The 72089-nt window shown below is 36.6% G+C and overlaps 1 non-coding gene across 1 annotated transcript; it reads right to left on the bottom strand.

Moving 5' to 3' along the window:
- Positions 1–22464: 22464 nt before the first annotated feature.
- Positions 22465–22545, bottom strand: TRNAL-AAG (transfer RNA leucine (anticodon AAG)). Its single transcript has one exon. It is a non-coding gene; the product is annotated as a tRNA-Leu (tRNA).
- Between the last annotated feature and the right edge of the window lie 49544 nt (positions 22546–72089).

The raw sequence follows: 72089 nt of genomic DNA, 5'->3' as shown, positions 1-72089 counted from the left end.
GTGAGAAATGGTGCCAGTTTAATGCTTGCATTCATGGCTATTTATAGCAAAAATATCACAAGTTTAGGTAATACAATAATATTACTTTTGTGTATCAATAATTGACTATCCATTTATATATATATATATTTATATATTATAACACTCCCCCTTGGATAGCAATTTTGTTTGTTGAAGATCAACTGTAAGTTACTGCCTCGTTAAAAACCTTGCTAAAGAAAACCCAGTGGGAAAAACTTTAGCTAAGGGAAAAAGAGTGCAGCATGGAGTTGACTCCCCCTCAAGTAGACATCGCTTCGGTTGTTACATCTTTTGAACATGTCTCATGCCAATGTTATGAACGTGTGTTCTGAAAATAGCAGTTGGAAGTGCTTTCGTGAAAAGATCAGCAGAGTTTTTGCTGGATTGAACATATCTCATTTCAATCTCGTTGTCCTTAATGAGATTTTGAGTGTATGAGAAGAATCTAGGAGGTATGTGTTTGGTTCGGTCACTTTTGATATACCCTTCTTTCATCTGTGCTATGCAAGCTGCATTATCTTCATAGATAATTGTTGGACTTTTATCGCGTTCTAGTCCACAAGAATCAGTAATGATTTGTGTCATTGATCTCAACCAAAAACATTCACGAGTAGCTTCATGTAATGCAATCACTTCGGCATGATTTGATGATGTAGCAATAAGTGTTTGTTTTTGAGAACGCCATGATATTGCAGTACCTCCATTTAGGAATACATATCCAGTTTGAGATTTAGCTTTATGTGGATCAGATAAATAACCTGCATCAGCATAATCAACCAAATCTTGTTTTGATTCGTTAGAATAAAATAATCCTAAATCAGTAGTTCCTCGAAGGTATCGAAATATGTGTTTGATCCCATTCCAGTGTCTTTTGGTAGGAGCAGAGCTGAACCTTGCCAACAAATTAACTGCAAAAGAAATGTCAGGTCTTGTACAATTTGTAAGATACATAAGAGCTCCAATTGCACTAAGATATGGTACTTCTGGTCCAAGAATATCTTCATGATCTTCACATGGACGAAATGGATCAGTTTCAACATTGAGTGATCTAACAACCATAGGAGTACTTAATGGTTTTGCCTTGTCCATATTGAAACGTTTCAAAATCTTTTCAGTATATGTTGTTTGATGTACAAGTAAACCATTAGGCATATGCTCAATTTGTAAACCAAGGCAATACTTGGTTTTTCCGAGATCTTTCATTTCAAATTCTTTCTTTAGAAGTTGAATGGCTTCATAGATCTCTTTATTTGTACCTATGATGTTAAGATCATCAACATAAACAGCTATGATCACATATCCGGATGTTGTTTTCTTAATGAAAACACAAGGGCAAGTAAGGTTATTTGTATACCCTTTGCTTATCAAGTAATCACTTAATCGGTTATACCACATACGTCCCGATTGTTTTAACCCATATAAAGATCTTTGTAATTTAATCGAATACATTTCTTTGGGTTTTGCATTTGATGCTTCTGGTACCTTAAATCCTTCAGGTATCTTCATATATATATCACTATCAAGTGATCCATATAGGTAAGCAGTCACAACATCCATGAGATGCATTTCTAAATTTTTAGAAACTGCCAGGCTGATTAAGTACCTAAAAGTAATTGCATCCATAACAGGGGAATAAGTTTCTTCATAATCAATTCCCGGTCTTTGAGAAAAACCTTGAGCTACAAGTCTAGCTTTATACCTTGTAACTTCATTTTTCTCATTTCTTTTTCGGACAAAAATCCATCTGTATCCTACAAGTTTCACATCTTTAGGAGTGAGAATGATGGATCCGAAAACTTTTCTTTTATTGAGTGATTCTAATTCAGCTCGTATTGCTTCTTTCCATTGAACCCAATCATGTCTATTTTGACATTCAACCATAGATGTTGGTTCTGGATCATCATCATTATTCATGATGTCATATGCAATATTAAATTAAAATTTCTCATCAAGATTTTTCATTTCATTTCGGTTCCATAATATTTTTGAATATGCATAATTGATTGCAATTTCTGTATTGACATCATCAATCTCCTCTGCAGTAGGAGTACTGATTTGTGGTTCTTCTTGAACACTTTCTTTTACTTCATTATCAGCTGATTTTATTTTTCGAGGATTTTTATCCTTTGAACCAATTGGTCTTCCACGTTTCTGACGTGGCAAAGATTCATGAGTGACGTTATTTCCAGCTTTTGGAATTTCAATTCGAGCTGGAGTATTTACTGCTGGTATATATGATTTTGTCACCGTTTTTGTATCTGTAAATGCATCAGGCAATTGATTTGCAAGTTCTTGTATATGCATTATCTTTTGAACTTCTGTCTCGCATTCTTTTGTGCGAGGATCAAGATACTTTAATTGAGGTTCACACCATGAAACATCATTTTCTTTATTTTTCATTTCTCCCCCTAATCTAGGGAACAATGTTTCATTAAAATGACAATCAGCAAAACGTGCTGTAAAAACGTCACCTGTCATAGGTTCAATATACCTTAATATTGAAGATGTTTCATATCCAACATATATTCCCAACCTCCTTTGAGGACCCATTTTTGTACGTTGTGGTGTCGCAATTGGAACATACACTGCACAACCAAATGTTCTAAGATGGGAAATATTTGGCTCTTGACCAAAAGCAAGTTGTAGGGGGGAATATTTATGACTTGCACTTGGTCTGATGCGAATCAATGCAGCAGCATGTAAAATTGCATGACCCCATATAGATACAGGGAGTTTTGTTCTCATTATCAATGGTCTAGCGATTAACTGTAAACGTTTAATCAATGACTCGGCTAAACCATTTTGTGTATGCACATGAGCAACAGAATGTTCAACAACAATTCCTATAGACATGCAATAGTCATTAAATGCTTGAGATGTAAATTCACCAGCATTATCAAGTCTCACCCTTTTAATGGTGTAATCAGGAAAATGAGCTCTCAATTTAATAATTTGGGCAAGAAATTTTGCAAATGCCACATTACGGCTTGATAACAGACAAACATGAGACCATCTGCTAGATGCGTCTATTAGAACCATGAAATATCTAAATGGTCCACATGGTGGATGAATTGGTCCACATATATCACCTTGAATTCTTTCAAGAAACATTGGTGATTCTTTCTCAACCTTAAGTGGTGAGGGTCTAGTTATCAATTTTCCAAGAGAGCAAGATGTACATGGAACCATTGTATCATGATGGATTTTTCTATCCTTTAGTGGATGTCCATGAGTACATTCAATAATCCTTTTCATCATTGTTGATCCTGGATGGCCTAATCTGTTATGCCATAAACTGAATACACCAGGATCAATATATTTTTCGTTAACTACCATATGTATTTCTGGTACATTTATATGTGTATAATGTAATCCAGAACTAAGTCTTGGCAGTTTTTCAACCACATGACTCTTGTCAGTGATACTTAAATATTTCTCATTTTCTGTTGTCACTGACTGATAATCATACCCGTTAAGGTATATGTCGGAGAAACTCAATAAATTTCTGCTTGACTTGGGAGAAAATAAGGCATCATTTATTAAAAATTTTGTACCATTTGGTAGTATGAAATTTGCCTTTCCTATCCCTTTTATCAAGTTAGCAGGTCCTGATATTGTATGTATAGTTCCTTCCGTTGGTTTTAGATCAATAAAATATTTCTCGGATTTAAGTATAGTGTGTGTAGTTCCACTGTCTGCTATACAGAGATCTCCACCACTTGATTGATGTTGTATTCCAGCAAAATTCATATTGAACTTCATATATAAGAAATAAATAGTGAGTACATTAATATTACACAATATTTTAAACGCAAATAGATAGTACTGAAACATTTAGCAAACATAATGACAAAGACAGACGATATTAAATCGTTTATTTTTCGAAAGACACACAACTTAAACATTCAAGAAATCTTCATATAAATCAGATGGTTTCTCAGTGACTGTTGGATTGACGTTATCCACAAAGTTTACTTCCTTTTCTTTATCTTTCAGCGAATCCTGATACATCTTAACAAGATGTTTAGATGTTCGGCAAGTATTAGCCCAGTGGCCCATTCTACCACATCTGTAGCAAGATTCTTCAGAATTTTTAGAAGAATTTTCTTCAACATCTTGTTTAGTGGGCTTGTTTTGTGGTTGATATTTATATTTTCGTGGATTATTATTTCTTTGACCACCACGGCCACGACCACGACCACGTCCTCGCCCATTACCATTACCATAAGGATGGTTTCTACCATAGTTATGGCTTTTGGCATGATGATGGTGATGGTTATTATAACCACGACCTTGCCCGCGTCCTTGTCCCTGTTTATAATTATTTGCAGTATTTGCTTCAGGGATTGCAAGTGTACCAGTAGGACGGGATTGCTGATTTTTCATTAATAGCTCATCATTTTGCTCTGCAACTAAGAGATATGAATTAAGTTCAGGATATGTTTTGAACTTTAGCATTCTCAAATTTCTTTGCACTGTGATGTTTGCAGCATTCATTGTGGAGAAAGTTTTCTCCATCATGTCTGCATCACTTATTTCATGTCCACAAAATTTAAGTTGTGAACATGTATTATACAGAGCTGAGCTATATTCATTTACTTTCTTAAAGTCTTGGAACCTTAATGTTCTCCATTGTTCCATAGCAGCTGGAAGTAAAATTTCTCTTTGATTATTGAATCTGCTTTTGAGACCTTCCCATAAAACATGGGGATCTTCTACAGTCACATAATTATTTTGTAAGCATTCATCAATATGTTGATGAATAAAGCAACATGCCGTTGCTTGTTCTTTTTCAGAACAAGTGTTGTTTTCATTTATGGCTTCAAGAATGCCCATTGATTTAAGATGCATTTTTACTTTTATAACCCATGGCATGTAGTTGTTTTCAGTTGATTCTAAAGGAGTAAATTTAAGCTTTTCCAGATTCGACATTTTCTATTAAAACAAACAACATGATAAATTATAGTCACTTTATATTCATAAGTATATAAACATTAAACATAAATTTAATATAACATAAATGATAAGTAGGTGACAGTGTCGACCATATGTAAGCAATCATTAATAAATGTTATATAACATAAATATAAATATTAGTAAACATAAATGATAATTAGGCGACAGTGTCGGCCATATAAATGTTAGATAATAGAAATATAAATGTTAGTAACATAAATGATAATTAGGCGACAGTGTCGGCCATATAAATGTTAGATAATTGAAATATAAATGTTAGTAACATAAATGATAATTAGACGACAGTGTCGACCATATATTATTCAGGTGGTATAACCGACCATATATCATTTAGGTGGCAGAGCCAACCATAATTAGTATTAAGATTATCGTGCTGATAACGTGTTATAATTCAGTAGGCTTATAACTACCTTTAGTGGTTTGATTCTTGATGTTATAATTCAGTAGGCTTATAACTACCTTTAGTGATTTGATTCTTGATTAAGAATACTAATAAGGAAGTGTAAGAACAAAGATGATAATGGAGAGAAAGAAAGAAACACTTTGTAAGTGTGAGAAATGGTGCAAGTTTAATGCTTGCATTCATGGCTATTTATAGCAAAAATATCACAAGTTTAGGTAATACAATAATATTACTTTTGTGTATCAATAATTGACTATCCATTTATATATATATATTTATATATTATCATAATTGTTTATTTAATAGAAGTGGACAAGGCTAGCAATTTGGGTGTAAGAAGCGGACCATTCTGTTGGGCTAAGGGAATGGTCATGGGCCGTGTTATTATGTGGGGGAAAGTAGCTGGCCAGAAGGGTGGATATAGTTTAAATTTAACTAGAACTAACTAGAACTAGTTAATGTTTATCTTTTAGCTGGACATTGTTATAATTCAGTAGGCTTATAACTACCTTTAGTGGTTTGATTCTTGATGTTATAATTCAGTAGGCTTATAACTACCTTTAGTGATTTGATTCTTGATTAAGAATACTAATAATGAAGTGTAAGAACAAAGATGATAATGGAGAGAAAGAAAGAAACACTTTGTAAGTGTGAGAAATGGTGCCAGTTTAATGCTTGCATTCATGGCTATTTATAGCAAAAATATCACAAGTTTAGGTAATACAATAATATTACTTTTGTGTATCAATAATTGACTATCCATTTATATATATATATTTATATATTATAACACTCCCCCTTGGATAGCAATTTTGTTTGTTGAAGATCAACTGTAAGTTACTGCCTCGTTAAAAACCTTGCTAAAGAAAACCCAGTGGGAAAAACTTTAGCTAAGGGAAAAAGAGTGCAGCATGGAGTTGACTCCCCCTCAAGTAGACATCGCTTCGGTTGTTACATCTTTTGAACATGTCTCATGCCAATGTTATGAACGTGTGTTCTGAAAATAGCAGTTGGAAGTGCTTTCGTGAAAAGATCAGCAGAGTTTTTGCTGGATTGAACATATCTCATTTCAATCTCGTTGTCCTTAATGAGATTTTGAGTGTATGAGAAGAATCTAGGAGGTATGTGTTTGGTTCGGTCACTTTTGATATACCCTTCTTTCATCTGTGCTATGCAAGCTGCATTATCTTCATAGATAATTGTTGGACTTTTATCGCGTTCTAGTCCACAAGAATCAGTAATGATTTGTGTCATTGATCTCAACCAAAAACATTCACGAGTAGCTTCATGTAATGCAATCACTTCGGCATGATTTGATGATGTAGCAACAAGTGTTTGTTTTTGAGAACGCCATGATATTGCAGTACCTCCATTTAGGAATACATATCCAGTTTGAGATTTAGCTTTATGTGGATCAGATAAATAACCTGCATCAGCATAACCAACCAAATCTTGTTTTGATTCGTTAGAATAAAATAATCCTAAATCAGTAGTTCCTCGAAGGTATCGAAATATGTGTTTGATCCCATTCCAGTGTCTTTTGGTAGGAGCAGAGCTGAACCTTGCCAACAAATTAACTGCAAAAGAAATGTCAGGTCTTGTACAATTTGTAAGATACATAAGAGCTCCAATTGCACTAAGATATGTTACTTCTGGTCCAAGAATATCTTCATGATCTTCACATGGACGAAATGGATCAGTTTCAACATTGAGTGATCTAACAACCATAGGAGTACTTAATGGTTTTGCCTTGTCCATATTGAAACATTTCAAAATCTTTTCAGTATATGTTGTTTGATGTACAAGTAAACCATTAGGCATATGCTCAATTTGTAAACCAAGGCAATACTTGGTTTTTCCGAGATCTTTCATTTCAAATTCTTTCTTTAGAAGTTGAATGGCTTCATAGATCTCTTTATTTGTACCTATGATGTTAAGATCATCAACATAAACAGCTATGATCACATATCCGGATGTTGTTTTCTTAATGAAAACACAAGGGCAAGTAAGGTTATTTGTATACCCTTTGCTTATCAAGTAATCACTTAATCGGTTATACCACATACGTCCCGATTGTTTTAACCCATATAAAGATCTTTGTAATTTAATCGAATACATTTCTTTGGGTTTTGCATTTGATGCTTCTGGTACCTTAAATCCTTCAGGTATCTTCATATATATATCACTATCAAGTGATCCATATAGGTAAGCAGTCACAACATCCATGAGATGCATTTCTAAATTTTTAGAAACTGCCAGGCTGATTAAGTACCTAAAAGTAATTGCATCCATAACAGGGGAATAAGTTTCTTCATAATCAATTCCCGGTCTTTGAGAAAAACCTTGAGCTACAAGTCTAGCTTTATACCTTGTAACTTCATTTTTCTCATTTCTTTTTCGGACAAAAATCCATCTGTATCCTACAGGTTTCACATCTTTAGGAGTGAGAATGATGGATCCGAAAACTTTTCTTTTATTGAGTGATTCTAATTCAGCTCGTATTGCTTCTTTCCATTGAGCCCAATCATGTCTATTTTGACATTCAACCATAGATGTTGGTTCTGGATCATCATCATTATTCATGATGTCATATGCAATATTAAATGAAAATTTCTCATCAAGATTTTTCATTTCATTTCGGTTCCATAATATTTTTGAATATGCATAATTGATTGCAATTTCTGTATTGACATCATCAATCTCCTCTGCAGTAGGAGTACTGATTTGTGGTTCTTCTTGAACACTTTCTTTTACTTCATTATCAGCTGATTTTATTTTTTGAGGATTTTTATCCTTTGAACCAATTGGTCTTCCACGTTTCTGACGTGGCAAAGATTCATGAGTGACGTTATTTCCAGCTTTTGGAATTTCAATTCGAGCTGGAGTATTTACTGCTGGTATATATGATTTTGTCACCGTTTTTGTATCTGTAAATGCATCAGGCAATTGATTTGCAAGTTCTTGTATATGCATTATCTTTTGAACTTCTGTCTCGCATTCTTTTGTGCGAGGATCAAGATACTTTAATTGAGGTTCACACCATGAAACATCATTTTCTTTATTTTTCATTTCTCCCCCTAATCTAGGGAACAATGTTTCATTAAAATGACAATCAGCAAAACGTGCTGTAAAAACGTCACCTGTCATAGGTTCAATATACCTTAATATTGAAGATGTTTCATATCCAACATATATTCCCAACCTCCTTTGAGGACCCATTTTTGTACGTTGTGGTGTCGCAATTGGAACATACACTGCACAACCAAATGTTCTAAGATGGGAAATATTTGGCTCTTGACCAAAAGCAAGTTGTAGGGGGGAATATTTATGACTTGCACTTGGTCTGATGCGAATCAATGCAGCAGCATGTAAAATTGCATGACCCCATATAGATACAGGGAGTTTTGTTCTCATTATCAATGGTCTAGCGATTAACTGTAAACGTTTAATCAATGACTCGGCTAAACCATTTTGTGTATGCACATGAGCAACAGAATGTTCAACAACAATTCCTATAGACATGCAATAGTCATTAAATGCTTGAGATGTAAATTCACCAGCATTATCAAGTCTCACCCTTTTAATGGTGTAATCAGGAAAATGAGCTCTCAATTTAATAATTTGGGCAAGAAATTTTGCAAATGCCACATTACGGCTTGATAACAGACAAACATGAGACCATCTGCTAGATGCGTCTATTAGAACCATGAAATATCTAAATGGTCCACATGGTGGATGAATTGGTCCACATATATCACCTTGAATTCTTTCAAGAAACATTGGTGATTCTTTCTCAACCTTAAGTGGTGAGGGTCTAGTTATCAATTTTCCAAGAGAGCAAGATGTACATGGAACCATTGTATCATGATGGATTTTTCTATCCTTTAGTGGATGTCCATGAGTACATTCAATAATCCTTTTCATCATTGTTGATCCTGGATGGCCTAATCTGTTATGCCATAAACTGAATACACCAGGATCAATATATTTTTCGTTAACTACCATATGTATTTCTGGTACATTTATATGTGTATAATGTAATCCAGAACTAAGTCTTGGCAGTTTTTCAACCACATGACTCTTGTCAGTGATACTTAAATATTTCTCATTTTCTGTTGTCACTGACTGATAATCATACCCGTTAAGGTATATGTCGGAGAAACTCAATAAATTTCTGCTTGACTTGGGAGAAAATAAGGCATCATTTATTAAAAATTTTGTACCATTTGGTAGTATGAAATTTGCCTTTCCTATCCCTTTTATCAAGTTAGCAGGTCCTGATATTGTATGTATAGTTCCTTCCGTTGGTTTTAGATCAATAAAATATTTCTCGGATTTAAGTATAGTGTGTGTAGTTCCACTGTCTGCTATACAGAGATCTCCACCACTTGATTGATGTTGTATTCCAGCAAAATTCATATTGAACTTCATATATAAGAAATAAATAGTGAGTACATTAATATTACACAATATTTTAAACGCAAATAGATAGTACTGAAACATTTAGCAAACATAATGACAAAGACAGACGATATTAAATCGTTTATTTTTCGAAAGACACACAACTTAAACATTCAAGAAATCTTCATATAAATCAGATGGTTTCTCAGTGACTGTTGGATTGACGTTATCCACAAAGTTTACTTCCTTTTCTTTATCTTTCAGCGAATCCTGATACATCTTAACAAGATGTTTAGATGTTCGGCAAGTATTAGCCCAGTGGCCCATTCTACCACATCTGTAGCAAGATTCTTCAGAATTTTTAGAAGAATTTTCTTCAACATCTTGTTTAGTGGGCTTGTTTTGTGGTTGATATTTATATTTTCGTGGATTATTATTTCTTTGACCACCACGGCCACGACCACGACCACGTCCTCGCCCATTACCATTACCATAAGGATGGTTTCTACCATAGTTATGGCTTTTGGCATGATGATGGTGATGGTTATTATAACCACGACCTTGCCCGCGTCCTTGTCCCTGTTTATAATTATTTGCAGTATTTGCTTCAGGGATTGCAAGTGTACCAGTAGGACGGGATTGCTGATTTTTCATTAATAGCTCATCATTTTGCTCTGCAACTAAGAGATATGAATTAAGTTCAGGATATGTTTTGAACTTTAGCATTCTCAAATTTCTTTGCACTGTGATGTTTGCAGCATTCATTGTGGAGAAAGTTTTCTCCATCATGTCTGCATCACTTATTTCATGTCCACAAAATTTAAGTTGTGAACATGTATTATACAGAGCTGAGCTATATTCATTTACTTTCTTAAAGTCTTGGAACCTTAATGTTCTCCATTGTTCCATAGCAGCTGGAAGTAAAATTTCTCTTTGATTATTGAATCTGCTTTTGAGACCTTCCCATAAAACATGGGGATCTTCTACAGTCACATAATTATTTTGTAAGCATTCATCAATATGTTGATGAATAAAGCAACATGCCGTTGCTTGTTCTTTTTCAGAACAAGTGTTGTTTTCATTTATGGCTTCAAGAATGCCCATTGATTTAAGATGCATTTTTACTTTTATAACCCATGGCATGTAGTTGTTTCCAGTTGATTCTAAAGGAGTAAATTTAAGCTTTTCCAGATTCGACATTTTCTATTAAAACAAACAACATGATAAATTATAGTCACTTTATATTCATAAGTATATAAACATTAAACATAAATTTAATATAACATAAATGATAAGTAGGTGACAGTGTCGACCATATGTAAGCAATCATTAATAAATGTTATATAACATAAATATAAATATTAGTAAACATAAATGATAATTAGGCGACAGTGTCGGCCATATAAATGTTAGATAATAGAAATATAAATGTTAGTAACATAAATGATAATTAGGCGACAGTGTCGGCCATATAAATGTTAGATAATTGAAATATAAATGTTAGTAACATAAATGATAATTAGACGACAGTGTCGACCATATATTATTCAGGTGGTATAACCGACCATATATCATTTAGGTGGCAGAGCCAACCATAATTAGTATTAAGATTATCGTGCTGATAACGTGTTATAATTCAGTAGGCTTATAACTACCTTTAGTGGTTTGATTCTTGATGTTATAATTCAGTAGGCTTATAACTACCTTTAGTGATTTGATTCTTGATTAAGAATACTAATAATGAAGTGTAAGAACAAAGATGATAATGGAGAGAAAGAAAGAAACACTTTGTAAGTGTGAGAAATGGTGCCAGTTTAATGCTTGCATTCATGGCTATTTATAGCAAAAATATCACAAGTTTAGGTAATACAATAATATTACTTTTGTGTATCAATAATTGACTATCCATTTATATATATATATTTATATATTATAACAGACATGTATTTTTAATGCATACCACTTTCATAAATCATTTCTCATTTGATTTTGTATAGCACTCACTATACCACTAAATTAGGCACTAGTTGTTTGTTGATGCATTTGCGTCGTTCACTTTGTTGAATCTCAAAACAACTGGATACGGAGTCTTGGGATCCTACACATACTATTATACTGCATGAACATTGATATGCAAACACAAATCCGTTAACTGTATACTCTTGCAGGCATGTTTGCTGGAGGTAATTAACCAGTTACACTCGGCCCGTTTGCATGTCTAAATTACGTTGATAGTAACTTCGTGTTCTTTCTACTGAATAGTGCTTATTTGATTTGAAGTGACAATTTGAACTTAATAATTAATAGGCCAATTCGGGTTAAGCTTTTCTCGTGTATCAGGTAAGCTGCGTAACTGAAAGGGGACGGATCAAATTGATCAAATACTTTCGGCTGGCTTGAAAATTGGACAAAGTGTATCTTTAGTGCATACAACCTCCTTTATAATTGTTGTATTGAACAAGTTTAATATCACCGGAAATTGGAAAAAATGTGTTTTTCATGTTTGATGAATACATTAATTGCTATAATTGGGACAAATAGTGAGTTTGAAATATTACTAATTCTAACCAATTATCCAACTCATCTCTTTTGCCAGATATAGGACGGTTATGGTGGATGGAAAGTAGGTTTTACTTGGATATATATGGCCTAATCGGATTATCCAGTAATCATTTTCGACCTTTTTCCTTGGTCACTTCAAGGTATATTACTAAAATATATTACTAGTGAAGTATGAAAATGAGGTCTAATGTTAGCAAATCAAAGCCCCAATCACTAGGCGGCTATTTTTGCCTTGTGCTGTAACATAAACTAAAATAGAATGATACTATATAATTTCGCCTCACGCGCAACTTAAACCCCGAAAAGAGAACCTTGGCTTTAGGAGGTTTCATAAAGCTCTTCTCAAATAAATATATATGATTATTATATGTGATCTTGAATGGTGACGTACAGTGAGTTTAGGTGTATGTGGTTTCAAATTTAGTAGATGAATGAATTTTAAGGTGAATGGTTTTGAGGTTGTATCCGGATCATACAGGTACGTAGGCAGGGGCGAAAATTAATGGGGACAGAGGGGGCAACCGTCCTCGGTGGATTTGAAGTTTTCAGTGTAAATATTTTGGATTTTTCGATTTTGTTCTGGTGGAATTTTTTTTTCCCCAAAGTCTTCATATTTTGTCCCAAAACTTCTATATTTTGCCCTCAAACCTCTAAATTTTGCTCCAAACCCTCCAAAATTTACCCTCAAACCTCCAAATTCCGCCTAAAAACCTCTAAATTTTGCCCCAAAATTTTCTTGTTACACAAAATAAATTGTTATGCTTTTAAAAAAAATTCGCCCTAGTGAAAAAAAATTCCGCTTCCGCCACTGACGTAGGCTACGCTAAATCAGTCGTATCTATCAAGGTTCTCTTTACATTTTGGTTTTGAAGACAAATAGACTCGAAATTTTGGTAGTTGTTTGGTCTCGTAACTTTATGGGTTCCCGTGAATCTTAATCAGTGAACTTTAATCTTTTCAAGCCTTTAGTGTGCACGCTAGTAGTTGCATTGTCTTAGTTGTACACCTTTGTATAGTGGTGGTGTTGTTTAGAATGTGAAGTTAGATTGGTAGTATGTTTCAAGTGTTAGGCATGTATACAACACTTTTAGTTTTTCTTGTATCTTTTCGGCTCTTTTTTTCTTGTATCTTTTAGGCTCTTTCATCATTGTGATGAATTGGTAGCTTTTTAATATATTACATTTTTTGCCCAAAAAAAATAAAAAATAAAAATTATTTCTTGCTCCAATACTCAACGCACACTCTATTAATATTAAATAACATCATACTATAAATTGAAGTTGCCTTGCATCAGACAGTTTCAAAAATTTGTTATTAAATTAAATTTATATTTTAAATGATATATTAAAACACTAATGCACCCATCTCTTACTGCATTATACCTGGGTTCCTCTCTCGGGTCCAATTGGAGGTGGCTTAGGTGCAGCATCTTTAGTAGACGCGACGTCGGTGCCGGTGGATGGTGGTGCTCCCTCATAAGCAGCCTTCACAAATTACAACAAGTCTAGAACTTTTTTTGGCCTGTGAAGAAAACATTGTTGGGGTGACCTTCACCCCTTTCCCACATCGGTTGGAGAGGCAAAAACAAAGGCCCATATATGTGGCTTGATACCTCTTCCTCACAGGACGTGTTTTAAACCCGTGAGGACAGTTGAGTCGCTGGTGGCTTGCTGTTCCCAAAGCGGACAATATTCTGTGGTGGTCCTGGCTTCTGTCTCCGTTGCCATCAACTGGTATCAGAGCCGGGGTTACCACACCGATGTTGGGGGGGGGGGGGGGGATTGTTGGGGTGACCTTCACCCCTTTCCCACATCGGTTGGAGATGCAAAAACAAAGGCCCATATATGTGGCTTGATACCTCTTCCTCACAGGACGCGTTTTAAACCCGTGAGGGCAGTTGAGTCGCTGGTGGCTCCCAAAGCGGACAATATTCTGTGGTGGTCCTGGCTTCTGTCTCCGTTGCCATCAAACATAACCACGGTGCACTTTATTGTGTTTGGGTTAGGTGTCACATTTGTGATGGGAAAATAGTCACAACGGGCAATCTACAAAACGGAAACAAACCCGTTTGACAAACATTTCCCGACCCGTATGAACCCGTGAGGAAACTAACAAATAAGGTATACCACAATCACCACAAATCAGCCCCAATTCTGTCATAAATCAGCAAATACGAAATAATCAAGCACACACAATACACACGAGACTGTTTTTTACATGAAAAACCTCTCAATATCGAGAGTAAAAACCACGGGACTCGTAAGCCACTTAAATTCCACTATCATCAACAAGAGAGCAATACAATAATCATTCTCTAGCTCAACTAGAGGTATACAACATCATCATACTCTTGAACAACAATAATCAACAAGTATATGAAGAAATTAAAGACAAAAGATGAACAACACTACCAATAAACTGTCCTCTGTTCCAGCAGCAAAATCACGAGCTACAGGCCTTTTTAGACGAATTCAACGGTTGAAAATGTTGGCACTGATATCAGGAAGACACAGCCCAAATATCGTGAAGATTCAACGGTCGGATCTCCGGAGATCGTCTCTTTTCTGGCCTGCTGTCACTGTAGACGGGAAATGTGTTTTTCACTCTTTTTCTTGATCTCTATCTGATCTATCTCTCTCGTATCAATTGAAGATAGCTGGACACAATTCAAAATAATGCCCTCAAATGTTTGACCAAGTCAACAAACCATTTGGGCCTAAATTGTTGGGCTTTAGACTTTGGGTTAAAGCTTCATCATATTAGAAACCCACTAATAAACCCAACAAATCTCCCCCTTTCCAATTATGAGGAAGAGTTCGCCATCCCGGCGATCGAGCAACATACCTTGAGCTTCACACTTGCTAAAGCCTTTGTAAACATGTCGGAACCATTATCATCGGAGTGAACTTTATCAAGTTCAAACGAACCATCTTCAAGACGTTCTCTAATCCAATGATACCGCACATCTATATGTTTTGTCCGCTTATGATACATAGAATTTCTAGCCAACTGAATCGCACTCTCATTATCACAAAGAACCACATATCGTGATTGCTTAAACCCAAGGTCTTGTAGAAATCTTTTCATCCACAGTAGTTCTTTGCACGCTTCTGTTGCTGCCATATACTCAGCCTCGGTTGTAGACAATGCAACACACTTTTGTAACCTTGATTGCCATGAAACTGCTCCCCCTGCGAAAGTCATCAAATATCCAGAAGTGGATTTCATGTTATCTTTGTTTCCTGCCATATCTGAGTCTGTATAACCAACAAGCATCGGCTTTCCATTTTCAAATGTGATACCCAACTTTGAAGTACCTCGTAAGTATCTCATAATCCATTTAACTGCTTCCCAATGCTTCTTACCCGGATTTGACATAAACCGACTAACAACACCTACCGCATGTGCAATATCAGGCCTAGTACACACCATAGCATACATTAAGCTACCAACCACTGAAGCATATGGAACTTTATCCATCTCCTCAACATCCTCCTTTGAAGTAGGGCAATCTCTATCTGTTAGCTTAAAGTTGTTAGTAAGAGGGGAACTAACCACTTTAGCATTCTCCATGTTGAATCTACTAAGCACCTTTTCAATGTATTGCTCTTGTGATATATGTAACGTCTTAGCACCTCTATCTCTAGAAATACGAATGCCAAGAATCTGTTTTGCTGGCCCTAAGTCTTTCATAGCAAAAGACTTGCTCAATTCTCGCTTCAACTGCGCAATTCTTTTAATATTTTTACCAACAATTAACATATCATCAACGTATAACAACAATATGATGAAATCATCATCACCAAACCTCTGAAAGAAAACACAATGATCTGAAGTTGTCTTTCGGTAGCCTTGCTTTCCTATAACCGACTCAAACTTCTTATACCACTGTCTAGGTGCTTGCTTCAACCCATATAGACTTTTCTGAAGTCTACAAACATAATCTTCTTTACCCTTAACCCGAAAACCTTCAGGTTGCATCATGTAGATTTCCTTATCCAAATCACCGTGAAGAAAAGCAGTCTTGACATCCATCTGTTCAACCTCAAGATCAAGACTAGCAGCTAACCCAAGAACCACTCGAATAGATCCCATCTTCACGACCGGAGAGAAAATCTCATCAAAATCAATACCCTTTTTCTGGTTGAATCCTTTAACGACTAACCTATCTTTGTACCTTGGTTGTGAAGTAAGCTCATCTGTCTTCACTTTGAATACCCATTTGTTTCTCAAAGCTCTTTTGCCTTTAGGTAACATCACCAGGTCATAAGTATTGTTCTCATACAAAGAATTCATCTCATCTTGCATAGCTTCACCCCACTCTTTCTTATGCTCATCTTTCATTGCTTCTGAATAACACTCTGGCTCTCCCCCATCAGTGAGTAATACATACTCATCAGCAGAATATCTAACAGAAGGATGACTCGAGTAGACCGCCTAAGTGGGACAAATGAAGGAATATCTGGTACTGGAATCTCTACCTGCTCCGGAGCATCACCAACATCAGTACCATGTTCATCATTCTGAACATCATCTCCAACATGTTGTGGAGTAACTGGATCCTAATCAACAAGATCAGTACTAGGTTGAGGAACTGAATCTGTCTTCTCAACATCTTTTAACATCTGATCTTCTGTAAAAACAACATCTCGACTTCGTACAAGTTTCTTCTGAACTGGATCATATAACCTGTACCCAAAATCATCTTCAACATAGCCGAGGAATACACATGGCTTAGTCTTCATATCAAGCTTTGACCTCTCATCTTTGGGAACATGAACAAAAGCTTTACATCCAAAAACTCGTAAATGATGGTAAGAAACATCTTTGCCGCTCCAAACCCTGTTAGGAACATCAAAACGCAAAGGAACACAAGGGGTTAGATTAATAATATGAACTGCTGTATTTAAAGCCTCACCCCAAAAGGAATCGGACAACCCTGCATGTGAAAGCAAACATCTAACTCTCTCAACCAAAGTTCTGTTCATCCTCTCTGCTAAGCCATTCAACTGAGGTGTCTTTGGTGGAGTCTTTTGATGCCGAATACCATTCTCCTTACAGTAAGCATCAAATCTGCCAATGTATTCACCGCCATTATCAGTCCGAATACACTTGAGTTTCTTCCCCGTTTGCCTTTCAACTAGTTCATGAAATTCCTTAAACTTCTCAAATACTTGATCTTTTGACTTTAAGGTGTAAACCCACACCTTCCTGGAATGATCATCAATGAATGTAACAAAGTAGGAACATCCACCAAGTGTTCTAGTCTTCATAGGCCCACAAACATCCGAATGAACTAGATCAAGTACGTTCTCCATTCGAAAAGAAGAATGACTCTTAAACACAACTCTGGTCTGTTTCCCTGCCAAACAGTGAGAACACTTACTCAAATCAATACCACTAACACCCGACAACACATTCTTCTTGAACAAGATAGACATCCCCTTTTCACTCATGTGGCCAAGTCTTTTATGCCACAACTCAGTAGAATCAACATTGTCCACTACGTTAACAATGTTCTGGATGATCTTCGGACGCGTGATGTATAATCTTGAGTCTTTCTTGCCTCTTCCCACTATCATAGAACCAAGAGTTAGTTTCCAAATACCATTACCAAAACCGTTATAATAACCATCATCATCAAGAATGCCCGTTGAAATAACATTAAGTCTCATATCCGGAACATGTTTTACATTACGCAAAACTAACTCCATTCCCGTGTCAAATTTCAAACAAACATATCCAATACCAATGATCTTTGATAACCCGGCATTACCCATCCTAGCAAATCCATAGTCACCTGGAGTGTAAGATGAGAAGTGATCTCTACAAATTGCAACATGACATGTAGCACCACTATCAACAATCCAACTCGTGTCATCATGAGTAAGATTGATCATATCATAATCAATACAAACAAAGAACTCATCTGTGATAGCGTTAACTTCAACCTTATCATCATCACCACCATCACTTTTCTTTTGTTTATTCTTGTCATATGCCTTTTTCTTCTCATTCTTCAATTTTGGACAATACCACCTTGTGTGCCCCTTTTCATGACAATTATAACACTCAACATTATCAAATTTACCTTTGCGTGAGCTGCTACGATGATTGCCTCTTTTACCCTGACCTCTACTATGACTTCTCCCCCGCGTTTCTGTGACCAAGATATCTGACTGTGAAGAGGAACCTTGTGACTTTCTTCTCATCTCTTCATTCAAAATACTACCCTTAGCCAATTCCATGGTGATAGTACAATTCGGTGCAGAGTTGGACAAAGATGTCCTAAAAGTCTCCCAAGAGTCCGGTAATGTACCAAGTAACCAGAGACCCTGGATCTCATCCTCAAACTTGATACCCATACCTGCAAGCTGATTTATAATACCCTGATATGCGTTTAGGTGATCTGTAATAGGAGTCCCATCATGATACTTCAAAGCCATCATCTGCTTAATTAAGAACAACTTGTTATTCCCATTCTTTCGCTCATATAACTGCTCAAGCTTTTTCCATAAGGCTTTAGCATCAGTCTCCCCAGTAATATGATTCACAACATTATCATCAACCCACTGCCGAATATACCCACATACTTGTCTATGCAAAATTTTCCATTGAGCATCAGATTTTTTCTCAGGTTTATCCTCAGTAAAAACAGGCAAATAATAATCTTTCACATAAAGAAGATCCTCCATCTTGCCTTTCCAAACATGATAATTTGAACCATTTAAACTAATCATTTTACTTGTATTAGCTTCCATCTTTCACACAAGTCAAATCAAATAACCTAGCTCTTGATACCAATTTGATGGGAAAATAGTCACAGCGGGCAATCTACAAAACGGAAACAAACCCATTTGATAAACATTTTCACGGCCCGTATGAACCCGTGAAGAAACTAACAAATAAGGTATACCACAATCACCATAAATCAGCCCCAATTCTGTCCCAAATCAGCAAATACGAAATAATCAAGCACACACAATACACACGAGACTTTTTTTTACGTGGAAAACCTCTCAATATCGAGAGTAAAAACCACGGGACTCGTAAACCACTTAAATTCCACTATCATCAACAAGAGAGCAATACAATAATCCTTCTCTAGCTCAACTAGAGGTATACAACATCATCATACTCTTGAACAACAATAATCAACAAGTATATGAAGAAATTAAAGACAAAAGATGAACAACACTACCAATAAACTGCCCTCTGTTCCAGCAGCAAAATCACGAGCTACAGGCCTTTTTAGACGAATTCAACGGTTGAAAATGTTGGCACTGATGTCAGGAAGACACAGCCCAAATATCGTGAAGATTCAACGGTCGGATCTCCGGGGATCGTCTCTTTTCTGGCCTGCTGTCACTGTAGATGGGAAATGTGTTTTTCACTCTTTTTCTTGATCTCTATCTGATCTATCTCTCTCGTATCAATTGAAGATAGCTGGACACAATTCAAAATAATGCCCTCAAATGTTTGACCAAGTCAACAAACCATTTGGGCCTAAATTGTTGGGCTTTAGACTTTGGGTTAAAGCTTCATCATATTGGAAACCCACTAATAAACCCAACAATTTGGTATCACCAAAAATTTAGTTGCAAGCAGATGCCATGCTGCAGCTTGCCATTATCACTCTACAAATATATTTGAATGAGGGGAAACAAAAAAAGCTTGTTTTATTAATGATAAACAGTTAACTAACTGAAGTTTCAGATACTTTTTTATTTATTGGAGGATATGTATTTCTTGAAGTACGTGAGTGATCAGAAGTTGCCTCAATTGCCCGGTTACTCGATAACCAGGGGTTTTACTCGCTAGTGGGGACCTAATGTGACTGTCGTTGGGGAGGATTCCTCTTCGAACCCTAAAAAATAGTAGTCTCAGTTATTGTAACCAATTAAGTGGTGCCATGTGGACATTCATATCCTTTAAGTGGATAATGTTATTTCACATCATCTCCTTTCTATACTGGCCCTATTGGAGTTGATTTATGACTCAATATATGTCTCCAGGTATTTGTGTTTGAATTGAAACTGGATGTTAACATCAACTCATTAGATATCAGTTTGTCCATTTACGTTATCTGTTAGTAGTTGCTTAACGGATCGAACGGGTCATCGCTTTTTGGTCAAATGGAACCGCAATGTATATCGAAAATATTTTAACACAGATAATTAATTTATATGGATCATCATCTATAGAAAGAGAAATAAAAGGGTCTTGGATAACTCCTATTGACCAGCTATTCAACTAGTTCATTCTGGCATTTCTAATATAATCTACATTTATGTAGATGTGATAATGTTAAACCAAAACACAATTAAATCAACACTCATAAAAATGAATATTATATTTTGGCAAAATTGTTGATAGTGTGGTCACTTAAGGTTCTAAAACTGGGCTGAAGATGCATTTGTATTAGGTTTCACTAGAACATAACAAATTTTGGTGCTTACATTTCCTCATTGTGTGCCTAAAAACATGAATATTAGACTTGTAAAATAAATATGTTTATAATAATAATTTGTATATGGAGCTTAATGATTCACATTACTATGGACAAATCTGTTTGGAAAAGCCCTTATATCGTGAAATTAGACATTTCATGCTTTGATAGGTGTTAAAAGTTAAAATGTTGGAACTTTTACTTGTTAGAAGTTTTTCGATCTTAAACGAGAATGTATTTAATAATCTTAAAATTATCCATTGTAGAATTTCATTTTAAAGAAGTTACAATCTTTCATCGATAGCATAACTGTAGTAGATAATAATGTTAATGTAATTTTTACACTAATTATTACTGTTTGAATTATGATTTAAATTAGTTAACAAAAAATAACAATAACAATTGTGTTGAGAGTGGGATTTGGATAACTCTTATTGACTATAGGAGTGTTCATCGGTTCGGTTTTCATTTTTTTCGGTTAATTCGGTTCGATTTTTTCGATATTGAAACTTATAAAATCAAAACTGAAAATCAAACCGAAACCAAATTTAAAGTTTCAAAACTGAAACCAAATCCGAACTAAAAACCGAATTTGATTTCGGTTAAAACCGAAATTACTAATATTAAAAATCCCAAAAATCATAATTACTTTTATATAAATTAGAAATAACGGTTATGGAATTAATTTACATATACAGAATATATAACATGTTTATTGTTTAATAAAAATAAAATAATACATAAAATATATATTATAAATATTATAAATATAAATATGTTTTAAGAAGTTATTAAATTGAATTCGGTTTTCGGTTAACCGAATTTAAAATTTTTAAAACCGAAAAACCGAATTACGAAGGTTTCGGTTTCGATCTATCCGAACTCTGTTAAAAAATTCGATTTGATTTTTTTTTTGGTTTGGTTTGGATTCGATTCGATAATCGGTTTATTCGATTTGAAACCTAATGATGCACACCCCTAATTGACTAGCTATTCAACTAGTTCATTCTGGCATTTCTAATATAATCTGCATTTATGTAGATGTGATAATGTTAAATCAAAATGCAATTAAATCAACGCTCATAAAAATGGCTTTTTATATTTTGGCAAAAATATTGATAGTGTGGGTACTTAAGGTTCTATAACTGGGCTGAAGATACATTTATATTAGTTTGCGCTAGAACATAACAAATTTGGTGCTTACATTTCCTCATTGTGCCCCTAAAAGCATGAATATTAGACTTGTAAAATAAATATGTTTATAATAATAATTTGTATATGCAGTTAATGATCCCCATTACTGATGGACAAATATGTTTACAAGAGCTCTTTTATCGTGAAATTAGACATTTCATGCTTTTGATAGGTGTTAAAAGTTAAAATGTTTGAACTTTTACTTGTTAGAAACTTTTCGATTTTAATCGGGAATGTATTTAATAATCTTAAAATTATCCATTGTAGAATTTCATTTTAATGCTTTTCAAAAAAAAAAAAAAAAAAAGAATTTCATTTTAAAGAAGTTCCAATCTTTCATCGATAGCATAACTCATAATAATGTTAATGTAATTTTCACACTAATTATTACGGAGTATAAATTATGAATTAAATTAATTTAAAAAAAATCGAATTAGTTTAAAAAAACAAAAAATTGTGTTGAGAGTGGGATTTAAACCCACGCCCTTTCGGACCAGAACCTTAATCTAGCGCCTTAGACCAACTCGGCCATATCAACAGATACCTATCTTTTTCAAAAGATAAATACTTAAATGTAAAATATCATAACATATAAAATAAAATATGATCATCACAAAGTTTCCCATAGAGGCAGGTTAAGTCCCTCTAAATATGTAAATGTAATAATGGTACTATTTAAAGTTTATACTCAAATTCTTATCAACTCTTTGTTAGACGTATACATTGCATATACACAAGGGCAATAATATGTAGCTAGACCTTGTTAGCTATATGTAACTTCGCTTTTGGAGCTTTTAGCTCCAACTGAATTTTACATATTCAAGTATCTATTTTTACAAACTAGTACTCATATGAACTATGAGTTCGAGCTTAAGCTTAAAGCTTTATTAACTCAAAACCCATTTTTATCAGTAACCTGGATTTTGTTCATGATAAGTTGAGATATGATGCATTTAGTTATGTAAACCTTATAACTTCTATATTAAAATTTTCTAATAAAATACGCAGTAACAATAAAATTAGAAGTTGTGTTCAAGTTGTGATTTTTTAAATTATTTATAAAAACAAGTCTCTATGATTCAAGGTTTTTTACATTTTTTATTTAGTGAAAATGAAAACTCCAGTTTCTTATATTTAAAGGCGTTTTCTAAACTTCCACTAGTTTTCCGGAAGCACGAATTTAAAAAGTAAAAAATAAGATATTTTTTAGTAACCAATTTCACCATTAATGTCTTTAAATCAAAACTCACCATGCCCACTTGCATAATTATGGGATAACTCGTGTGAAAATGTGATGTCATTGCTACCGGCAGTGGTATGTATAACTTGGAGCAAAATTTTCAAAGGGAGAAAAGTGAATATTAAAATGGTAGATGAATGATGTTTTTCTTCTTCAGGTTATTGTGAAATTCAGATATAATGATGTATGTGGTTTAACTTAGTTATTTAAATCATAATCATTTTTGTCTTTTTTTCCTGACATCTCAAGATATGCTTCTATTTAGGTTTAAAGTTGATAACTATTGTGGAGTAAATCGTGCAATAATATAAATTCTGCAAGTCTTCACCACGAGACTTCACAATCCAATACATACGAAGATGCTAGCATACGATCCAATTTACTGTGTTTTTTGTCATCCTTTGTCATCCATGTGAATTTCCTATTGCCAATAGGATGATCACTAAGAGAGGATCCATGGATACATTGGCTGAAATCCACTACTAATGATACCGCAACCCGCAGGCGCACCGCGAATGTATGCGGACAATCACTATTGTGCGTATGCGTGTTCTTGTGTGCGGTATGCGGCGTGCGAATGCCTTTGTTCCCGGTACGGCGGTTGCTTAGCTGTCAAGTAAATATCTTTTCCATAATTATATCCGTGATTCGGGGGAGTCAGTTATGGATGAGATTAACGTGATCTGGGGCGGTTCTAGAATTAGGGTTTGCCTATAAATACAAACCCTAATCATCATTCAACAGACACAGCACATTACGTAACCATCGCATACGATACACATTACGTAAAACAGCATCATTCAGCATCTTTTCAAGGTTAACAGGTTAGTCTTTTGTAAGCTAGTACCTACGACCTTATTTGGGGCCTTCCGATCAGCGACCGCTATCGAAGGTGGACTTAATCACTTGGCCACCCCGCCGACATCATCATGTCGGCCAGGGTTATTCACGGTAGCCGGACCGGAGAGCCACGTTCTAAGATCCTTAAACCCCTCTTTACGTATTGAGCAGGCATATTAAACCCCTCGGTTAAAATATGCATGATCAAGTGGTGCTTTCATTGAGAGTCGAATTAATTCAAGACTGTTTAATTGCTTTTTCTTTTAAGGTTTTGAATTGTATGACTCGTTTTTTACAAAATTTTGAATTTTTTTTCTTTAACAGTATTATGACTTCCGAGGAATCATCGGAACATACCCAAACGGATGTTCAGAACGCACCGTCTGGTAGTCAAGATACACCGGTTATGACTACGGGGGCCGCTATTCAAGCGGGGTACACGATATACCCTCCACCTGTATCCGGCGAACCCTTTCAGAGGTACAAGCCGATATATTCAGACGGGGTTACACCGCCAAGAGCAAACTCACCGGTCACAACCACGCGGCTGGACTTTTCGTCAGTGGATCCAAGGGTCATCTTTGCAGGCACTAGCGGTGGAACAACGGGGCCGCATGTGGTTTGCTGCGGCCAGGTACCTATTTATAGTACCACTGTTTCAATACCTCTGCATACGCAGAGCATTCTGCAGAATTCGTCATTTACACCGTTGCAACCTTGGCAACCACCGCGCCCAGTTTCACAATTTTTAACTCCTGCGGATGCGCAGGCGTTACTTAATAGTTGGGGATTTGGTGTCATCCCAGATGCAAACTCTCATTGGGCCCCGATAACAGCGCAGCAGCAAAGCACAGCGCATACAGTTGGGCTTTTAAGTGTGTATCCTCAAGTTTCGCAGATATCCGCGCCACAGGTTTCGCTTCCTTTACAGCCACCTGTGTACTCCGCGTCTTCAAGTTGTCCCTCTTTTCCCACGCATCAGCCTTGGTTATATCTGCAGACGCAGGGTCAACCTTGGCAAAATGTTCAAGGGCAGGCAAATCTTGCAAGTCAATTCATGCAGGCCGCACCTCCTGATATGGTTCACTTATTTTCACAACCTGACTTTGTTCAGGACATGATGAAGCGTTTCTTTGCAAACTTGAAAGGGGATCCTGTTAAACCACCCTTCGAGCTACCGACTACCTTTGACAAGTTTCCTCCGCATATATCCGCATACCCGTTTCCATCAGCACCAAAGATACCTAGCACGTTGGGTACTTACAATGGCCTGACCGATCCAGATGATTTTTTACAGCGTTTCGAAGGCGCAATGCGCACTCAAGGCTGGGTGGATCCGGTTGCGTGTCAGATATTTCCTATGACACTACAGGGTATTGCTCGTGAGTGGTTTAATAAGTTGCCGGCGGGTAGTATTGCCGGGTTTATGGATCTGCGGACAAAGTTTTTGCAGCAATATCAGAATCAGAGACCACGCAAGCGCACTCACATTGAATGCCATGACATCGTGCAGAAGTCCAAGGAATCTTTGGGCGAATTTCTCACAAGGTATACTAATGAGTGCCTGCGTATACCAGATCTCAAACCAGAGCAACAGATATCCGGACTCATACATGGTATAAACTCAGAACGTCATCCAACACTGGTAAGGCGTCTGCGCCATACAGTCCCAACAACTTATGCTGAGGCGCTTAATGAATGCCACGACTATATGCGGAGTGGCGAAGATAATGACATTCCAACAGCTAGTACACGCAACGAGAGGAAGGACGATGATGATCGTTCGCGCGATCAAAATCGTGGTAACAACTCTCGCGGAAGGTATCCTAGCGGTGGTCCTATCAGGAATGATAAAGGGAAATCAAGTGGCAATTATCGAAACAATAATCAGCGCGGCATCAATAATCAGAACTATGCGCTACTCATAAGTTTGTCCAAAACGCCCAAGGAAATTTTGGCAACGGAGCCAGTATGCGCGACCTTCGCGGTTCCAACTCCGCTTACAGAATTTGGCAAGCGGGACAAAACAAAGTATTGTGAATTTCATGACGATTATGGTCACGACACCAATCGGTGTAAAAACTTGATGGAACGGGTTCTGGAAGCGCTTCGCGCGGGCAAATTGGATCATCTAAAACCACCTAAAAAAGACAAGGGAAAGGCCGCAGAAGAGGCTTCGAAGTCTAAGACTTTCGCGTGGCAGAAAGTTGACAAAGCGAAAAATGCCGACTTAACCATTAACATGGTTGACGCAGAGAAAATCAGCCAGCGGAGAAAGTACAACGATCACCAGGATTGGGAGCTTCTCCCGATCACTTTCCCTCCTGTAATGTCAATTGATTCTATTAATGAGCCCATTATCATTAAATGTCGCATCCCCGATTGCGGAATCCAGGTTAAGCGCATGCATGTTGACACTGGCAGCGGTGTCGATATTATGTATGAGCATTGTTATCGTTTCCTTCCGGCAGAAGTCAAAGCGCAGTTACGCCAGCCTGATATTACGCTATCAGGGTTTTCTGGAGAAAACTCGTGGCCGCTAGGCCGAATAGAGTTAATAATAGAGCTTGCGGATGACAGGAACCCGCAGATGATCAGGCGTGAATTGGTCAATTTTTATGTGGTTCGTTCAACTTCACGATATAACGCACTGCTAGGGAGAAACTTCATACGGCGTTTCAACATCATACCATCGGTAGTGCATGGTTTGATCAAGTTTCCCACAGTAGGAGGCGTTGCCACGGTTGCGTCACATCACACAACCGAGTTGTGTGGCTCAGTTGCGCCTATAAGCACTCCTAGCGTGGGAGAACAACTGACAAATTGTGCAGTCATAGCAAATCGCTTGCATCCGGACAAGCGAATTAAAATCGGCGCAGGCTTGTCAGCCGAAACAAAGGCCAAATTGCATGGAATTTTGTCCGCAAACGCAGATGTTTTCGCGTGGCGTGAGTCAGACATGACTGGGGTTCCGCGTGATATTGCGGAACATAAGTTAAATGTTAATCCATCATTGACACCCGTTAGGCAAAAGAAGCGGCATATGGCTCTAGACCGCAGTGATTGGTTGTGCGCAGAGGTGGACAACCTTGTCAAAGCAGGCATTCTGCGGGAAGTGCGTTATCAGACATGGGTGGCAAATCCTGTATTGGTAAAAAAGGCTGACGGTAACTGGAGGATGTGCGTTGATTTCAAAGATATTAACAAGGCATGTCCCAAGGACAATTACCCTCTCCCGGAGATAGACTGGAAGGTAGAATCACTATCGGGATTTAGGTACAAGTGTTTTCTGGACGCATACAAGGGTTATCACCAAATCTTAATGGCTGCGGAAGATGAGGACAAGACTGCTTTTCATACGCCGCAGGGTATTTATTGTTACACGAAGATGCCTTTCGGTTTAAAGAATGCTGGCGCGACCTATCAGCGTGTAATTGACGCAGCATTCAAGCACCAAATCGGTAGAAATCTTGAAGCGTACGTCGACGACTTGGTAATTAAAAGCAACACCGAAGAAGACATGCTCACCGACACCCTAGAAACGTTTGCATCTCTGCGCAGGATCAACATGAAGCTTAACCCGCTTAAATGTAGTTTTGGGGAAGAGGAAGGCAAGTTTTTAGGTCATGTGGTGACAGCGCGGGGTATCAAGGCCAATCCCAAAAAGATTGAAGCCATTGATAATTTTCCATCTCCAAAGACAAAGAAAGATGTGCAGAGTCTAACGGGGAAGCTTGCAGCTATCACGCGGTTTCTGTCGAAAGCCGCAGAACGACAGTTACCATTCTTCAATACTTTGAAAAATTGTTTGAAGAAAAAAGACTTCGTATGGACTCAGGAAGCAGAATCAGCCTTTCAGGAGATGAAAAATGTGCTTGCAGAATTACCAACACTTACTGCGCCAGTATCAGGAGAAACGCTAACACTGTACCTTGCGGCATCGAAGGAAGCTGTCAGCTCAGTCCTCATCGCGGATCGCGAAAAGGTAATCCATTAATTTGCATGCTTTATTTATATCGCAGAAACTTAACGACAGAGGTTTTTCTCAGACGCAAATGCCGGTCTACTTCGTAAGCAAGACGCTGACATCAAGCGAAGTAAACTACTCACCGATAGAAAAGCTTGTATATGCGCTGGTCCATACGGCGCGGCGTTTGCGCCGATATTTTCAAGCACATCCAATCGTGGTCCTAACTGATCAACCAATCAAACAGGTTGGTAAACGCCTACTTTGCGGCAATGACCGGGATTACCGCATTGACTAACGCAATCATTTTTCTTTCAGGTGTTATACAAGCCTGAGATTTCTGGCCGAATGGCTAAGTGGGCAGTTGAATTAGGTGAACATGAAATAAATTTTTCTTCGCGCAGTGCGGTTAAGGGTCAAATACTTGCTGATTACCTAGCAGAATTACCTGCGGATGTCGAGGCATCAGCAGAACATTAGGATCCACCTGCACCAACTTTGTCACCATGGGAATTGTACACCGATGGAGCGTGCAGCGCATCTGGTGCAGGTGCGGGTGTAATTTTAACAGGCCCGGATGGCGAAGAGCATACATACGCACTGCGGTTTAATTTTGCTGTTACAAACAACGAAGCAGAGTATGAGGCTCTGTTAGCAGGTATGCGCATTGCGCATAAGTTAAATGTTAAAATTTTGCACGCTTATGTGGATTCAAAGCTAGTATGCAGTCAAGTCAGCGGAGATTTCGAAGCGCATGACATAGCCATGCAGCAATATCTATCGCTTGTTCACAACCTCGCTGACCAGTTTGAAGCTTTTCAAATCTCCCACGTAATGCGGGGTCAAAATAAGAAAGCGGATGCGCTAAGCAAACTGGCTGCCTTGGCTTTTGATCATATGGGGAAGAAAGTTCTAATAGAAGAACTCAATGCGAAATCCATTGTTATGATGCCTTTAGTGGCACCAGTAGAGGAATCAACCTCAACATGGATGACGCCCATCGTGGCTTTTCTGCGGGATGGCACTTCTCCTGCAGATTCTGCTGACGCAAAGAAAGTCCGCGTTAAGGCACCGCTGTATGCCCTTGAGGGTAACGTCCTATATCGAAAGAATTATTTGGGACCGCACTTAAGGTGCATTGGCCCGAAAGAGGCGGAGGAAGTTGTACGCGAGGTGCATGAGGGTGCATGCGCACTCCATTCGGGGCACAGGTCCATTGTGTCAAAAATAATGCGGCTAGGATATTATTGGCCCACCATGTACGCGGATACTGCGCGCATAGTTAAGCAATGTGAATCATGCCAAATACATGCACCTATTAGCAGAGCACCTGCGCATCCAATGATAGCAGTCTCCTCACCGTGGCCATTCTGCAAATGGGCAATCGACATAGTCGGACCATTCCCAAAAGGCCGAGGTAATTTTATCATTTATTTTCTAAACATGTTACTCACATCAGTACCTTACGCACATTCTGCACACGCAGGGAACATCAAATTCTTGATTGTTGCAATCGACTATTTCACAAAGTGGGTCGAAGCGAGACCGCTGGCAGCAATCTCAGGAAAAAGGGTGCGAAATTTTGTATGGGAAGACATCGTCTGTCGATTTGGTATACCAAACGAAATTGTTAGCGATAACGGTACGCAGTTCGCGGGTGACCCTTTTCGCAGCTGGTGCGCGGAGCTTAATATTAAGCAAACTTTTACATCTGTTGCGCATCCGCAGGCGAATGGCCAGTGCGAAGTCACCAACCGGGATATAGTAGCTGGAATCAAAGCTAGGTTGGGTCATGGTCGCGTTGGTTGGGTGGATGAACTACCGAAGGTTTTATGGGCACATAGAACAACACCCAAAGCAAGCACTGGTGAGACCCCGTTCAGTTTGGTCTATGGATCAGAAGCTGTTGTACCGCAGAAATTGGGGTACCAACGTTCCGCATACAAAATTTTGATGAGCACAATAACTCTGAAGCTTTGCGGGAAAATCTTAATTTGCTGGAAGAGCGCAGACTCTCTGCGGCTGTCAACGAAGCAAATAACAAGCAAAAAATTGCAAAGTACTATAATCAGCGTGTGCGTTCGCGCTCTTACAAGTGCGGTGACTTGGTTTGGCGTCAGAACGACGCAAGTCATGCGGAGGATACTCGGAAACTGGGCCCCCGTTGGGAAGGTCCATACAGGGTAGCGAAGGCAAGCAATACCGGGGCGTACCATCTCGAGACATTAGATGGAAAACCTGTGAAACGCACTTGGCATGCGACGTTATTGAAAAAATGTTATATGTAGCTAGGTGGAACTGATCACTCCAGTTTATTGTAGCACATTATTTTTTCTATGTATTTTCCGTCCGTTTGGATGTGTCGCGGTTGTAATTGTGATTAATGCCAATTAAATATTTACTCGCGCATACTTTTGTTGTTTAAATCTTTTTTGTATGCGGTTCCTGCCTACTTAAGGGGTGTCCTCTAGCCCCCGTGCGGCAGAAGCCTGTTTGGTTACAAGGCTAGACGCTAACGGCAGGCAAAGGGAATTGGTTTTCCCCTAGCCAAGCGCCACGCAGACTAGATGGCTGCAAAGTCGACTTAAAAAATTACAAGCATTGGTTTGCTTGTGCGTAATTACTCTCGCATTGGTTTGCTTGAGGAACTCAAAGCATAAAAACATTGGCTTGTTTTTAGTTGCGTTGCTTACCATACAGCTATAGTGCACCTCTAGTACATGACAAAGCGATAACGCAGTAGCTTTCGAGTCTAAATTATTAAAGGGTAATTGTTAAAGTATTGGTTTATTTTATGCAGTAATACCCGCATACGCATGAGTTTTGGTTAACTATGCGCATGGGCATGCGGTTCACCTTTTGTTTTGATTCGCGATATATAAACAAACAAACTACGCATGCATAACAGTAAGATACATATACATTGAATTAAGTTATTACATAAGTGGTAATTGTTTCAAATGCCTGCCCGACACGGGACTTAGGGCTCAAAAATACATTTACAATTGCCTGCCTAAGCATAGGACTTACGGCGCAAACCATCATAAACTAATAATCCTCCTTTAAAAACCCATCGATCGACATGTTCGGGTCCGCAGAGAATGCGTTGATTAGGGGGATAGGGATGGACTTGATGGCTTCTTCCGCCTCCATTAACGCTGCAGCCGTTCCCTCTTTTAGCTTCTTTTGAACGATGTCGGGGAACGGTGGTGTTATACCGCAAGCTTGGATTACCTCCTGCACAGCCTTGTTGATTTCATGGTCCCTTACCGCATCAACGTAGGCATTGAACTTGTCAGACACAGGCTCTGAGTCCATTACCTTTTGCGCAATGGTGGGGAGAGCAGTGCGCAGCTTCGCCAGATCCGCCTCTGCTAGCTCGCGGTTGGTTACCGCGTCATCCCTTTCCCTCGTCACCCTTTCCAGCTCCACCCGCAGACGCTCTGTCTCCCCTTTGGACTGGTCAACAGCACCAACCAGCTCGCGGTTTTTCTTTCTCTCTTCAATCAGTGCAGTTTTGGTTTCCGCCGCGGTTAACTCCACCGCCTTGCGCGCTTCTTCTGCAGCGTCCCTGTCTTTCTTCACCTGATCAACCCCCGCTTGCAGCAGCCCTAGCTCTGTTTCTTTCCGCAAGGCCACTTGATACAAGTTAGTCGAACGGCGGGCTTGATCTGCAACCATGCCAAAAAAGACAAGGCCGTTTTGGACGAAGGCGTTGAGCGCCTGATTAAAAGGCAGTGCAGCTAGTTGGTTGCGGAACTCGGCAGGGAAGATTTGTTGGAGGAAGGCGGACTGCTCTGCGGCATTTTCCGCCGATATCTGGGTGAGCTGCGCCAGGTTTGCCAATCGGAAGCTACCGTGTGGCGGGGTTGGTGTGGACTCGGAGTCAAGGTGTATCGTCTTATCCTTTGACTCGGCAGTAGCTTCGAGGTCCGGATTGACCCGCGGTGGGGTGTGATGAGTTTCTTCCGCATGCCCTGCGTATTAATAAGTGGTTAAATAAGTGCAAACTTAAATGTGCGGTATGCGCGCAAGCAGAACTCTTACCAGATGATGGGGGAGGTAGATCCGCAGAACGGGGTTCGATGGGAACAAAGTTATCGTTCCGCTTGTCCTCCCTCTATTTGGGAGTGAGTTTCTTCTTCTTCTGTTGGGATTGGGAGGCTTCGGTGGCCTTGCGCTTATTGCCGGAGGTGGCAGGTGCATTCTCGCCAGTCTTCTCCTGCTCCAACGGTTGGTTCACATTCTGTTTGCGGAAGGCGATGCCCGCAATCTCCTCCGCAGTCAGTACTCTCTTCATCTTCATCTCTGCAAACATGCACGCATGCGTTAGAACACATAAATAGCAAACTGTTAGTACGTGATTATACTATTCCTACCCTTTCCATCCGGTCCGACTATGGCTGGACGCACATCCTCCCATGGCCAGTGTGCGGATATCTTCCCTAGCCGTAACATCACGTTCCCGTATGACCGGTGCACCAACTGTGCGTTAGCGCACTCCGCTAACAGCTTTGTTTCCTCGTCATCAAGGACCGGGGTTTTGTTCACATCCTTTTCCACCTTCTCGCACCATATAAGCGTTTGCGGAAAAGCGGTACCAACTACAGTTTGGTCAACGAAAAAGAAAGTTTCTTTCCAGTTACCCGCATTCGACTTTGGGGTTTTGGTGAAATTTTGTCGGGCGAAGAAGGTGAACCAGGATTTGTGGTGATTGGCTATGCGGTATAGATGACAGAAAACTTTAACCAACGGTACCCTGTCGATTGCGGCGCACCACATTTCAAACAGAACTATTTTGCCTATGGCGTACGGGTGTAGTTGCCCTAATCCCACTCTGAAGTGATCTAATACGCCTAAGAAGAAGTCAGATGGGGGAACCCTAAAGTTACCATGCTTGAACGCATGTTCATAGATGGCCACTTTCTTCTCCGGGGGCTCGTGAGCACGCTGATGGGGTAGGGGTGGCACCGGATTGTACTTGGCTAAGGGAGGATACTGTTTCACTAAGTAATCTATGTGCTTCTGCTCTATAACAGACTCTACGCTATCTACATACGTCTCGTTAGCTTTAGTCATTTTCTAGGAGTAATCGGATGAATACTAACCTTTAATTGGTGGCCGGAATGTTTGATTTTTGATCGGAATTCAAATTGACAGCGTAATGAGGAAGCTTGAAGCAGGAAAGTGGAAATAAGCTGCAAAATGGGGTATTTATAGGGACGTTTGGGAGTCATGGGATGGAATGGTGTGATCGTGGCTGTACACGTGTTACGCAATCGACGGGCAACACTTTATTGATGCGCGTGGATGCCAGTTGGGTATGATTACATGTACGCGCGTGGTTGGCACGCGCCTGACACACTGCCACTTTATGTCATGTCCGCCGAATGGGCTTCTGCGATTGTGACAGGCATTTAATGGCATCGAGGCGCACGCGAAATATTAAATGCTAGCCGTTATCTTGTTTTTTCTTTCGCTTAATAGTTTGATATCATACGCCTTGTGCCATATAACATCAAACTGGGGGGACATAATGATACCGCAACCCGCAGGCGCACCGCGAATGTATGCGGACAATCACTATTGTGCGTATGCGTGTTCTTGTGTGCGGTATGCGGCGTGCGAATGCCTTTGTTCCCGGTACGGCGGTTGCTTAGCTGTCAAGTAAATATCTTTTCCATAATTATATCCGTGATTCGGGGGAGTCAGTTATGGATGAGATTAACGTGATCTGGGGCGGTTCTAGAATTAGGGTTTGCCTATAAATACAAACCCTAATCATCATTCAACAGACACAGCACATTACGTAACCATCGCATACGATACACATTACGTAAAACAGCATCATTCAGCATCTTTTCAAGGTTAACAGGTTAGTCTTTTGTAAGCTAGTACCTACGACCTTATTTGGAGCCTTCCGATCAGCGACCGCTATCGAAGGTGGACTTAATCACTTGGCCACCCCGCCGACATCATCATGTCGGCCAGGGTTATTCACGGTAGCCGGACCGGAGAGCCACGTTCTAAGATCCTTAAACCCCTCTTTACGTATTGAGCAGGCATATTAAACCCCTCGGTTAAAATATGCATGACCAACTACCTCCTTGGCTATAAAGATGGAGCCCTTCCTCTCTTCTCGACTTCTAACCGTACTAAAATCCCCAAGATATTCATATTTGTCATTATGTTTAACATATCTCCCGACAAATTTTTTTTTTTTTTTTTTTGAGGATTCTTGGAGGACCGTATACGTTGGTTTTATTTATTCTTTCTCTACATCCTCCCCATGAACCGAAAGTTACAAGATAATTATTACCAGAGAGTTGGCCTTCTACGATTTTAACCATAATGAAATTAGACCACTTGACGCTCCGACAGATTCTTTGAAGGAAAAATCAATATCCTCCTTGCCTTATAAACTACGAACAGTGTGCTGGTCCACGGATAATAATTTGGACTCCCGGATATATCTAAAATATATGGCCACTTTTAAACCTCAGACTCCTCAACCAATCTTTCTTCTCCACGGCACTTAAGCCGTTTGCATTATTTTGATAACACTAACGTTATTAATAATTAATTGTTCACGTAGTCTGAAGTCGATTAGACTTGTGATGAACCCTTGCATGACCTAACTTGGAATGGATTTCGTGTAAATGTTAAGGGAGATCGAGTGAAATAATTGGTTAATTAATCCGGACTGCTACCTTTCGTAATTGGATGGGAAGAGATGTGACCTCTGCATCTTGATCATCTATCGTTAATCTTGATCCGATGTTGTATGGATTAGATTTAGTTTCGGGTTGTTAGTCCAATTGTATATATTGGGCCTCAAGCCCTTCCTTGGTATTGTTTGTTGATTGCTTATGGTAATAAAATTGCTTCTTTAAAAAAAAAAAAGATAATAACCTTACCAATCAATTTTGATATTATTATAATGAACAAAGTTATTACGAGTATAATATTGTATCAAAAGTCTATTTGTTTTTACGGCAAAGAAGTATATATTTATATATCAATCACAAAATAATTACATGAAAGTTTCGATTACAGAACGAACGTACATCTTGGTAAAACGAAAACGAATATTTATAGATACGAGATGGTAGTACTCCACAAGTGGCAGGAAAACGCCTTAGTCCGTTCATTATCATTAATGACGAAATTGGGCTTGAAAAGAATTAACTAGACAAGCTGGAGTGGGGACGGAGCGCAGTGTTGAAAATTCAACGACAAAGCACCCCGATCCACCCCAAATTCTCTCGACCAAAACGACTACTCCAGGAGTGGGGCAAAAAAACTGCGTGGAGGACAAATAATTAACCAATCCCGGATCTCCTAGTTGATAAAGCTAGCGAATCATATACCCGTAGATTTGCTAACCAAACATCCCATTTGATATTGAAACCTTTAATCCTGTTAGATAACCATTCGAAACATTTAAGTTGGATATCTTTAAAAACCATTGCACACGTCGGTTTTGCCTTGGTGAAAGTGAAAACATTCCTATTTTTTCAAATCATGTATCCCGTAACCCATTCAGAGGCTTGCCACAACTGCTTTCCCAAGTCTGAGGTAAAATTATACCCATTTCTAAGGAAAGATTCATTAATGCTCAAGTTTGAAAAAGGGCCGAGATTCCACCAATTAAACACCCAATTCCATATGTCAAAAGCAAAACTATAAAGAATGAGTGCTCTACCGATTCTAAACCATTATCGTAAACCGTACAGCGAATAGTACCCAAGTCCATCCCACGCTTGTCAAGTTCAACTCTCGTAGGTAACCTTTTGTGTTGAGTGCGCCAAATAAACAATTCAACTTTGAGGGGAACAAGCTGGTTACGGAGTGACTTCATGCACGTAGTAGCGACGAGGTTGTTCCGTACCAAAATGTCCGTTAGCTTATAAACCGAAAACGAACCATCATTACTCCATGACCACGACCATTCTTCTCAACCCAAGCTGCAAGGGACAAAACTAGATAAAAGGCTAGAAAGGTTGGTGAGGTCCCCGATCAATCTCCCCGATATATTGCGGGACCAACACCAAGTCGCGTGAAGAATACTACCCTCCCATCAAACCCGGTCAAGAATTGTGGCAAATTTATTAGTGTCAAGTCGATAAAGTCTGTTAAATTTATCTTTAAGAGCCGATTCCCAAGCCAAATATCCTCCCTAAAACGAGTAATGGACCCGTCAACAATCCTTTTTTAACAGAGTTAGCGAAAGCGGAGTTAGCGTTAAAGATATTTTTACCCACCTTAAGGATACCCGCCCACGTGGAAGAAACACGAGAGGGTGGGGGAGAAAATGTGGTGCTAAGGCCCTCATCCTCACCGTAAATATTTTTAATAATTGACACCCAAAGCGAATCATTTTCATTTTTAAAACGCCACCACCATTTTGCAAGTAACGCTCGATTTTTAAAAGCAAGTGGGGCAATATCTAACCTACCATTTTCACGAGGCATAAGGCAAGTATCCCATTTGATCCATGCCATTTTTGAGACATCGGAAGACCCGCCCCAAAAAACCGACGCCTCAAACCCTCAAGTTTTTCAATTACACAAGACGGGGAAAGGTAAAGCAAAAAAAATAGAGAGGTACCTAGATAATACCGATTTAATTAATGTAAGCCTACCACCATACGAAAGGGATCTACCTTTCCAATTCGCGAGCCGCTTACCAAACTTTTCGAACACCGGGTCTCATGATTTTGAAAGTTTCATCGACGAACTAAGTGGAAGGCCTAGGTATGTAATAGGAGGTGTACCTGCTACGCACCCGAGCCAAGCCGCCATATTTTTCGTTTCTACTTTCGAGACCCCGAGCCCATAAACACAGCTTTTATGAAAGTTGATTTTTAAACCCGATGTAGATTCAAAGCACTTAAGAATTTTAGTAAGATTTTGCGCATTACGTCTATTCCATTCACCAAAAAATAAGGTGTCTGTGACGACCCGGAAATTTCCGACCAAATTTAAACTTGATCTTTATTCTATTTCAACATGATAAGCAAAATCTGTAATATTGAGTTTCTAAACTTTTAGAACTGTGTTCATGTATTCTGTTACCCTTTGACTATTTCCGACGATTCACGAATAACCATTTGTAAATAGATACATATATATTTGAAAAGGTATATATGTATATTTTAATATAATTTGAAATATTATATTAAGTAGTTATTAGAATTAATTTTGTAAAATAAAATGATATAAGTAGTAATAAATTTATTATTAAAATAAATATATATAAAGTATATTAAAAATATATATTTGGTTTCGAATTCATTATGTAAACGCTCGTAGCACCCGTTTGTCATCTTAACATTTATAAATCAAGTTAAAAACAAACTTATATGATTTTAAATTAAAAGATGATCCGAAATTGAGTTATATAAGTTATAGATTTATTAAAAGTATATTTAGGATCTAATTATTTAATTTTAACACTTTTTATATTTTACCCAGAAATGAGAGGGACAGTTGATGTAATTTTTATTAAATACCATAAGGACCAAAACAAATAATTATAGTTAATTTAAAAATATGGGATTTTTTTCTGAACACTTTTATCCGTCACTGATTTCGCACGATACACAGTTCGTGGAAACGGTCGATAGAAATTATTGGTTATGCACGTTTATTAACTGAATGAATATATTATTAATATTATTATATTCTTATTATTATTAATATAGTATTATATTATATTATGCGATTTAAATCACAAATAAGACAACAATATTAAACACCCGTGATATTAAAAGTTGAATTGGGATTACTGTGTAAAACTGTCCTTGTTGTCTTCATTACATTATATATGCATATACATATACTTCATAAACAAACATATATAGGATCAACCATCTTCACTCACCCTTTCTACTCTCTCTCTAAATATATATTTTCTTTTGTGAACACCATGAACCACCTTCACCATCGAACTACCACAAAACAAATATTTCTTATTGTCCGAAACAACAAGACATCAAACTCAGCATCATGTTTAGTAAATCACACACCAACTTCCATTACAAAAACAAGACATAACAACAAACCAAACCCACTTCAACACCACCGGTCACCACCCCATTAAACCACGACTACTTTCTGTAGTGTTTCTTTTGTTCTATTTCAACCAAGCTAAATCACCACCTTAGTCACTGTACACCACCCTATCAAACACCTGCTTGATTGTGCTGCTACTAATATACGAGTAAGCTCCTATCTCCTAAATCCTACGTATATAAAAATGATGAGATGATTAAAATTTGGCAAAGAATATATATAAGGGAGTTAGTGGTTTGATAAAGAATTATTTGATGGACCAAAAACCCCACCACGATATTATGTCGTTTGATTTATTGCACAAAGATTGAACTAGAGGGGACCTGTTTTATAATCTCTTGGCCGAATATTATAAAGCAAAGATAATGAGTAAGGCTGTAAAGGGATTTATTATATTTCAATTACAAAATCTTTACACCGACGTTACAAGCAAAAGCCCCACATTCTTTTCCCTAATTGATTATATTAAATGAAAAAGGAACCAAAATACATTGAAGGAGTACAGCTAGTCGAACTTAGTTGTTTTAATTGGCTGCAACTTGCCTTTAGATTATATTATATCTGACCTTTTCGCTACTGCAACAAACGAAATTAAAATAATTGGACCAAAGTATTTTTGGTTTTCTCGGTTAGCTAGCTTGGTGTTGGTACCTGACCACACCCTCGATTAGTACTAAGCAGGCTGAATCTTTTTACTTTCAAATCGGTATTGTAACGGGTTGCTATGTTGGGTCAATGCACGTAGGATAGTATTTGATTTGGGCCGGATTCATAGTAGATAGCATAGGTAATAAACCGAGTTCATGAGGATGATTATAATGATGGATGTCGTAATGATAATGTTTTATACCATATAGAATCACGATAGAGATGGTGCCCGTTCGAGATATAATTATGAAGATAAGAATGATGATTGATCGTATGAAGAGGTTGGTGATGGGGTTATGTGGTCGATGATTAGAGATGACGGTATGATGATGATCGGTTTAGGGTGATATTGAATTATGATAATGGTATTTATGAAAAATGATAATGATCAAATGTTACTGATCATGATTTTATGTAACGATTTATGTTGTGAATGGGTCTTCTAATTTAAGGAAGGGAAGTAGAAACAGAAATACAAACATGTTAATTATTTACAAGTTGTTATTAAATTCAGAAAAAACGGAATTACTTGAATGGTTCGAGTATTTGTATTAAGCGAGAGGTCCTAGGTTCGAAACCAGGCCATGGCGTTTATTTTTAATAATTGAAACTGTTGGGCCGTAATTGAATTCGGTTGTGGAGTTAGTGGGCCAAGATCCAGCTTGCTGTTGGGCCAAATGATGAGAGGTGATGGGCTGTAAACTTAGAAAGAAGAAACAAAATTATACGGGCTTTATATGATTAAATCCGAAAATAATCAAAGAAACACGGAATTGAGGAATGCTGGGTTGGATTATTGGGTTAACGAGAGGTCGCGGGTTCGAGGGTTCGAGTTTTGACAGAGTCTGTTTCATTTTTATTTTGGGAGATTATACCCTTAAGGTAGTTTATCTTTATTTTATTATTATTATTATTATTATTATTATTATTATTATTATTATTATTATTATTATTATTATTATTATTATTATTATTAATTATTATTACTACTACTACTAATATCATTATAAGTACTTTTATTAAAATCAGTAAGATCATTAGTATTATTATTAAAATTATCATTACTATTATTATTATCATTATTTTTGACATTACTATTATTATTATCATTTTTTATTACTATTATAAGTAGTATTATTATTATCATAACTACTAATATTATTATTATAAAGATATTACGACTTTTCATTTATCAGGGTGATTTTTACCAAATAAATATTACTTACATAAAAATATATATATCTAATACATACAACCTAACTCTATTATTAGTTTTATAATAAGTAAGATATATAAAACAAATATATTAAAGTTATTAATGGAATGCATAAACCATTAAAATAACAAGTATATTACTATTAATAAATAAATTTGTTCGATTATAATTACATGTGTTAATATATATAAATGATATAGGTTCGTGAATCCGAGGCCAACCCAATACTTGTTCAATGTCGTCATATGTATTTTTACTACAAAATACAGTATGGTGAGTTTCATCTGATCCCTTTTACTCTTTACATTTTTGGGCTGAGAATACATGCAAATGCTTTATTAACTGTTTTACAATATTTATATGCGTGAGTTTCATTTGCCCTTTTTACTTATTACAATTTTGGGCTGAGAATACATGCAAATGCTTTATTAACTGTTTTACAATATTTATATGAGTGAGTTTCATTTGATCCCTTTTACTCTTTACATTTTTGGGCTGAGAAAACATGCAAATGCTTTATTAACTGTTTTACAATATTTATATGAGTGAGTTTCATTAATCCCTTTTTAAATGCTTTTGCAATATATATTTTTGGGACTGAGAATACCTGCGCTGTTTTTATAACTGTTTTACGAAATAGACACAAGTAATTGAAACTACATTATATGGTTGAATGATCGAAATCGAATATGCCCCTTCTTAATTAAGTCTGGTAATCTAAGAATTAGGGAACATACACCCTAATTGACGCGAACTCCAAAGATAGATCTATCGGGCCCAACAAGCCCCATCCAAAGTATCGGATGCTTTAGTACTTCGAAATTTATATCATGTCCGAAGGAGGATCCCGGAATGATGGGGATATTCTTATATACATATTGTGAATGTCGGTTACCAGGTGTTAAATCCATATGAATGATATTTTTGTCTCTATGCATGGGACGTATGTTTATGAGTAATGGAAATATGAAATCTTGTGGTCTATCAAAATGATGAATTTTATTATTTTATGATAAACTTATGAACTCACCAACCTTTTGGTTGACACTTTAAAGCATGTTTATTCTCAGGTATGAAAGAAATCTTCCGTTGTGCATTTGCTCATATTACATGGAGTCGTTTATGGCATATAGAGGTCAGAACCTCACAATGGGACCAACTGTTGAAGACTTCGTCCAGATGGATTAGGACGGGGCATTTCAGTGTCATCCGCATATTGTAAGTGAGTTACATGTAGATCCCCCCGGCCAATTGGGATCCCTGAGAATCGATTATGAAGAACCGCTGATTTAGTAAGATGATTCAAAACTTCGGCAACCATCATAAAAAGATAAGGGGAGAGGGGGTCCCCTTGCCTCACACCTTTCTGAAGTGCAAATTCTTTAGTTGGAGATCCGTTTACCAAAATCGAAATGGACGCGGACGAAAGGCATGCAAAGATCCATTGTCTCCACCGAAGACCGAAACCCATTTATTCCATAATCTCCATAAGAAAGTCTCAACTAATACTGTCAAATGCCTTCTCAAAGTCGACCTTAAATAAGAAACCTTTTCTTTTGGTTACCTTTATGTCATGAAGAACTTCATCACAAATAACACACCATCAACAATGTAACGATTTTTAATGTATGCACTTTGTTCAAAACCGATGACTTAAGATAGGACCCTTTGTAGTTTTTTGGTCAATACTTTTGATATAATTTTATATAGGCTCCCAATTAAACTGATTAGACGGTAGTCACCAAATAATTGTGGGTCATTCTTTTTCGTGATTAATGATACAAAAGAAGAATTACACCCTTTAGAAATTTCGCCAACCTCCCAAAAATGAGTGAAAACCGTGAGGAGGTCATCTTTGACAACGTCCCAATATTTTGAAAAAAATTTCATGTTGAAACCGTCAGGTCCCGGAGTCTTTTCTCCACCACATTCTAATATAGCATCATGAATTTCGGATAGTGTGAAAGGTTTTTTGAGGCTAGAAGCCTCGTCGTCATCAAGTGTTTTACACAATGGTCCACGCAATTTGAAAGTACGTGAGTTGTTATTACTAAAATGATTTTTAAAATAATTAAAGGCCACCAATTTGATGTCATATGGGTTCTCAATCCATAAACCGTTAGAATTAATACCCCTTATGGTGTTTTTGTTTTGCCTCCTTTTGATACACGAGTGAAAAAAATTTCTATTTTCGTCTCCATCGGTTATCCATTTAATCTTCGCCTTCTGTTTCAATATATCGGCTTTTTCTTTATCTTTTTGGAACCACTTTTTTCGATTCTAACCAAGAAGCAATTTCAGCGTCCGAGAGATCACGAGTGCCAATGACGTTTTCCCACTCGGAAATTTCCTTGTGAAGGGAGTCAATTTCTGCATTTAGACTATTATAATTTTGATTACCTTTTTCTTTTAACACAACTTTGACGTTCTTTAACTTATCACGAAAACCGCAGTCGACCCTTGGGTTCTGAATGGTAACATCCCAAGCATTCATAATCAAGTCATTATTTTTACCATCTTCGAACCAGTTGTTGATATCCGTGTTGGTTTCGGTCCGAAGTTATTATTGGAGTCTTTCAAAACAATGGAACAATGGCCGGAGTAGTCCCTATCAAGAGTACAAGCGGTAATTCCATCCCATAATGCATAACACGATTCTGAAACCAAAACCTATCTAGTTTACTATATTTTAACCAGTCGTCACTAATCCTAGTAAACTTTATACCACCCAATGGAACTTTGATGAGATTTGCGTTGTCGATGAAATCATTGAACATCTTTCCTCTGTTTTCAATGAATTCACAATTTTTTCTTTTCGATCTTCGTCTAACTTCATTAAAATCACCACAAATAACCCAATCATCAAAATCCACCTGCATAATAATGTTATCAAGACTTTCCCAAAATTTTTGTTTTAAGTTATCACTATGTGGCCCATAAACGTTTAATATAATAGAATCCATCGTTTTGCCCGCCCACCGACCACGTATTCCCAAGAAAAATTCTCTTTCAACTGCCCCGAAACACAAAATCTAGAAGGGTCCCATATTAAAATTAACCACACCCGAAAGGCCCACCGATGGTTTAAAGATATATTCAAAATTTTTGTTACCCCATAACAATTCAATCGTAAAATAAATAGCACGTTTTCTTTTGGATTCTTGAATAGCGAAAATATTCGGATTATGAAAACGAATTAATTTTTTTATCCAATTAAAATTTTCTTTTTCAAGTTTCCCGAGTCCACGTACATTTAGAGATATTATCTTCATTTTAAACAAATTAAATGAGAAAACGAAAAAGGAAGAAGTTACTTCCCTGATTCGGGTCCGATCCACTCAAGGCCAATGTCCGAGCCAAACTCTTTTAAACCTGAGCTACAATTTGATAACGATTGATCATTGCTTGATGTAAAATTGCATGGAACTTTGACCTTTGAATCTTTATTATCTTTCTCTGATTTCTTAGAAGCACACTTACAGGTGCATGCCTTCGCATCACTATGATTACATGGTATATCAGTAGGCTGTTTCGGCAATGAGGGAGCACTTGCAACATTAGTAATGGTTAGGTTGGGTGGCACATTATCATTTTCCTTGACAGTATTTATAATCTCGTTTTCACTTCCTTTGTTACGATGCACCGGGAGCCACTTATCTATTTCATGTGTGTACCGTGGAGTTGGTAGGAAACCCGAAGGACAATCCACATCGAATTGTCCCGCAAAATTAGATTCAGGAGTGTCATAATTGACATTTGTGGTTTTAGGAATATCAGTAGTTACATTTTCAACATAAGGCACGTAGGGGATTGTTGGGGTGACCTTCACCCCTTTCCCACATCGGTTGGAGATGCAAAAACAAAGGCCCATATATGTGGCTTGATACCTCTTCCTCACAGGACGCGTTTTAAACCCGTGAGGGCAGTTGAGTCGCTGGTGGCTCCCAAAGCGGACAATATTCTGTGGTGGTCCTGGCTTCTGTCTCCGTTTCCATCAAACATAACCACGGTGCACTTTATTGTGTTTGGGTTAGGTGTCACATTTGTGATGGGAAAATAGTCACAACGGGCAATCTACAAAACGGAAACAAACCCGTTTGACAAACATTTCCCGACCCGTATGAACCCGTGAGGAAACTAACAAATAAGGTATACCACAATCACCACAAATCAGCCCCAATTCTGTCCCAAATCAGCAAATACGAAATAATCAAGCACACACAATACACACGAGACTGTTTTTTACATGGAAAACCTCTCAATATCGAGAGTAAAAACCACGGGACTCGTAAGCCACTTAAATTCCACTATCATCAACAAGAGAGCAATACAATAATCATTCTCTAGCTCAACTAGAGGTATACAACATCATCATACTCTTGAACAACAATAATCAACAAGTATATGAAGAAATTAAAGACAAAAGATGAACAACACTACCAATAAACTGCCCTCTGTTCCAGCAGCAAAATCACGAGCTACAGGCATTTTTAGACGAATTCAACGGTTGAAAATGTTGGCACTGATATCAGGAAGACACAGCCCAAATATCGTGAAGATTCAACGGTCGGATCTCCGGGGATCGTCTCTTTTCTGGCCTGCTGTCACTGTAGATGGGAAATGTGTTTTTCACTCTTTTTCTTGATCTCTATCTGATCTATCTCTCTCGTATCAATTGAAGATAGCTGGACACAATTCAAAATAATGCCCTCAAATGTTTGACCAAGTCAACAAACCATTTGGGCCTAAATTGTTGGGCTTTAGACTTTGGGTTAAAGCTTCATCATATTGGAAACCCACTAATAAACCCAACAAATCTCCCCCTTTCCAATTATGAGGAAGAGTTCGCCATCCCGGCGATCGAGCAACATACCTTGAGCTTCACACTTGCTAAAGCCTTTGTAAACATGTCGGAACCATTATCATCGGTGTGAACTTTATCAAGTTCAAACGAACCATCTTCAAGACGTTCTCTAATCCAATGATACCGCACATCTATATGTTTTGTCCGCTTATGATACATAGAATTTCTAGCCAACTGAATCGCACTCTCATTATCACAAAGAACCACATATCGTGATTGCTTAAACCCAAGGTCTTGTAGAAATCTTTTCATCCACAGTAGTTCTTTGCACGCTTCTGTTGCTGCCATATACTCAGCCTCAGTTGTAGACAATGCAACACACTTTTGTAACCTGGATTGCCATGAAACTGCTCCCCCTGCGAAAGTCATCAAATATCCAGAAGTGGATTTCATGTTATCTTTGTTTCCTGCCATATCTGAGTCTGTATAACCAACAAGCATCGGCTTTCCATTTTCAAATGTGATACCCAACTTTGAAGTACCTCGTAAGTATCTCATAATCCATTTAACTGCTTCCCAATGCTTCTTACCCGGATTTGACATAAACCTACTAACAACACCTACCGCATGTGCAATATCAGGCCTAGTACACACCATAGCATACATTAAGCTACCAACCACTGAAGCATATGGAACTTTATCCATCTCCTCAACATCCTCCTTTGAAGTAGGGCAATCTCTATCTGTTAGCTTAAAGTTGTTAGTAAGAGGGGAACTAACCACTTTAGCATTCTCCATGTTGAATCTACTAAGCACCTTTTCAATGTATTGCTCTTGTGATATATGTAACGTCTTAGCACCTCTATCTCTAGAAATACGAATGCCAAGAATCTGTTTTGCTGGCCCTAAGTCTTTCATAGCAAAAGACTTGCTCAATTCTCGCTTCAACTGCGCAATTCTTTTAATATTTTTACCAACAATTAACATATCATCAACGTATAACAACAATATGATGAAATCATCATCACCAAACCTCTGAAAGAAAACACAATGATCTGAAGTTGTCTTTCAGTAGCCTTGCTTTCCTATAACCGACTCAAACTTCTTATACCACTGTCTAGGTGCTTGCTTCAACCCATATAGACTTTTCTGAAGTCTACAAACATAATCTTCTTTACCCTTAACCCGAAAACCTTCAGGTTGCATCATGTAGATTTCCTTATCCAAATCACCGTGAAGAAAAGCAGTCTTGACATCCATCTGTTCAACCTCAAGATCAAGACTAGCAGCTAACCCAAGAACCACTCGAATAGATCCCATCTTCACGACCGGAGAGAAAATCTCATCAAAATCAATACCCTTTTTCTGGCTGAATCCTTTAACGACTAACCTATCTTTGTACCTTGGTTGTGAAGTAAGCTCATCTGTCTTCACTTTGAATACCCATTTGTTTCTCAAAGCTCTTTTGCCTTTAGGTAACATCACCAGGTCATAAGTATTGTTCTCATACAAAGAATTCATCTCATCTTGCATAGCTTCACCCCACTCTTTCTTATGCTCATCTTTCATTGCTTCTGAATAACACTCTGGCTCTCCCCCATCAGTGAGTAATACATACTCATCAGCAGAACCTATTTCAATTAATCACCGGTCAACTTGGGTGGTCAATTGTCTATATGAAACCTATTTCAATTAATCAAGTCTTAACAAGTTTGATTGCTTAACATGTTGGAAACATTTAATCATGTAAATATCAATCTCAATTAATATATATAAACATGGAAAAGTTCGGGTCACTACAGTACCTACCCGTTAAATAAATTTCGTCCCGAAATTTTAAGCTGTTGAAGGTGTTGACGAATCTTCTGGAAATTGATGCGGGTATTTCTTCTTCATCTGATCTTCACGCTCCCAGGTGAACTCGGGTCCTCTATGAGCATTCCATCGAACCTTAACAATTGGTATCTTGTTTTGCTTAAGTCTTTTAACCTCACGATCCATTATTTCGACGGGTTCTTCGATGAATTGAAGTTTTTCGTTGATTTGGATTTCATCTAACGGAATAGTGAGATCTTCTTTAGCAAAACATTTCTTCAAATTCTAGACGTGGAAAGTGTTATGTACAGCCACGAGTTGTTGAGGTAACTCAAGTCGGTAAGCTACTGGTCCGACACGATCAATAATCTTGAATGGTCCAATATACCTTGGATTTAATTTCCCTCGTTTACCAAATCGAACAACGCCTTTCCAAGGTGCAACTTTAAGCATGACCATCTCTCCAATTTCAAATTCTATATCTTTTCTTTTAATGTCAGCGTAGCTCTTTTGTCGACTTTGGGCGGTTTTCAACCGTTGTTGAATTTGGATGATCTTCTCGGTAGTTTCTTGTATAATCTCCGGACCCGTAATCTGTCTATCCCCCACTTCACTCCAACAAATCGGAGACCTGCACTTTCTACCATAAAGTGCTTCAAACGGCGCCATCTCAATGCTTGAATGGTAGCTGTTGTTGTAGGAAAATTCTGCTAACGGTAGATGTCGATCCCAACTGTTTCCGAAATCAATAACACATGCTCGTAGCATGTCTTCAAGCGTTTGTATCGTCCTTTCGCTCTGCCCTTCAGTTTGTGGATGATAGGCAGTACTCATGTCTAGACGAGTTCCTAATGCTTGCTGTAATGTCTGCCAGAATCTTGAAATAAATCTGCCATCCCTATCAGAGATAATAGATATTGGTATTCCATGTCTGGAGACGACTTCCTTCAAATACAGTCGTGCTAACTTCTCCATCTTGTCATCTTCTCTTATTGGCAGGAAGTGTGCTGATTTGGTGAGACGATCAACTATTACCCAAATAGTATCAAAACCACTTGCAGTCCTTGGCAATTTAGTGATGAAATCCATGGTAATGTTTTCCCATTTCCATTCCGGGATTTCGGGTTGTTGAAGTAGACCTGATGGTTTTTGATGCTCAGCTTTGACCTTAGAACACGTCAAACATTCTCCTACGTATTTAGCAACATCGGCTTTCATACCCGGCCACCAAAAATGTTTCTTGAGATCCTTGTACATCTTCCCCGTTCCAGGATGTATTGAGTATCTAGTTTTATGAGCTTCTCTAAGTACCATTTCTCTCATATCTCCAAATTTTGGTACCCAAATTCTTTCAGCCCTATACCGGGTTCCGTCTTCGCGAATATTAAGATGCTTCTCCGATCCTTTGGGTATTTCATCCTTTAAATTTCTCTCTTTTAAAACTCCTTGTTGCGCCTCCTTTATTTGAGTAGTAAGGTTATTATGAATCATTATATTCATAGATTTTACTCGAATGGGTTCTCTGTCCTTCCTGCTCAAGGCATCGGCTACCACATTTGCCTTCCCCGGGTGGTAACGAATCTCAAAGTCGTAATCATTCAACAATTCAATCCACCTACGCTGCCTCATATTCAGTTGTTTCTGATTAAATATGTGTTGAAGACTTTTGTGGTCAGTATATATAATACTTTTGACCCCATATAAGTAGTGCCTCCAAGTCTTTAATGCAAAAACAACCGCGCCTAATTCCAAATCATGCGTCGTATAATTTTGCTCGTGAATCTTCAATTGTCTAGATGCATAAGCAATCACCTTCGTTCGTTGCATTAATACACAACCGAGACCTTGCTTTGATGCGTCACAATAAATCACAAAATCATCATTCCCTTCAGGCAATGACAATATAGGTGCCGTAGTTAGCTTTTTCTTCAATAACTGAAACGCTTTCTCTTGTTCATCCTTCCATTCAAATTTCTTCCCTTTATGCGTTAATGCAGTCAAGGGTTTTGCTATTCTGGAAAAGTCTTGGATGAACCTTCTGTAGTAACCAGCTAGTCCTAAAAACTGGCGTATGTGTTTCGGAGTTTTCGGGGTTTCCCACTTTTCAACAGTTTCTATCTTTGCCGGATCCACTTTAATACCTTCTTTGTTCACTATGTGACCGAGGAATTGAACTTCTTCCAACCAAAATGCACACTTTGAAAACTTAGCGTACAATTCTTCCTTCCTCAATACTTCTAACACCTTTCTCAAATGTTCACCGTGTTCTTGGTCATTCTTTGAGTAAATAAGTATGTCATCAATGAAAACAATGACAAACTTGTCAAGGTATGGTCCACACACTCGGTTCATAAGGTCCATGAACACAGCTGGTGCATTAGTTAAACCAAACGGCATGACCATAAACTCGTAATGACCGTAACGTGTTCTGAAAGCAGTCTTTGGAATATCATCTTCTTTCACCCGCATTTGATGATACCCAGAACGTAAGTCAATCTTTGAATAAACAGACGAGCCTTGTAGTTGATCAAATAAGTCATCGATTCTCGGTAGTGGGTAGCGGTTCTTGATGGTAAGTTTGTTCAACTCTCGGTAGTCGATACACAACCTGAATGTACCATCTTTCTTCTTGACAAACAAAACAGGAGCTCCCCACGGTGATGTGCTTGGTCGAATGAAATCACGCTCTAAAAGTTCTTGTAATTGGCTTTGTAGTTCTTTCATCTCGCTGGGTGCGAGTCTGTAAGGAGCACGAGCTATTGGTGCAGCTCCTGGTACAAGATCTATTTGAAATTCAACGGATCGATGTGGGGGTAATCCCGGTAATTCTTTCGGAAATACATCAGGAAATTCTTTTGCGACGGGAACATCATTGATGCTCTTTTCTTCAGTTTGTACTTTCTCGACGTGTGCTAGAACAGCATAGCAACCTTTTCTTATTAGTTTTTGTGCCTTCAAATTACTAATAAGATGTAGCTTCGTGTTGCCCTTTTCTCCGTACACCATTAAGGGTTTTCCTTTTTCTCGTATAATGCGAATTGCATTTTTGTAACAAACGATCTCCGCTTTCACTTCTTTCAACCAGTCCATACCGATTATCACATCAAAACTCCCTAACTCTACTGGTATCAAATCAATCTTAAATGTTTCGCTAACCAGTTTAATTTCTCGATTCCGACATATATTATCTGCTGAAATTAATTTACCATTTGCTAATTCGAGTAAAAATTTACTATCCAAAGGCGTCAATGGACAACTTAATTTAGCACAAAAATCTCTACTCATATAGCTTCTATCCGCACCCGAATCAAATAAAACGTAAGCAGATTTATTGTCAATAAGAAACGTACCCGTAACAAGCTCCGGGTCTTCCTGTGCCTCTGCCGCATTAATATTGAAAACTCTTCCACGGCCTTGTCCATTCGTGTTCTCCTGGTTCGGGCAATTTCTAATAATGTGGCCCGGTTTTCCACATTTATAACAAACTACATTGGCATAACTTGCTCCGACACTACTTGCTCCGCCATTACTCGTTCCGACACCATTTGTTCCTTTCGTTCTATTAACCCCTGGTCCGTAGACCTCACACTTCGCCGCGCTATGACCATTTCTTTTACACTTGTTGCAAAATTTGGTGCAGAACCCCGAGTGATTCTTTTCACACCTTTGGCATAGCTGCTTCTGATTGTTGTTGTTGTTGCGGTTATTATTGTTGTTGGGATGATTGTTGTAGTTGCTGTTGTTGTTGTTGGGCCGTTTGTTGTAGTTGCGATTGATGTTGCGATTGTTGGGATAATTGTTGCGATTATTGTTGTAATTGCTGTTGTTGTTGTATTGGTGATTCTTATCACCGTTTTCCTCCCACTTTCTTTTGACTTGCTTCACATTGGCCTCTTCAGCAGTCTGTTCTTTAATTCTTTCTTCAATCTGGTTCACGAGTTTGTGAGCCATTCTACATGCCTGTTGTATGGAGGCGGGCTCGTGTGAACTTATATCTTCTTGGATTCTTTCCGGTAATCCTTTCACAAACGCGTCGATCTTCTCTTCCTCATCTTCGAATGCTCCCGGACACAATAGGCACAATTCTGTGAATCGTCTTTCGTACGTGGTAATATCAAATCCTTGGGTTCGTAACCCTCTAAGTTCTATCTTGAGCTTATTGACCTCGGTTCTGGGACGGTACTTCTCGTTCATCAAGTGCTTGAATGCTGACCACGGTAGTGCGTACGCATCGTCTTGTCCCACTTGCTCTAGATAGGTATTCCACCATGTTAACGCAGAACCTGTGAAGGTATGCGTAGCGTACTTTACTTTGTCCTCTTCAGTACACTTACTTATGGCAAACACCGATTCGACCTTCTCGGTCCACCGTTTCAATCCGATCGGTCCTTCGGTTCCATCAAATTCCAAAGGTTTGCAGGCAGTGAATTCTTTGTAGGTGCATCCTACACGATTTCCTGTACTGCTAGATCCAAGGTTATTGTTGGTATGTAGCGCAGCCTGTACTGCGGCTATGTTTGAAGCTAGAAAAGTACGGAATTCCTCTTCATTCATATTCACGGTGTGTCGAGTAGTCGGTGCCATTTCCTTCAAAATAGTTAAATGGAACAAGTTAATCATACAGAATATTAAGAGTAGTTAATAGTATTTCGTAGCATAATATGAACTCATTTATAAAAGCTTTTTCTTCATATTAGCGTTTTATAAGTTTAAATTCGGGTAGTACCTACCCGTTAAGTTCATACTTAGTAGCTAATATACAATTCAACTACTACAATTCTATATGAAAAACTGATTATAATAATATTTCGCGTTCAAACTTTTATACAATATTTTACAAACTTACAATACCGCTTATTTTACATAAAGCATGAAATATAGCACACAATAACTTTGATACAAGATAGTTATGAAGATAATTCTAGCTAGTACACAAGTCGTTCAGCAAAGGCAATAAAGACACGTAATTCATACGTCCAGAAACAAGTCATGCATTCTGGTTTTACTAGGACTACTTCCCATCCTTGGTCTTGTGGAACATAACCGTTATGGCCGTTGATAAGACAGCGTGTTGTAACGTCGTCAAAGGGACGAGGGTTACGTAATGTCCAACAGTCCCGTAACAATCTAAAAACCTCATTTCTTACCCCAATTACCGACTCCGTCACTTGTGGAAACATTTTGTTTAATAGTTGTAGCCCGATGTTCTTGTTCTCACTTTGGTGAGAAGCGAACATTACTAATCCGTAAGCATAACATGCTTCTTTATGTTGCATGTTAGCCGCTTTTTCTAAATCACGAAGTCCAATATTCGGATATATTGAGTCAAAATAATTTCTTAACCCGTTGCGTAAAATAGCATTTGGGTTCCCCGCAATATATGCGTCAAAGTAAACACATCGTAACTTATGGGTTTCCCAATGTGATATCCCCCATCTTTCAAATGAAAGTCTCTTATAAACCAAGACATTCTTGGAACGTTCTTCGAATGTCTTACAAACTGATCTCGCCTTAAATAGTTGTGCCGAAGAATTCTGACCGACTTTAGACAAGATTTCATCAATCATGTCTCCGGGTAGGTCTCTTAAAATATTGGGTTGTCTATCCATTTTGTGTTTTTATACTGTAAAATAGACAAGAGTTAGATTCATAAAAAAAAAATACTTATTAATACAAGCAATTTTTACATATATCATAAAGCATAAGCACACTATATTACATATATTACACCACACGAATACAACTATCTTATTCCGACTCGCTTGTTTCTTCTTCTTCGGTTTTGGTTCGTTTTGCCAAGTTTCTAGGGATATATGATGTTCCCCTAATACGAGCCATCGTGATCCACATTGGTTTAGAAAAACCTGGTGGTTTAGAGGTTCCCGGGTCATTGTTACAACTTAAGGACTTCGGGGGTTGACGATACATATAAAGTTCATCGGGGTTGGAATTAGATTTCTCTATTTTTATGCCCTTTCCCTTATTATTTTCTTTTGCCTTTTTAAATTCAGTTGGGGTAATTTCTATAACATCATCGGAATTCTCGTCGGAATCCGATTCATCGGAGAATTGGTAATCCTCCCAATATTTTGCTTCCTTGGCGGAAACACCATTGACCATAATTAACCTTGGTCGGTTGGTTGAGGATTTTCTTTTACTTAACCGTTTTATTATTTCCCCCCACCGGTTCTATTTCTTCATCCGGTTCCGATTCTTCTTCCGGTTCCGATTCTTCTTCCGGTTCCGACTCTTCTTCCGGTTCCTCTTCGGGAACTTGTGAATCAGTCCACGAATCATTCCAATTTACATTTGACTCTTCATTATTATTAGGTGAGTCAATGGGACTTGTTCTAGAGGTAGACATATATCACATAATATCAAACGCGTTAAGAGATTTATATATCACATAATATTCACATGTTAAAAATATATAGTTTCCAACAAAATTTGTTAAGCAATCATTTTTCAAGTAAACACGGTCGAAGTCCAGACTCACTAATGCATCCTAACAAACTCGATAAGACACACTAATGTAAAATTCTGGTTCTCTAAGACCAACGCTCGGATACCAACTGAAATGTCCCGTTCTTATTGATTAAAAACGTTCCATATTAATTGATTTCGTTGCGAGGTTTTGACCTCTATATGAGACGTTTTTCAAAGACTGCATTCATTTTTAAAACAAACCATAACCTTTATTTCATAAATAAAGGTTTAAAAAAACTTTACGTAGATTATCAAATAATGATAATCTAAAATATCCTGTTTACACACGACCATTACATAATGGTTTACAATACAAATATGTTACATCGAAATCAGTTTCTTGAATGCAGTTTTTACACAATATCATACAAACATGGACTCCAAATCTTGTCCTTATTTTAGTATGCAACAGCGGAAGCTCTTAATATTCACCTGAGAATAAACATGCTTTAAACGTCAACAAAAATGTTGGTGAGTTATAGGTTTAACCTATATATATCAAATTGTAACAATAGACCACAAGATTTCATATTTCAATACACATCCCATACATAGAGATAAAAATCATTCATATGGTGAACACCTGGTAACCGACATTAACAAGATGCATATATAAGAATATCCCCATCATTCCGGGACACCCTTCGGATATGATATAAATTTCGAAGTACTAAAGCATCCGGTACTTTGGATGGGGCTTGTTGGGCCCAATAGATCTATCTTTAGGATTCGCGTCAATTAGGGTGTCTGTTCCCTAATTCTTAGATTACCAGACTTAATAAAAAGGGGCATATTCGATTTCGATAATTCAACCATAGAATGTAGCTTCACGTACTTGTGTCTATTTTGTAAATCATTTATAAAACCTGCATGTATTCTCATCCCAAAAATATTAGATTTTAAAAGTGTGACTATAACTCACTTTCACAGATTTTTACTTCGTCGGGAAGTAAGACTTGGCCACTGGTTGATTCACGAACCTATAACAATATATACATATATATCAAAGTATGTTCAAAATATATTTACAACACTTTTAATATATTTTGATGTTTTAAGTTTATTAAGTCAGCTGTCCTCGTTAGTAACCTACAACTAGTTGTCCACAGTTAGATGTACAGAAATAAATCGATAAATATTATCTTGAATCAATCCACGACCCAGTGTATACGTATCTCAGTATTGATCACAACTCAAACTATATATATTTTGGAATCAACCTCAACCCTGTATAGCTAACTCCAACATTCACATATAGAGTGTCTATGGTTGTTCCGAAATATATATAGATGTGTCGACATGATAGGTCGAAACATTGTATACGTGTCTATGGTATCTCAAGATTACATAATATACAATACAAGTTGATTAAGTTATGGTTGGAATAGATTTGTTACCAATTTTCACGTAGCTAAAATGAGAAAAATTATCCAATCTTGTTTTACCCATAACTTCTTCATTTTAAATCCGTTTTGAGTGAATCAAATTGCTATGGTTTCATATTGAACTCTATTTTATGAATCTAAACAGAAAAAGTATAGGTTTATAGTCGGAAAAATAAGTTACAAGTCGTTTTTGTAAAGGTAGTCATTTCAGTCGAAAGAACGACGTCTAGATGACCATTTTAGAAAACATACTTCCACTTTGAGTTTAACCATAATTTTTGGATATAGTTTCATGTTCATAATAAAAATCATTTTCTCAGAATAACAACTTTTAAATCAAAGTTTATCATAGTTTTTAATTAACTAACCCAAAACAGCCCGCGGTGTTACTACGACGGCGTAAATCCGGTTTTACGGTGTTTTTCGTGTTTCCAGGTTTTAAATCATTAAGTTAGCATATCATATAGATATAGAACATGTGTTTAGTTGATTTTAAAAGTCAAGTTAGAAGGATTAACTTTTGTTTGCGAACAAGTTTAGAATTAACTAAACTATGTTCTAGTGATTACAAGTTTAAACCTTCGAATAAGATAGCTTTATATGTATGAATCGAATGATGTTATGAACATCATTGCTACCTTAAGTTCCTTGGATAAACCTACTGGAAAAGAGAAAAATGGATCTAGCTTCAATGGATCCTTGGATGGCTCGAAGTTCTTGAAGCAGAATCATGACACGAAAACAAGTTCAAGTAAGATCATCACTTGAAATAAGATTGTTATAGTTATAGAAATTGAACCAAAGTTTGAATATGATTATTACCTTGTATTAGAATGATAACCTACTGTAAGAAACAAAGATTTCTTGAGGTTGGATGATCACCTTACAAGATTGGAAGTGAGCTAGCAAACTTGAAAGTATTCTTGATTTTATGAAACTAGAACTTTTGGAATTTATGAAGAACACTTAGAACTTGAAGATAGAACTTGAGAGAGATCAATTAGATGAAGAAAATTGAAGAATGAAAGTGTTTGTAGGTGTTTTTGGTCGTTGGTGTATGGATTAGATATAAAGGATATGTTATTTTGTTTTCATGTAAATAAGTCATGAATGATTACTCATATTTTTGTAATTTTATGAGATATTTCATGCTAGTTGCCAAATGATGGTTCCCACATGTGTTATGTGACTCACATGGGCTGCTAAGAGCTGATCATTGGAGTGTATATACCAATAGTACATACATCTAAAAGCTGTGTATTGTACGAGTACGAATACGGGTGCATACGAGTAGAATTGTTGATGAAACTGAACGAGGATGTAATTGTAAGCATTTTTGTTAAGTAGAAGTATTTTGATAAGTGTCTTGAAGTCTTTCAAAAGTGTATGAATACATATTAAAACACTACACGTATATACATTTTAACTGAGTCGTTAAGTCATCGTTAGTCGTTACATGTAAATGTTGTTTTGAAACCTTTAGGTTAACGATCTTGTTAAATGTTGTTAACCCAATGTTTATAATATCAAAAGAGATTTTAAATTATTATATTATCATGATATTATGATGTACGAATATCTCTTAATATGATATATATACATTAAATGTCGTTACAACGATAATCGTTACATATATGTCTCGTTTCAAAATCATTAACTTAGTAGTCTTGTTTTTACATATGTAGTTCATTGTTAATATAATTAATGATATGTTTACTTATCATAATATCATGTTAACTATATATATAACCATATATATGTCATCATATAGTTTTTACAAGTTTTAACGTTCGTGAATCACCGGTCAACTTGGGTGGTCAATTGTCTATATGAAACCTATTTCAATTAATCAAGTCTTAACAAGTTTGATTGCTTAACATGTTGGAAACATTTAATCATGTAAATATCAATCTCAATTAATATATATAAACATGGAAAAGTTCGGGTCACTACAGTATATACACTCCAATGATCAGCTCTTAGCAGCCCATGTGAGTTACCTAACACATGTGGGAACCATCATTTGGCAACTAGCATGAAATATCTCATAAAATTACAAAAATATGAGTAATCATTCATGACTTATTTACATGAAAACAAAATTACATATCCTTTATATCTAATCCATACACCAACGACCAAAAACACCTACAAACACTTTCATTCTTCAATTTTCTTCATCTAATTTGAAAGGATCCATTCATATACATTATAAACGATTCACAATAGTTGATTACATCGCGAAGTATTTGACCTCTATATGATACATTTTACAAACATTGCATTCGTTTTTAAAAGACAAACTTTCTTTACAACGAAAGTTGACGGCATGCACACTATTTCATAATACATCCAACTATAATTGGCTTAAAAATAATCTTGATGAACTCAATGACTCGAATGCAACGTCTTTCAAAATATGCCATGAATGACTCCAAGTAATATCCTTAAAATGAGCTAATGCACAGCGGAAGATTTCTTTAATACCTGAGAATAAACATGCTTTAAAGTGTCAACCAAAAGGTTGGTGAGTTCATAGGTTTATCATAACAATCATTTCAATATATTAATAGACCACAAGATTTCCGTTTATAAATATATGTACACTTGCAAGTGTATAAAAGTATTCTATAAGTTGTAGGCACCCGGTAACAAGCCTTAACGTTCATGTTTTACCCTCTGAAGTACACCAAATCAGGTGTGTTTAAAATAACCTCGAAGTACTAAAGCATCCCATAGTCAGGATGGGGTTTGTCAGGCCCAATAGATCTATTTTTAGGATTCGCGCCTACCGTACATAGACAAGTAGTTTAATGTTACCAAGCTAAGGGTATATTTCTGGTTTAAACCCACGTAGAATTAGTTTTAGTACTTGTGCCTATTTCGTAAAACATTTATAAAAACAGCGCATGTATTCTCAGTCCCAAAAATATATATAAAAGGGAGCAAATGAAACTCACAATACTGTATTTCATAGTAAAAATACATATAACGTCATTTAATAAGTGCAAGGTTGGCCTCGGATTCACGAACGTATCAATATTGAGATTCAATATTGCAGGAAAGTACGTAGACGCAACGGAGATGATAAACACTAGATTGACCTCACGAGCATACCCATGAACCATACCCATCACCTCCATAGCTATAACCAATAATTTCCTTAGCTTCGACTCATTCAAAAAAACTATTTTGAAATCACTCGGACAGCACTCCATCGTAATATTTTATGTATACTAATAATATCTTGAAATATATATATATATATATATATATATATATATATATATATATATATATATATATATATATATATATATCAATTGAGAGAGTTTAGAGAAATATATTTTCAAGTTTCTATGAAATAATGAAACCTATTGAATTCTATTTATAATAGATTTTTGAATTATAAAAGTGAATTATTAAAGTATGAATTATTAAAGTGAATTATTAAAGTATGAATTATTAAAGTGAATTATTAAAGTATGAATTATTAAAGTGAATTATTAAAGTATGAATTATTAAAGTGAATTATTAAAGTATGAATTATTAAAGTATGAATTATTAAAGTTAAAGTAAAGTAAAAGTAAAGTAAAGGTAAAGTTAAATTATAGTAAAAGTAAAAAAAAACTATGTATGTATAATACGCGTATAAATATATATAATATTAATTTAAATCGTTATATATATTTAATGAAATAAAATATAAATATCGTTATATTTATTATATTGGTTAAGTGATGAGTTGTCAAAAGTGATTCTAGATATTTATAAAAGTTATATACGTTTTAATAATAAAGTTATTTTTAAACTGAAAACGTCTTTGTACGTTTGAAAATAGATTAATAGAATATTATGGAAACCAATTCTCCACTAACTTTTGTCTAACTTTCGTAAATGAAACTTTTTATTTTTATTTATAAATAGCTTTACAAATTATTCTAAATATCGTTAAGAGGAATAGATTTTCTCAAATCATAGTGGACCTCTCAACAGAGACTTGTAATCATAATTCAATGTTTCTGATAATTCAATCATTTAATATATATTTTTTTCGTCGAAAATCATATTGAAACAAATACGTTCGTGTAAAGTATTATACGTTTAATACTTTATTAATATTCTCAAGTTATAATATATATATACATATACATATCTATTTATATATAACGGTTCGTGAATCGTCGGAATTTGGTCGAGGTTATAATGAATGTATGAACACAGTTTAAAATTCTTGAGATTTAACTTAACAAACTTTGCTTATCGTGTCTGAATAATATAAAGATTAAAGTTTAAATTTGGTCGGAAATTTCCGGGTCGTCACAGTACCTACCAGTTAAAGAAATTTCGTCCCCGAAATTTGATAGAGGTCGTCATGACTAACAATGAGAATGTTATTATAACGATTATAGAGTTTTATCATGTTCAAGAAGAATGGATAAAATAATTCGATTACTCGAAGCGTATGAGTGAAGTTATCGTAAATGAATGAAATAAGATAATAGTGATTCGTCGTATCTTTTGACGTCATCACGATTGATCTCCGAAAAGAAAATCTTTGTAGTCTATATTGGATTTGATTATTCGGCGATTAAGAAAATTATGATCCTCTTCGAATTAATGCGATAATCCATTTTGATTTTTCTGTCGGATATTTCACTATAAATCCACCTCATTTGTTTTCTTACAACTCACACCTTCTCAACTCATATTTTAAAGTATTTGTCAATATGCTTCATCCAGTGCTGATTCTTGATATACTCCCCACTTTCATATCTGTCGCTCTTCTTTTTCATCTGCCTCCGGAAGAATCTATTTACTTCTACTATACTCTTGGTTTTATAGTGTTTTTAGTTCTCCCGTGTCTTTATATTTCTATATGCATTGATATATACGGTTTGTGATTTCTGGGTTGTTGTTGGGTTTTATATCTTCCCTTATATTTCAAAGTCCTTGCTTCTTCTATAATCATTGTCATCCACAGTTAATGCTCTCTTCTATTTGTTATGATTTATACTCCCATTTCTAGTTCGGAGCTTTGTCCTTCCGTTTCTTCTTCTTGCGATTAAGCACCGCTTGTAATGGTCCAGAATTCGCAGATATAAATTTCGGAATGAACATTGTTAATGTTCTAGGAAGGAAATTGTAATGACACGATCTTGACTTGTCAAATTACCAAAATACCTCGGAAAAGGCCGAATCATCAAGAAATATTTTCTTGATATTTAGAGATCAAAGAGAATACAAGAGTCGTGTAACATAGCACATGATGATGTTATGATCTGTGAATCATCATGTTTCATTTAGAAACTCAGCATGAATTACTGTAATATAATCACGTTGATCAAGTGTCATTATATTATACTAACTCATGCTTCAGCTCCACACTTCTTCAAGAATATTCCTATTTTAAACTCGAATGTTTCAGAATTTAGAAACTAAAATAGTTTCTTTTATGATATAATACAGATAGCGAGAAGAGGTAAATGATTTCAGATAAGAATAATTATAAAAATATCTTCAGAAGTATGGATGATATTTATAATGAAAGATACGATGATATCTTAGAATGTCTAATATCAGAGGATGATGAAGGATATTGTCCGCAAGGGTTTAGAGTCAGGAGCAAGGTATTCGTTAATGACTTCAGCAAGTACTGAATCATTTGGATTCTTTGAAGGCAGGTTCAGCCTTTGTGATTTGTCCACAGCCTCATTCATACTTTGCTCAATCCGTTTTCCAGTTCCAAAGCTTCTCTTTTTCTGAGCTTTGCCAATATACTATCCTTTATCATCCAACTTTTTACTGTTAAGGTCGTTTACAGTTTTTGCTGCTTCATCAGCATTTTTCAAAATTTCGAGAACTGGTTCGTAGTTTAGGGTGTTTTCAGAAATTTCTCATTCAAAGAATGTAAGTCTTGGAGGTAGACGTTGTGTGTATATGTAATTGTTGATGTAGACATGCTGCGAGGTTTCAAAATACTGATTGCTGATTCTCAATAATTGGTATGGCAATTCTTGTTATAAGGTACGAATGAGTATATGATAGGGTTTCGATAATTATAATGATTTTTTTTTTTGGAAAGTCAAAGATTAATGAAGTTGTTGGTAAGTTTATTGCTAATGTGGTGAATATAAACGATTCCCCAGTAACGTTGGCGAAAGGGCAACGTATCTATCGAGGTTATAATAAGACTGTTTTGATTGAGAAGTCGAAGATGACTTGCTGGAGCTGTGACAAAACTGTCTATTTTGAAACGGAATTGAAAAGTTATTTTAGCTAGTAAATGCCAAAGGGTCTAACACGGATACGTGTCGAACTATGACTTGGGTTTTGAGAGTTTTTCAGGTGTATAACTGTGGGTAACATGTGGTTGGATCATCATCTCGATTGTTCCTTAGTTGAAGTGTCTTCAGGAATTTCGAAGGGTTTGAGCACATATTGTAATCGTTAATACATATGATGTTCTAACACAGTTTTGAAGTCAAAGTATAGCTTTAAAAGATATAGGAATCTAAGAGTGATGATACTGGTTATATTTTGAATTGAATTATGCGATTTCAAAATCAGAATATGTAATTGAATTTGAATGAGTATGATTGTTTTGATTTATATGAAAGAATGGATATTGTTGTGAAAGTAGGGAGTATAGTTGATGATTGCTGAATCAGTTTCGAAAAATGTAATATATTAATTGTGAATTTATATATCTCTCGGGTATTACCTACCCGTTAAAAAATTTTTCACAATTAATATTTTGTACAAAAGAAGTTTATTACAGTCTTTATGAAAATATATGTGTATATTTTCTTTAGATGTAATATAGATTTAATGAGTTAATATTAAATTAAACTCATTTGTTTTATGGTTGGAACTAGAATTGAGTAATCCCTAAAACTTTATAAATTGTATAAGTATTTCTTCAATAATATTGAAATTATGAATCATTACTTTGTTATTTGTTGGTTTTCGTGAAATTCTTGTGAACTTCGCAAGGTACGAATGATGTTATTTGAAAAGTTTCGAGTACATCGATGATGAAAGCGTAAAATCAAACATATATTCGAATAATACACTTGATTTATTATAAATTGGATTTTTTATTGAATTGAGACAGAGATTGTAATTAACGATGGTTAAGTTGCGGACGAAGGACGTACATCATTGCATATTTGTAATATGAATTAACTGAGTAGTTAAGATTCACACATAATAGCTTAGTACGGGAAGATTTATTATGGTTTAAAAATTTATACATATAAAATATACATATAAATCTTTCGATTGGAAATGAGTTAATACTTCATAACTCGTTGATACAATATATTTGTTGTTGATTCGTAATGATGTCCACAATGATTCTTGAACTGACAGAGTTTGTGATGTTACAGGTGCTGTTGATTCTGACGATACTGACGGCACTGACTGTGTTGATGATGCTACGGTCCTGTTGATGCTGTTGGTAAAACAATTCTAGCTTGTAAATCGTACACCATTTTCGATCAAAGTTTCTACTCTACCATCTCCGTTCACTCATCCGATTTACGGTCAGAATTAAATAATCTCTAAGATTTTGGAGATTACATAACTGCCACAGAGATATCTCTTCAATGAAGTTTATGAATTAATACTTCATCGTTTGTTGTTGTTGATATTCCTGGATATTTACAGGGCGTATGACGTTGATGTTTGAGATACATATTGTGATATTGCGGTGTGGGATGTGGATGTTGTTGTTGGTGGTGGTGATAGTACTGTTGGTGTTGCTGATGGTGGTACTGTTTATGCTGCTGGTGCTGCTGCTAGTGTTTGTAACCTTTGCACCATATTCTCCAAAGCCACTACCCGAGCGCGAAGCTCGTTGACCTCTTCTATTACACTGGGGTGATTGTCGGTTCGGACGAGCGGATAAATAAAATCTAGAATTTGGTGTAGTATGTAATCGTGATGAGATACTCTAGAAATAAGAGAGAAAATGGTGTTTCGGATAGGTTCGCCGGTAAGTGCTTCAGGTTCTTCGCCAAGAGGGCAATGTGGTGGATGGAAGGGATCACCTTCTTCTTGTCTCCAATGATTAAGGAGGCTACGAACCCATCCCCAATTCATCCAGAATAGATGATGACTAATTGGTTGATCCATTCTGGTCACACTGCTTTCGGAACTTGAGTGGGATTTCATTTCGGAATCCGAGGGACTTGAACTAATGACGAATTCCATTTCGTACGATTGAATAAAGAATTTTTCGATATGAAATGATTTTCCGGCTATCGGGTGGTATTCTAATTATATAGAGCAAAAGGTTTCGTAGATTACGGAGGAATTTACGGAATATGTCAGGCAAAGTTTACAGTAACAGATACGCTAAGATATGAATTAGCAGATACGCTAAGATATGAATTTTGTCTATACACTATTCATGCAATCAATGCAACAAGATGTGTCTAGACTAAGAATGATAAGCAGGTAATTTAAGACAAGAATGATGAGCAAAACTTTTGAAATGCAGACACGGTCGAAGTCCAGACTCACTAATGCATCCTAACGACTATCAGTTAGACACACTAATGCAGACCTGGTTCGCTAAGACCACCGCTCTGATACCAACTGAAAGGACCCGTTCATATACATTATAAACGATTCACAATAGTTGATTACATCGCGAAGTATTTGACCTCTATATGATACATTTTACAAACATTGCATTCGTTTTTAAAAGACAAACTTTCTTTACAACGAAAGTTGACGGCATGCACACCATTTCATAATACATCCAACTATAATTGGCTTAAAAATAATCTTGATGAACTCAATGACTCGAATGCAACGTCTTTCAAAATATGCCATGAATGACTCCAAGTAATATCCTTAAAATGAGCTAATGCACAGCGGAAGATTTCTTTAATACCGGAGAATAAACATGCTTTAAAGTGTCAACCAAAAGGTTGGTGAGTTCATAGGTTTATCATAACAATCATTTCAATATATTAATAGACCACAAGATTTCCGTTTATAAATATATGTACACTCGCAAGTGTATAAAAGTATTCTATAAGTTGTAGGCACCCGGTAACAAGCCTTAACGTTCATGTTTTACCCTCTGAAGTACACCAGATCAGGTGTGTTTAAAATAACCTCGAAGTACTAAAGCATCCCATAGTCAGGATGGGGTTTGTCAGGCCCAATAGATCTATTTTTAGGATTCGCGCCTACCGTACATAGACAAGTAGTTTAATGTTACCAAGCTAAGGGTATATTTCTGGTTTAAACCCACGTAGAATTAGTTTTAGTACTTGTGCCTATTTCGTAAAACATTTATAAAAACAGCGCATGTATTCTCAGTCCCAAAAATATATATAAAAGGGAGCAAATGAAACTCACAATACTGTATTTCATAGTAAAAATACATATAACGTCATTTAATAAGTGCAAGGTTGGCCTCGGATTCACGAACGTATCAATATTGAGATTCAATATTGCAGGAAAGTACGTAGACGCAACGGAGATGATAAACACTAGATTGACCTCACGAGCATACCCATGAACCATACCCATCACCTCCATAGCTATAACCAATAATTTCCTTAGCTTCGACTCATTCAAAAAAACTATTTTGAAATCACTCGGACAGCACTCCGTCGTAATATTTTATGTATACTAATAATATCTTGAAATATATATATATATATATATATATATATATATATATATATATATATATATATATATATATATATATATATATATATATATATCAATTGAGAGAGTTTAGAGAAATATATTTTCAAGTTTCTATGAAATAATGAAACCTATTGAATTCTATTTATAATAGATTTTTGAATTATAAAAGTGAATTATTAAAGTATGAATTATTAAAGTGAATTATTAAAGTATGAATTATTAAAGTGAATTATTAAAGTATGAATTATTAAAGTGAATTATTAAAGTATGAATTATTAAAGTTAAAGTAAAGTAAAAGTAAAGTAAAGGTAAAGTTAAAGTATAGTAAAAGTAAAAAAAAACTATGTATGTATAATACGCGTATAAATATATATAATATTAATTTAAATCGTTATATATATATTTAATGAAATAAAATATAAATATCGTTATATTTATTATACTGGTTAAGTGATGAGTTGTCAAAAGTGATTCTAGATATTTATAAAAGTTATATACGTTTTAATAATAAAGTTCTTTTTAAACTGAAAACGTCTTTGTACGTTTGAAAATAGATTAATAGAATATTATGGAAACCAATTCTCCACTAACTTTTGTCTAACTTTCGTAAATGACACTTCTTGTTTTTATTTATAAATAGCTTTACAAATTATTCTGAATATCGTTAAGAGGAATAGATTTTCTCAAATCATAGTGGACCTCTCAACAGAGACTTGTAATCATAATTCAATGTTTCTGATAATTCAATCATTTAATATATATTTTTTTCGTCGAAAATCATATTGAAACAAATACGTTCGTGTAAAGTATTATACGTTTAATACTTTATTAATATTCTCAAGTTATAATATATATATACATATACATATCTATTTATATATAACGGTTCGTGAATCGTCAGAATTTGGTCGAGGTTATAATGAATGTATGAACACAGTTTAAAATTCTTGAGATTTAACTTAACAAACTTTGCTTATCATGTCTGAATAATATAAAGATTAAAGTTTAAATTTGGTCGGAAATTTCCGGGTCGTCACATAATTGATCTCTCTCAAGTTCTATCTTCAAGTTCTAAGTGTTCTTCATATATTCTACAAGTTCTAGTTACATAAAATCAAGAATACTTTCAAGTTTGCTAGCTCACTTCCAATCTTGTAAGGTGATCATCCAACCTCAAGAAATCTTTGTTTCTTACAGTAGGTAATCATTCTAATACAAGGTAATAATCATATTCAAACTTTGGTTCAATTTCTATAACTATAACAATCTTATTTCAAGTGATGATCTTACTTGAACTTGTTTTCGTGTCATGATTCTGCTTCAAGAACTTCGAGCCATCCAAGGATCCGTTGAAGCTAGATCCATTTTTCTCTTTTCTAGTAGGTTTATCCAAGGAACTTAAGGTAGTAATGATGTTCATAACATCATTCGATTCATAGATATAAAGTTATCTTATTCGAAGGTTTAAACTTGTAATCACTAGAACATAGTTTAGTTAATTCTAAACTTGTTCGCAAACAAAAGTTAATCCTTCTAACTTGACTTTTAAAATCAACTAAACACATGTTCTATATCTATATGATATGCTAAATTAATGATTTAAAACCTGGAAACACGAAAAACACCGTAAAACCAGATTTACGCCGTCGTAGTAACACCGCGGGCTGTTTTGGGTTAGTTAATTAAAAACTATGATAAACTTTGATTTAAAAGTTGTTATTCTGAGAAAATGATTGTTATTATGAACATGAAACTATATCCAAAAATTATGGTTAAACTCAAAGTGGAAGTATGTTTTCTAAAATGGTCATCTAGACGTCGTTCTTTCGACTGAAATGACTACCTTTACAAAAACGACTTGTAACTTATTTTTCCGACTATAAACCTATACTTTTTCTATTTAGATTCATAAAATAGAGTTCAATATGAAACCATAGCAATTTGATTCACTCAAAACGGATTTAAAATAAAGAAGTTATGGGTAAAACAAGATTGGATAATTTTTCTCATTTTAGCTACGTGAAAATTGGTAACACATCTATTTCAACCCTAACTTAATCAACTTGTATTGTATATTATGTAATCTTGAGATACCATAGACGCGTATACAATGTTTCGACCTATCATGTCGACACATCTATATATATTTCGGAACAACCATAGACACTCTATATGTGAATGTTGGAGTTAGCTATACAGGGTTGAGGTTGATTCCAAAATATATATAGTTTGAGTTGTGATCAATACTGAGATACGTATACACTGGGTCGTGGATTGATTCAAGATAATATTTATCGATTTATTTCTGTACATCTAACTGTGGACAACTAGTTGTAGGTTACTAACGAGGACAGCTGACTTAATAAACTTAAAACATCAAAATATATTAAAAGTGTTGTAAATATATTTTGAACATACTTTGATATATATATGTATATATTGTTATAGGTTCGTGAATCAACCAGTGGCCAAGTCTTACTTCCCGACGAAGTAAAAATCTGTGAAAGTGAGTTATAGTCCCACTTTTAAAATCTAATATTTTTGGGATGAGAATACATGCAGGTTTTATAAATGATTTACAAAATAGACACAAGTACGCGAAACTACATTCTATGGTTGAATTATCGAAATCGAATATGCCCCTTTTTATTAAGTCTGGTAATCTAAGAATTAGGGAACAGACACCCTAATTGACGCGAATCCTAAAGATAGATCTATTGGGACTAACAAACCCCATCCAAAGTACCGGATGCTTTAGTACTTCGAAATTTATATCATATCCGAAGGGTGTCCCGGAATGATGGGGATATTCTTATATATGCATCTTGTTAATGTCGGTTACCAGGTGTTCACCATATGAATGATTTTTATCTCTATGTATGGGATGTGTATTGAAATATGAAATCTTGTGGTCTATTATTATGATTTGATATATATAGGTTAAACCTATAACTCACCAACATTTTTGTTGACGTTTTAAGCATGTTTATTCTCAGGTGATTATTAAGATCTTCCGCTGTCGCATACTTAAATAAGGACGAGATTTGAAGTCCATGCTTGTATGATATTGTGTAAAAACTGCATTCAAGAAACTTATTTTGTTGTAACATATTTGTATTGTAAACCATTATGTAATGGTCGTGTGTAAACAGGATATTTTAGATTATCATTATTTGATAATCTACGTAAAGCTTTTTAAACCTTTATTGATGAAATAAAGGTTATGGTTTGTTTTAAAATGAATGCAGTCTTTGAAAAACGTCTCATATAGAGGTCAAAACCTCGCAACGAAATCAATTAATATGGAACGTTTTTAATCAATAAGAACGGGACATTTCAGTTGGTATCCGAGCGTTGGTCTTAGAGAACCAGAATTTTGCATTAGTGTGTCTTATCGAGTTTGTTAGGATGCATTAGTGAGTCTGGACTTCGACCGTGTTTACTTGAAAAATGATTGCTTAACAAATTTTGTTGGAAACTATATATTTTTAACATGTGAATATTATGTGATATATTAATCACTTAACGTGTTTGATATTATGTGATAGATGTCTACCTCTAGAACAAGTCCCATTGACTCACCTAATAATAATGAAGAGTCAAATGTAAATTGGAATGATTCGTGGACTGATTCACAAGTTCCCGAAGAGGAACCGGAAGAAGAGTCGGAACCGGAAGAAGAATCGGAACCGGAAGAAGAATCGGAACCGGATGAAGAAATAGAACCGGTGGGAGAAATAATAAAACGGTTAAGTAAAAGAAAATCCTCAACCAACCGACCAAGGTTAATTATGGTCAATGGTGTTTCCGCTAAGGAAGCAAAATATTGGGAGGATTACCAATTCTCCGATGAATCGGATTCCGACGAGAATTCCGATGATGTTATAGAAATTACCCCAACTGAATTTAAAAAGGCAAAAGAAAATAATAAGGGAAAGGGCATAAAAATAGAGAAATCTAATTCCAACACCGATGAACTTTATATGTATCGTCAACCCCCGAAGTCCTTAAGTTGTAACAATGACACGGGAACCTCTAAACCACCAGGTTTTTCTAAACCAATGTGGAAAACGACGGCTCGTATTAGGGGAACATCATATATCCCTAGAAACTTGGCAAAACGAACCAAAACCGAAGAAGAAGAAACAAGCAAGTCGGAATAAGATAGTTGTATTCGTGTGGTGTAATATATGTAATATAGTGTGCTTATGCTTTATGATATATGTAAAAATTGCTTGTATTAATAAGTATTTTTTTTATGAATCTAACTCTTGTCTATTTTACAGTATAAAAACACAAAATGGATAGACAACCCAATATTTTAAGAGACCTACCCGGAGACATGATTGATGAAATCTTGTCTAGAGTCGGTCAGAATTCTTCGGCACAACTATTTAAGGCGAGATCAGTTTGTAAGACATTCGAAGAACGTTCCAAGAATGCCTTGGTTTATAAAAGGCTTTCGTTCGAAAGATGGGGGATATCACATTGGGAAATCCATAAGTTACGATGTGTTTACTTTGACGCATATATTGCGGGGAACCCAAATGCTATTTTACGCAATGGGTTAAGAAATTATTTTGACTCAATATATCCGAATATTGGACTTCGTGATTTAGAAAAAGCGGCTAACATGCAACATAAAGAAGCATGTTATGCTTACGGATTAGTAATGTTCGCTTCTCACCAAAGTGAGAACAAGAACATCGGGCTACAACTATTAAACAAAACGTTCCCACAAGTGACAGAGTCGGTAATTGGGGTAAGAAATGAGGTTTTTAGATTGTTACGGGACTGTTGGACATTACGTAACCCTCGTCCCTTTGACGACGTTACAACACGCTGTCTTATCAACGGCCATAACGGTTATGTTCCACAAGACCAAGGATGGGAAGTAATCCTAGTAAAACCAGAATGCATGACTTGTTTCTGGACGTATGAATTACGTGTCTTTATTGCCTTTGCTGAACGACTTGTGTACTAGCTAGAATTATCTTCACAACCATCTTGTATCAAATTTATTGTGTGCTATATTTCATGCTATATGTAAAATAAGCGGTATTGTAAGTTTGTAAAATATTGTGTAAAAGTTTGAACGCGAAATATTATTATAATAAGTTTTTCATATAGAATTGTAGTAGTTGAATTGTATATTAGCTACTAAGTATGAACTTAACGGGTAGGTACTACCCGAATTTAAACTTATAAAACGCTAATATGAAGAAAAAGCTTTTATAAATGAGTTCATATTATGCTACGAAATACTATTAACTACTCTTAATATTCTGTATGATTAACTTGTTCCATTTGACTATTTTGAAGGAAATGGCACCGACTACTCGACACACCGTGAATATGAATGAAGAGGAATTCCGTACTTTTCTAGCTTCAAACATAGCCGCAGTACAGGCTGCGCTACATACCAACAATAACCTTGGATCTAGCAGTACAGGAAATCGTGTAGGATGCACCTACAAAGAATTCACTGCCTGCAAACCTTTGGAATTTGATGGAACCGAAGGAACGATCGGATTGAAACGGTGCACCGAGAAGGTCGAATCGGTGTTTGCCATAAGTAAGTGTACTGAAGAGGACAAAGTGAAGTACGCTACGCATACCTTCACAGGTTCTGCGTTAACATGGTGGAATACCTATCTAGAGCAAGTGGGACAAGACGATGCGTACGCACTACCGTGGTCAGCATTCAAGCACTTGATGAACGAGAAGTACCGTCCCAGAACCGAGGTCAATAAGCTCAAGACAGAACTTAGAGGGTTACGAACCCAAGGATTTGATATTACCACGTACGAAAGACGATTCACAGAATTGTGCCTATTGTGTCCGGGAGCATTCGAAGATGAGGAAGAGAAGATCGACGCGTTTGTGAAAGGATTACCGGAAAGAATCCAAGAAGATATAAGTTCACACGAGCCCGCCTCCATACAACAGGCATGTAGAATGGCTCACTAACTAGTGAACCAGATTGAAGAAAGAATTAAAGAACAGACTGCTGAAGAGGCCAATGTGAAGCAAGTCAAAAGAAAGTGGGAGGAAAACGGTGATAAGAATCACCAATACAACAACAACAGCAATTACAACAATAATCGCAACAATTATCCCAACAATCGCAACATCAATCGCAACTACAACAAACGACCCAACAACAACAACAACAACAACAACAACAACAATAACAGCAACTACAACAATCATCCCAACAACAATAATAACCGCAACAACAACAACAATTAGAAGCAGCTATGCCAAAGGTGTGAAAAGTATCACTCGGGGTTCTGCACCAAATTTTGCAACAAGTGTAAAAGAAATGGTCATAGCGCGGCGAAGTGTGAGGTCTACAGACCAGGGGTTAATAGAACGAAAGGAACAAATGGTGTCGGAACGAGTAATGGCGGAGCAAGTAGTGTCGGAGCAAGTTATGCCAATGTAGTTTGTTATAAATGTGGAAAACCGGGCCACATTATTAGAAATTGCCCGAACCAGGAGAACACGAATGGACAAGGCCGCGGAAGAGTTTTCAATATTAATGCGGCAGAGGCACAGGAATACCCGGAGCTTGTTACGGGTACGTTTCTTATTGACAATAAATCTACTTACGTTTTATTTGATTCGGGTGCGGAAAGAAGCTATATGAGTAGAGATTTTTGTGCTAAATTAAGTTGTCCATTGACGCCTTTGGATAGTAAATTTTTACTCGAATTAGCAAATGGTAAATTAATTTCAGCAGATAATATATGTCGGAATCGAGAAATTAAACTGGTTAGCGAAACATTTAAGATTGATTTGATACCAGTAGAGTTAGGGAGTTTTGATGTGATAATCGGTATGGACTGGTTGAAAGAAGTGAAAGCAGAGATCGTTTGTTACAAAAATGCAATTCGTATTATACGAGAAAAAGGAAAACCCTTAATGGTGTACGGAGAAAAGGGAAACACGAAGCTACATCTTATTAGTAATTTGAAGGCACATAAACTAATAAGAAAAGGTTACTATGCTGTTCTAGCATACGTCGAGAAAGTACAAACTGAAGAAAAGAGCATCAATGATGTTCCCATTGCAAAAGAATTTCCCGATGTATTTCCGAAAGAATTACCGGGATTACCCCCACATCGATCCGTTGAATTTCAAATAGATCTTGTACCAGGAGTTGCACCAATAGCTCGTGCTCCTTACAGACTCGCACCCAGCGAGATGAAAGAACTGCAAAGCCAATTACAAGAACTTTTAGAGCGTGGTTTCATTCGACCAAGCACATCACCGTGGGGAGCTCCTGTTTTGTTTGTCAAGAAGAAAGATGGTACATTCAGGTTGTGTATCGACTACCGAGAGTTGAACAAACTTACCATCAAGAACCACTACCCACTACCGAGAATCGACGACTTATTTGATCAACTACAAGGCTCGTCTGTTTATTCAAAGATTGACTTACATTCCGGGTATCATCAAATGCGGGTGAAAGAAGATGATATTCCAAAGACTGCTTTCAGAACACGTTACGGTCATTACGAGTTTATGGTCATGCCGTTTGGTTTAACTAATGCACCAGCTGTGTTCATAGACCTTATGAACCGAGTGTGTGGACCATACCTTGACAAGTTTGTCATTGTTTTCATTGATGACATACTTATTTACTCAAAGAATGACCAAGAACACGGTGAACATTTGAGAAAGGTGTTAGAAGTATTGAGGAAGGAAGAATTGTACGCTAAGTTTTCAAAGTGTGCATTTTGGTTGGAAGAAGTTCAATTCCTCGGTCACATAATGAACAAAGAAGGTATTAAGGTGGATCCGGCAAAGATAGAAACTGTTGAAAAGTGGGAAACCCCGAAAACTTCGAAACACATACGCCAGTTTTTAGGACTAGCTGGTTACTACAGAAGGTTCATCCAAGACTTTTCCAGAATAGCAA

The sequence above is a fragment of the Rutidosis leptorrhynchoides genome, chromosome 3, assembly GCF_046630445.1.
Source record: "Rutidosis leptorrhynchoides isolate AG116_Rl617_1_P2 chromosome 3, CSIRO_AGI_Rlap_v1, whole genome shotgun sequence".
In the NCBI taxonomy this organism is placed as follows: domain Eukaryota; kingdom Viridiplantae; phylum Streptophyta; class Magnoliopsida; order Asterales; family Asteraceae; genus Rutidosis; species Rutidosis leptorrhynchoides.
Note: the sequence above shows the minus strand (reverse complement) of the source record. Positions and strands in the feature narration are given on the sequence as shown.